Source organism: Chiroxiphia lanceolata, chromosome 2 (genome assembly GCF_009829145.1).
Source record: "Chiroxiphia lanceolata isolate bChiLan1 chromosome 2, bChiLan1.pri, whole genome shotgun sequence".
NCBI lineage: Eukaryota > Metazoa > Chordata > Aves > Passeriformes > Pipridae > Chiroxiphia > Chiroxiphia lanceolata.
In genome coordinates this window covers 35,318,014-35,375,178 of record NC_045638.1, presented here as the reverse complement: position 1 = coordinate 35,375,178, position 57,165 = coordinate 35,318,014, and the positions used below count along the sequence as shown (strand labels likewise).

At 40.5% G+C, this 57,165-nt stretch overlaps 3 protein-coding genes across 7 annotated transcripts; 2 read left to right on the top strand and 1 right to left on the bottom strand.

Annotated features, from left to right (window-relative positions):
* Window positions 1-1,857: 1,857 nt before the first annotated feature.
* On the top strand, window positions 1,858-25,924 carry ASMTL (acetylserotonin O-methyltransferase like). Of its 3 annotated transcripts, XM_032679478.1 has the most exons (14): window positions 1,858-2,024; window positions 3,003-3,134; window positions 4,874-4,921; window positions 5,510-5,574; window positions 7,510-7,571; window positions 9,654-9,762; window positions 12,893-13,319; window positions 15,072-15,234; window positions 16,757-16,941; window positions 18,917-19,046; window positions 20,122-20,265; window positions 20,801-20,923; window positions 22,542-22,631; window positions 25,675-25,924. In XM_032679478.1, exons 1-14 carry the CDS (start codon window positions 1,932-1,934, stop codon window positions 25,887-25,889), a joined length of 1,986 nt encoding a protein of 661 aa, XP_032535369.1. In that variant the 5' UTR covers window positions 1,858-1,931; the 3' UTR covers window positions 25,890-25,924. The 3 variants fall into 3 exon arrangements, with proteins under 3 accessions (XP_032535369.1, XP_032535370.1, XP_032535371.1); XM_032679479.1 differs by lacking the exon at window positions 22,542-22,631 and having other exon boundaries at window positions 1,864-2,024; XM_032679480.1 differs by lacking the exons at window positions 1,858-2,024; window positions 5,510-5,574 and adding an exon at window positions 2,266-2,284.
* A 4,063-nt stretch (window positions 25,925-29,987) lies between these two features.
* On the top strand, window positions 29,988-33,996 carry SLC25A6 (solute carrier family 25 member 6). The gene is made up of 4 exons (XM_032680881.1): window positions 29,988-30,183; window positions 31,145-31,631; window positions 32,364-32,504; window positions 32,946-33,996. Exons 1-4 carry the CDS (start codon window positions 30,073-30,075, stop codon window positions 33,101-33,103), a joined length of 897 nt encoding a protein of 298 aa, XP_032536772.1. The 5' UTR covers window positions 29,988-30,072; the 3' UTR covers window positions 33,104-33,996.
* An 879-nt stretch (window positions 33,997-34,875) lies between these two features.
* Window positions 34,876-54,287, bottom strand: LOC116783365 (granulocyte-macrophage colony-stimulating factor receptor subunit alpha-like). Of its 3 annotated transcripts, XM_032680880.1 has the most exons (11): window positions 48,213-48,379; window positions 47,915-48,051; window positions 46,812-46,932; window positions 45,385-45,514; window positions 45,121-45,293; window positions 43,831-43,970; window positions 41,285-41,311; window positions 40,431-40,560; window positions 39,737-39,830; window positions 38,998-39,079; window positions 34,876-36,222 (listed from the first exon to the last, which is right to left on the bottom strand). In XM_032680880.1, exons 1-11 carry the CDS (start codon window positions 48,298-48,300, stop codon window positions 36,130-36,132), a joined length of 1,215 nt encoding a protein of 404 aa, XP_032536771.1. In that variant the 5' UTR covers window positions 48,301-48,379; the 3' UTR covers window positions 34,876-36,129. The 3 variants fall into 3 exon arrangements, with proteins under 3 accessions (XP_032536771.1, XP_032536769.1, XP_032536770.1); XM_032680878.1 differs by lacking the exon at window positions 34,876-36,222 and adding an exon at window positions 54,126-54,287 and having other exon boundaries at window positions 37,322-39,830; window positions 48,213-48,330; XM_032680879.1 differs by lacking the exon at window positions 34,876-36,222 and adding an exon at window positions 54,126-54,287 and having other exon boundaries at window positions 37,322-39,830; window positions 48,213-48,310.
* Window positions 54,288-57,165: the final 2,878 nt, after the last annotated feature.

Genomic DNA, 57,165 nt, shown 5'->3' with positions numbered 1-57,165 from the left:
CAACCCATGGAATCATAGAGTGGGTAAGGTTAAGGAGGATCATCTGCTTCAACCTCCCTGCTCAAGCAGGGCCATCCTAGAGCACACTGCACAGGATTGTGTCCAGATAGTTCTTGAATATTTCCAGTGAGAGAGACTCCACAGCCTCTCTGGGCAGCCTGTTCCAGTGCAGTCACCTGCACAATAAAGTTTTTCCTTATATTCAGGTGGAAATTCCTTAGCATCAGTTTTTGCCCGTTGCCTCTTGTCCTATTTCTTGGTATCGCCAAGAGCCTGGCTCCATCAATGAGACACATGGTCCATGATACAGGTGTCATGAGATCCAATTATTCAATACAAACTTCTGTTTTAACGACTGGATATATTTTTAATGCTAGAGGACACATTTCACTTTTTTCCTAGCCAACAGAGAAAATATGCACCATCACATTATTTGCAAGTTATGGGAAACAAATCTCAGTTTTTATGTTCTTTTTCTACTACTTTTTCTACTTGCTAAAAAGGGCATAATTACTCAAAATGATATAATTAAAATTTTATAATAATATGACAGGCGATGATAATAATAGAATCATAGAATGTTAAGGGTTGGAAGAAACCTTAAAGATCATCTAGTCCCAACCCCCCCATGCCTTGGCAGGGTCACCTCCCACTACCCCACATTGTTCAAGGCCTTATTCAACCTGGCCTTGAACACTGCCAGAGTTGGGGCATCCACAACCTACCTGGGCAACTTGTTTCAGCATCTTACCACCCTCACAGTAAAAAGACTCCTTCCTAATATCTAGTCTAAATCTCCTCTCTTCCAGTTTGTACCCATTACTCCTTGTCCTATCACTACAGACCCTTGTGAAAAGTCCCTCACTGGCTTCCCTGCAGGCCCCCTTCAGATATGGAAGGCTGCTGTGAGGTCTCCACACAACCTTCCCTTCTCCAGGCTGAACAGCCCCAACTTTCTCAGCCTGTCTTTGTAGGGGAGGTGCTCCAGCCCCCTGATCAACTTCATGGCTTCCGCTGGACTTGCTCCAACAGTTCCGTGTCCTTCTTATGTTGGGGTTCTTTCTGACCTAAGAAATGCGTGATAGCACCTCTTTGCAAAATACTTCATGCCAGCATTAGTGGAGAGGAGGAGATGGTATATAAAACAGGGCTCCTGTGGTGTGCACTGTACAGGTGTGCACTGGTGACCCACACCTGTTTTCAATTCTGGGCCCCTCAATTCAGGAAGGACACTGAGGTTCTGGAGTAGGGCAATGAAGGTAGTGAAGGGTCTGGAGCACATGTGCTGTAAGGAGTGGCTGAGCGAGCTGGGGTTGTTTCCCCTGCAGAGGAGGAAGCTCAGGGGAGAGAGACCTTATTGCTCTCTACAGTACCTGAAAGGAGGTTGTAGCCAGGTGGGGGTTGGCCTCTTATCCCAGGCAACAGTAGAGAGGACAAGAGAACATAGTCTTACGCTGTGCCAGGGGAGGTTTAGGTTCAACATTGGGAAGAATTCCTTCACAGAAAGTGATTAGAAATTGGAATGGGCAGCCCAGGGAAGTGGTGGAGTCACTGTCCAGGAGGTATTTAAGGAAAGACTGGATGTGGTGCCATGGTCTAGCTGACATGGTAGTGCTCGTTCATAGGTTGGACTGGATGTCCTCTGAGGTATTTTCCAACCCAGTTGTTTCCGTGATTCTGTGGTTTAAGCCCACGCCAGCTAGTGCGCAGCTGATGACCGGCGCAGCTGCAGCCTCCCAGCCGGGAGCGACCGCCGAGGTGCTTTCCCACCGCTGGACACCCACGGCCGCCAAAGATGAGGCCCCGAGCTTTCCCTTTCCCCTTCACTCACCGGCCCGGCTCCGCCCCCCGGCCCCGCCGCCGCATAAGACCGTCGGCGGCTCCCCGCCCCTACCCGGCGCGCAGCGGGAGGCTGAGGATCCGCGGTAGCCATGGTGTTGAACCCCGTGCTGGGGAAGCTGGTCAGCAAGCGGGTGGTGCTGGCCAGCGCCTCGCCGCGCCGCCAGGAGATCCTCACCAACGTGGTGAGTGCGGCCGGGCAGCGCTCGCCTCGCCCGGGCCGCGCTGTGCGGGCAGCGGCCGCCTCCAGCCGCCGGGCCGGGCCTGCGGGGCCCGCCCGCTCCCTGCTCCATGGGATCGGTGGGAGCGGGCCGGGGGGAGCAAGGTAGCCGTGTGCTTTCCGTAAAGCACCTGTGGAACGCAAAGAAGGTTGTAGCTCGTCGTTCACCCCGTTCAGCCCCTGCCTCGCTAGGCAGGCCGCGGAAGGCTTTTGAATAGCACTTCGGTATTACCCATCCAATGTAGATTGCTTAGTGTTATTATTCTTAATAATTCAACTGAGAAATTGAACTTAAATGGAAAAAATAACTTTACAGTACGAATATTTGGAGAAATGCTGAGGTTCAGGCATGTACTCAGTTGTTAGAAACCTAAGGTGCCTGCTGGGTGTAGTAAATTCGCAAGTGTAACCTGGAAACAAAAAATTGAGGTTTTGGGGTTTTTTTTTTTGACAAAACCATACAGAAACCGGCTGGTTTTGTTTTCTCTCCATCACATGTATAAGGACATGTAAAGGCTGGTAAAGCTCCTGTAAGATTTTGCACAAGTGCTGTGGATAGATTCAATTAAAAAAAAATCCACTAGTAGAATACTTCTGTTTATGAAGCATATAAGTTTTATACTGTTAGTTCTTATAGGAAAAGGCTGATGAAATTACTAATGCAATTAGCTTCTAATAAATAAGAGTAAGATCAAATAAGCACACCGGTTTAGAAGTTCCTTCTGACTGCTTTTTTGTTTGTTTTGTTTTAGGCTGTTTGCAAATTATATGTGTGCGCTAAACACTGTGATAGAAGCACTGTGTTCTTCCCCTATGGGTTTGCCGGGGGAGGTGTGTTAAAGTGGAAAGAGCAAGAAGTCAAATTTGCCACTTGCTTGATATGCCTTGTGAGCAATATTTAATAACGAGACCAGATTGATTGCATCACTTTCCTCTGTTACAGGGCCTGCGGTTTGAGGTGGTTCCATCCTGGTTTAAAGAGACACTTGAAAAGTCATCTTTTGCAGCCCCTTTTGAGTATGCTGTGGAAACAGCAAGACAGAAAGCTCTTGAAGTAGCAAACAGAATGCATGTAGTAAGTTACTAGCTATTTTGGCAATGAGTTTTTTGTCTTTAGGTGGTGCGTGTTCCTGTGACTCGTTTTGCATGCACTGCTTAAGTGACCTCTGAGTCCTTTTTCTCCACTGAAGGTGAATAGCTATTTTTCTGTCATTTGTGAAAGACAGCTTTCTGAAATTAATGCGCCTAATCAAAATTCTCATGCCTGCAGTTCAGGCTTTCCACAAACTGCAGTAGCCCGCATCTTTTGTTAGCAGCAAACCTGCTCTTGTTTGGGAGATAGTTCCTTTGAAAAGTCAGGTGTGTGGCTGACCTAATTCCAGGTGTTTGTTGATTGTGAAGACAGACTATGGAAAAACCCTGATATGAATCCAATGCTTTGCTGTAGCTTTCACTGAACAGTAGTGACAACAATAGCTCAGAATTTGTGAGTGTAGAAATACCAGAAGACAGCAGAAAAAAAGACAAATTCTATTCTGGACAAAGAAACACTTAGTTTCATTTCAAGAAGGGAGAAGTTGATGTGCCTTCAGGTTCTGTAGACAAGAACCTAGTTTTGTATCCTAAATTTTATCAACCAGTGATGCAGCTTAAACTGTCAATGATGTATTTGACTTATGACCTTGACTGTTATCACTGTGTTTGAGCCATAAGGCTGTTGTCTACCAGGACCTATTTTGAAGTCTAGCTGATTAAATCCCATAAAATGCACCATAATAATTTCTTAATAATAAAGCTTTGAAAGAGAGAGGTATGTTTGTTGATGCTATACTGGTGGCAGGAAAGGAATATTGAACACTTTAAACTAACTGTGTTGCCAGAGGTCACCATTCTTCAGAGCAAATATTGCATGATCTCTAAAGTAAATTGTTACCCAGTTTTCTGTCAACTACTTTTTCAGACAATGATACAACATTAGGAGAGTGGATTTTAAACCCAGCCTCACTAAATGACTTACTTTGGACTTTCATTGCAAAACAGTGTACTGGGGATAATGCTCATTCAGTGGATTTCAAAATACTTCTTCATACAGGAATTAGTACCACTAATTTTAGACATCATTTAGCAATTAAAAGCATATCAACAGCATTTCTATAGAAGAATTGCCTCCCTACAAATGTTTTAATGTAATGGTCACAGTTACAGATAGGTTTCCTGTCATGACGTGTTAAATAATAACTATGTACCTGATAACATGCAAATAAATCAAAACTCAGCTGTTAAGGACAGATGCAGTTTAAAGTCAAGAAAAAGCTACAAGGAATTTTTATATAATGCTACCTCTCATTACCAGAAAATGGACTGTATATGTTCCCTTTTCAAAGAGATAAGTCAGGTGTAGCTGGAGAAAATGGTTTTTATTTTTCAATAAAACTTGACTTGGAAATGTGATCCCAGAGGGCTGTATTCTCTGGCTTCCATACTCTTCCATACACTGGCTTCCATAAAGGCACTTCCTTTAAAGGAATTGTCTGCCACCTCAAGGATCAGGTTGACCTTTGTTATTTCCTGGATGCAGTTGTTTATTAGCAATGTGTTTGAGCAAATTTGTGATGAGAGAATAGGCTGCTCAAGCTTCACTTTTATGGCCATATGAGTGATTGCTATTTTCCACACAGTCGAAATGAAGAAATTGTCTTGTTTTCAGATCAGTGTAGAACCCTCCCTGTAAACCAGTAAACTGATGTTTTCTCACTGTAAATTTTAAAAGATTTCTACCTATTCTGACGAATTATTATTATCTTCTTTATGCAGAGGCATATGAGAACACCTGATGTTGTCATAGGAGCAGACACTATTGTGGTAAGAAGTCTTCTGTGGTTTAGCATTATTTTATGACAAATGTAGGAAATACTTGTATCTTTAAAGTTTGAAAACTGCCTTCACTGTGAAGTTTGTGTTTCTGGATGAGTCTTTTTTCCCAACGAGGTAATTTTTGAAATCTTGAGAGCCAAAGGCCTTGCTGCTGGTTTTGCAAACACTAGTACTGCATAAGTATTGCCTTGAATCCTCTAATATATAGTGGAAATCCTGTTCTCAGGCAACTGTTGGCTGTCGAAGTCCAGATCATGTAAACTGTTCAGTGTTGTGCCTTGTAGAAGGCATCATTTTATACCTGTCATCTCCATAGAGATGGTGCATGGTTAAGGACAGAAAAAGTTGGATTGCCCTTTTGTTTGAGAGCTGCCACCACTGGAGGGGGTAGAGTGTGATGCTCATTATGTGCTTGATGCTAAATTACCTGTTCTACCAAAATATCTGTGCTTCTTGCTCTACTCAGTAGACTCATGTTTGAAGCCCTGACTGAAACCACGGTTTAAACACAATTTCTGACCTCAGTTTCTGAAAAGTAATAAAAAGCAGCGTATTCACTCTGTCTTTCTGTTTTAGTCTGTGGATGAGCAGATCTTGGAGAAACCAGTTGATAAGCAAGATGCCTATAGGATGCTGTCAAGGTCTGTAGTTTTAAGTAAGATTCCAAATATGTATATTAAACTGTTTTCAAAGGAGCTGTACAGATTCCTTGATGTATATGAGAATCTCCATGGACACAAATTTTTCAGTGATTTTTAAGTAGAGTAAACCAGTTCTTCCACTGAAAAAGTTAGACCTGCTTTTATGTTACCTACAGCTGCTTGCTCTTGCCCCTCCACTGTAGGAAGCTGATCAGAGACATAATGAACTGTTTTGTTTTCATTTGGATTGATTTTCAGAATCACTTATCACAAGACTCTGTATGCTTCAGCTGGTACAGGATGGGGAGATAGGGAGAGAAATCATGGTGGGAAGGAGGACGGAACCATCATAGCAGTGGTTTGAGGCTTGAGATTTAATGGAATAATGATAGCATATCTTGGGTTGGAAGGGACCTTAAAGATCATCTAGTCCCATGGGCAGGGACACCTTTCTCCAGACCAGGTTGCTCAGAGTTCCATCCAGCCATTTTTTTCATTGTTGAATGTTTGATCCTTTGTGGCATGTTCAAATTTAAAAGTAGTTTTTTAAAACAAAGAAAGGCTAGCAACCTGTGTCATTAGTAGGAGATTCACAAAGGAGTCTTGTCTGGCAAGAGATTTTTCACAACTGTTTTTGCTTGAAATTATGCCATGTCCAGCTAATTAAATTTTTTTTTTTCTCCCAGAGCCTAATCTACTTCTAACATATGGAAATATTTGGGGTTTTGTTTTGTTTGTTGTAAGTTTAGGTCAATTGATATAAAATGCATGTAATGTTTAGCTTTTTAGAACTCCAGGAAAAAATGCAGACGATGATACATCTTTGCATATATCCAAGGTGTCAGATGAAAATTTGCACACACTGTTTCATCTTACAAATCAGTGTGGAATCTTTGGGGGACGCAAAGAGTGGGAGATGCTTCTGATCACATCCAAAAATATTCTGGCTAATCATTGAGGCTATTCCTTAAATAGTCTCTTCAATTCACGTTCGCTTGCTATTTATTATACTTCTATTGCTGACACAGTAGATTAATGAAGTCCTCAAAACTAATCAGCCACAGCGTGGCACTCCAGAGCCACTACGAGAGGGAGTGAGGGGAAATGGAATTTGGATTCTCTGCTCTCTGGCTTGCTGTGGGATTTCTGAGGGCCAGTCTGGATGAAATGAGAACATATGCTCTAGTTCCCTATCACTTGCTTAGTCTAAGTTGCATCATCTAGCTGTGTACTGCCAGCTTTCAGTGAAGATGGCTGTAAAAGCAGTATTTGTGCCGACTGGTCTTTTCTAATGCATTTGAAATAGTCACTTTCCTGATGCACAGTGAATAAACTGATAGCATGGACTACTTTTCCAGTACAGTACAAGTGATATTTTGGAGACTTGAAATAACTGAAGCTTTTGATAGTGGTTTTTGTTGGATTTTTTTTTTTTTTTTGGTTGGTTGGTTTTGTTTTGTCCATGCCTTTTCACCTATATTGAAATGACTAAAATAAAATATATGTGTTCAGGGTGCGTGTCAGACCCATTATGATAGAATCATAGAATCAGCTGGGTTGGAAGGGACCTCTGAGATCATCAAGTCCAACCCTTGATCCACTATCGCTGTGGTTACTAGACCATGGCACTAAGTGCCACATCCAGTCTCATCTTAAAAACCTCCAGGGATGGAGAATCCACCACTTCCCTGGGAAGCCCATTCCAATGTCTGATTACCCACTCTGTAAAGAAATTGTTCCTAATATCTAACCTAAACCTCCCCTGGCAGAGCTTAAGACCATGCCCTCTTGTCTGACTGATAGCTGCCTGGGAGAAGAGACCAACCCCACCTGAGTGGTAGATTAATATAAAGGTCTGTTTCTCAGGCTGTAGCAATGTAATCACATAGAACATTTCATAAGACTGTTGCTTAATGCACTTCTTTTCCCTGACAGGTTGAATGGGAAAGAGCACAGCGTCTTCACAGGAGTGGCTATTATACACTGCCACAGTAAAGGTATGTGTATCATTTTATTAAAACTCGGTATTTGCATTAGAAGTTATTCTCATAATGACTCGTACAAGTGAAAAAAAGGGATGAAAATGTTTCATTTACAGTCTGAATTGGTTTTCTACTCAAGAATTACCTTATCAAAATATACATAAAACCTCCTGACAAAAGCCAGTCTTCTTGCTGTATTGAGTTTTCACACAGGAAGGAGGATTACAAAATATATAGACTTTAGAAATACTGTCTCTAAAAGCTGTGAGACTAATTGAAAGACCAGTGTAAATTGTGGGAATATTCTAAATGAAATTCAAGTAAGGCACTACCAAGTGTGAGACTGAGCAGAAACTGATCCATATTAACTTGATTCCTGTGTTCTGTTTACATTGGCTGATAAATACAAGTGGTTGCTGTTATCTGTAGTTACTTCAGTTTTCAGTAAATAAGGGCAACTTCAGAGCCAGTTTTAGGGCATGACTAGAGTAATGGCTTAATGGCTCAGATGGTTAAGGAACTTTAGAGAGCAATACATCAGTGTTCTTTATCAGATAATTTATAGAGTAAGCAAGTGATTTTTATGTGAACTGTACCATTAATATAATTTGAGGAGTGGTTGGGGAGCACTGTGTAATAATTATGTCAATATTCCTTTTGTTGAGCTTTTGCAGGGATCATTTTTCTGACATTTCACTAAACACAGTCTTTCTGTAGATAAAGTATTTACAGGTTTTAGTATTTTCTGGAGTCATTGCTTTTAACTCTTGTAAAATAGAAATAAAATCAGTAACCCAGTACCCGTACTAATATGCTAGTACAGTAGAAAGAGAGCTTCTGCAAAAGAAATAAAATACATTATCAAAGGGTTCCTGGGAGCAATCCAGCAACAATAATATTACCTTTACGTGTTTACTGTAGGAAGAAAGTTAAAGTGCACACAACTGTAGTACTGATGCTATAACAGCACATCTCATTTAAAATTTGCAAATTTAAGCCTCATCATATTCAGATGAATAAAAATACTGTAAATCTGCATATTTCCCAAGTGATGCCATCAGCGGAAGGATTTTTTAGAATACATTTTTAGTTTTAGTTTATAATTAAAATGTTTTTGTTAAGTACCACATATATATTACAGATGAAATTTTTATCTTAAGCTGATTGAGGTTTTTTATCAATACTGAAAGATGTAGTAATCTGTCTTCACATGCAACAATTTTCTTATTTTATCTGGTTTATTAAATGGGGTTTTTTTCCACACTAACACCATTAGAAGTTGGTTGGTATTCTCCCCTTGTTCTGTACTGTAGATCTTTCATACTCTTCCTGAAGAATTTCCACTCCTATCAAGACAGTGGTAACAGGAGATGCTGACTTTGGTGTTTGTAGAAAAGAGCAGAGAGAACTAATAACCTGTAATGTGCACACTCATTTGTGCAAAGTTGTTTCCTTTTGAACATGCTTTGGAAAAGCCTTCACCTGGAACGATACCAGATTCAGTGTACCAGGTGCAGCAGGGTCCCTACCCACGTGTTCAGTACTTTATTGCACCTTCCCTCAACCACTTCTAGATAGAGAGGTCTGAAATAATCTTGTCATTTCCTGAGAGATGATAGGAAAATGTCAGTGGTGGTTATTGATGGGATTGCTGGATGCCTCAGTCTGTGGTGCAGGTGCAGCTGCACATTCCCACTCTTATGACAGCTACATATTGAACTATGATGTGTTGTTAAGAGTTCTTTGACAACAGTCATAAAGTTGGAAGGCTGGTTGTAGCCTTCTTTGTATCTAGTGCCAGATGTGTGTGCCAGTGGTCCATAAGTAGCTCTGTATAAGCATTATTAAAGAACACATTCCACACAGGGAGAGCAATCTGTTAGCCCCAAGACAGGACTGCAGAACTTGAAAATGCAAGCTTTTACTGTTTTGGGGAAGTTATGAGTCCACTGTCCCTCAAGAATGTTATTAGTCATGTCATACATCTGTGTAGTATCTTTAAGTTTTTCCCCAAGCAAAATTGTCAAAAGATTACCAAATAAAACTTAGATGTTATGCTCTCTAAATTACAATTCCTGTTTCTTTTCTTTTCTGTAGACAGTAAGCTAGAGATGGAAATTACTGATTTCTATGAAGAGACTAAAGTAAAATTTTCTGATCTGTCTGAAGAGCTCCTATGGGAGTACATTCATAGTGGGGAGCCAATGTAAGTAAGACTCTGATGCTATCGCATGACATTTGAGAATAGGTCTTAGGGTATGTTATTAAGCCTCCAGCAGAAAGTGTTTGGTCCTGTGAAAAATTGCTTTATATGTACGATAAATTATAGCATGGGTGATGCAAGGTGAGTATGTTCTTCTTGTTCTTCTCTAGAGCTGTCACTTGTCCAGGGAAAATGAGATACCTTCTTAGAGCCTTAATGCATTTGAAAGTGAAGACTGGAAATACTCTGGATTAGAGCAAGCACTCATGCAATATACAATTAATTCTCTGTTAGCAGAGGCATTCAGGATCTTCAGTACCTGAGACAATACAACTTATGTATGTTCCTAAGCCATAATTATCTTTTAGCTTGTGTTGCTGCTACCCTTGTAATGTACTAGTTACTTATATATGTAGACAACATATACAAATATACTAGACAACAGTGATTCCACAGAAGAAGCAGGATGAGAACAGAATGCCTAACTACTACTCCGAAGATGAAGTTGACTAGATTGTAAAAAAAAAAAAAAAAAAAAAGACAAGTACTTTTTTGGAGACAACAAGGGAATGTTTGTGACTTTAAGGAATTTGCCTTTTCTTTGTCTGAGCTGAAGCCTAGTGAAGGCGTAGTTAGCATTATGGACTGCATATCAGGTGATCTGAGATGACCTTTAGTCTCTGTAATTTGAATTCTGACCGTGGAAGGATTTAAACTGTAATGGTTTTTAAATTCATTTGTGCTATAAAGCAATACAGTCATGTTTTAGTGGGGAAAGAGAAACCAGTGTAGACCGTGGATTTATTTCAGTGCTTATTTGTAAATGAGGCATACTTTCTGAGCATGCAAGGGTCTCAGATTATTAAATAGACTGATGCTAAACTGGATTATGCAGAGAAGAATGTTTTGGCAAGACTACAGCTTGTAACAGAAATTTCTGGGGTTTTTGAAAGGAGATCTTTAGTGTGCAGCACATCATAAAGTAGTAGTTTGAAACAGAAATGACCATGGATTTTTAGGACGATTGTCAGTTTGAAAATTATTTTGGAATATTCTGACTATTTCTTCTGGAAGAAAATGTACTTCAGCAGTGCTTTGCTGCAACAAAATGGCTCATGGGCAGCACTGGGTCATTCTGTTAATTCTGCTGAACAGGATGTGTGACAGCAAGGGTTTCTGAAGGACCAAAGGTTCAGAGAACATATTTCATTACTCTCTGAGGCAGAAGACAATTGATCTTAGTTTATAAAATCAAGAAGATAGGAAGCATTTGTTCTGACTCTTTGAAGGAACTGCTAAATTTAGTGTCCTCTTGGGTCTGTTTCTTCTTTTCTGGCTCACTGTAGAAAGAAGGCTGGACCATAGTAATCCTAACTGTTTTAGGCTTGTGTAATGAGTAGGCTTAGTTTCTACCAGCCTCTTTGACCCAGCTTTTTATTTTGTGATCTTTCCCTTGTGAACAACTTTCTCCCCTCACAACTTGCAGTGTGAGGATCCGGTGTGTTTTTTGGTAGCTCTTCTATTTATGGCAGTGAAACCAAAGGACTGCACTCTTGGAAAGAGGTGATTACAGAGGGTGGAACTCTACAGTTTCAGGCTTAACTGTGAAGTAATAAAATGTAGAATGTAAATGTCCTACTCGGGATCCAATGCCAGAATATAAAGTTCTGTAGAAAAATAAATAATATGTGGCCAGTTGTGTTAATGGTCTTGGTGGGATATGATACTACTGCTTTTGATGGTCACAATGTTTTTTGCCTCCCTGTGAGCATATACAAAAATGACTTCACCCTACTGGTCTGTGACTTCATTTAAAAATGAAAAGACATTTTAGTCATTATAATATTCCTAATTTAGTTGGTGTAAGTCTTAAGAATATTATAAAAGAATAATTTAAACAATGACAAAGCTATACAGTGGTGCTTAAAATGCTAGATAAAAGGAAAATCCCTGTTCCCCAACTTATAGCAATTCAAAAATTGCATTTGCTGGCATACTGATTCTTCTGTTTCTTTTAGGAGACTATTACAAAGGGAATCTGGAAATAAGTTCGAAAAATGTAAAGAGCTGTTTCTGATCAAATCTAAGATGAAAAATTTGCAATTATTCTTTGTGTAGTAACTTCCTTTCACAAGCAGTTTATGTAATTCCATGCTACCTTAAGTTAATAGATCCAAGAGTGACTGACCTTTGGTTTCAAAGCTTGCTGATGTAGGCTTTCAGATTGTGTTGTTATGTAGGAAACATACTTTTAACTGCCTTCTTCCTTCTATGCAAATAGTAAAATTGTTGGGTCTATTGCAGCTTATCTGCCTGTATGTATTTCCAATCCACACTGTGGAATTTGCATAATTACACCTAAAGACAAATTAGATTTCCAAGGTTACTTTCTGTGCACCTATGTTCCTGTGCCAAATTACCAGCATTACCATGGACATCTAAGAGCACAGTGTTGTGAACCACAATTCTACTCGTATCTTGGATGGTTGTGCAGGAGTTGGATAGGGCTGAATGGAATGCAGTGGAATTTTTTTGAATAGGTTGCTCCTTCACAACAGAGTCCTGTCTTCCCGATCCTCATTTTAGGTATTGCTGTGATTTGAGAACTGCAAGATGCATTCTACGGTCATTTTAGTTCTAGGATGCCGTCTTCATTGTGAGCTACTTCGGGACCTGACATATTCCTAAAGGCTTTTCAGCCTTGTGGAATAGGGTGAGGGTCATCTGAGTGACCCAGTGGCAGTGTTGGTCTCAGTGACTCTTGCTGTTACCTTTTTAGTAGCCAGGTCTTGGGGAATGCTGGGTAACCTATGGCAATACAATCAGCTGGTGTTACCTCCTGATTAGGTGACTGTGGCATTTGGGCTGTCTGAAGCATGAAGACCTTTGGCTACTCACCCTTAACAGAAATACTGATCTTTATATTTATCTCGTGGTGTATAAATTGAAGTGTTGAGCCTAGCTAGTAGATTTAATCTGCCTCTAACATGAGTACACTATTATATATAATATCATTATATATTATAGAATCTTTATTCCAGCTTCTGCAGTACTGGTGGATTTTTTGTGTTCTGTGTTACCTTTGCTCTTAACCCTAATTAGATATATGTTGGTTTTCCTTTCTCTTCCCCAGGGACAAGGCGGGTGGATACGGTATCCAGGCCCTTGGTGGAATGTTGGTTGAGTATGTCCATGGAGACTTCTTGAATGTGATGGGATTTCCTCTGAATCACTTCTGCAAAAAGCTAGCAGAATTGTACTATCCACCCTCTAAGCATAATGTACAACATAAAAAGTATGACTCTATCCCTTCTGTGGACACTTTTGAGAACCTAAGTGATGGAGAAAGTGAATCTTCAAATTTCACAGAGCACAAAGGTGCCAGTAAGTTGGACAGCAGTGGGAAGCATTCCTCAGGAGGTGTTTACACTTCTGAAAACAGTTCTGGTGTCAGAACTGGTTTTACAGTACCTTTGGAAAATCAGAATGGAGTGTCACAAAGAGCACCAGAAGTTCCATCTAAAATTCTAGAGCTGATGGATGGTTTTAGGGCTTCAAAGGTAAGGAAAAAATAAGACTACTCATTACATTGCTTTCTGATATGATTGTTTCATTGGGCTTCAGTATGTACCAGGTAATATGAAATACTTGAGCTGGGGTATGAATGTTAATAATAAAAAAAAAAGGACCACTGAAGTTCTAGAGAGTCTAAGATAGCTGAAACATTGTTGGGTGGGTGTTTTGTATTTGCTTTTATCTGTTCTGTCTGTTCTATGAAATTTCAGTTACCCATTTGATAATTTTCTCTCTTGAGCTGAGAGGGAAAAGAGGTTTTGTGAGGTGATTTTTTTTTTTTTTTTTGACTGATCAGAAGAGCACAACCAAGCTGAAATTTATATACTCTGCAAAGAAAGCATTTAATATGGCTAACTTACCTGACTTAAAACTGTGACAAGAACTGTATATGTATTTCCTTTCTGACTTTTAATGCTTAGCATTAGAATTCTGTGGAAGATCTTAATTTTTTTATTGCCTCTTAAGGATATTGTTTTTTAACAACCTATTTTGTATTCCAGATGTGTTTAACTGATAATATCCATACTGTATGTGGTGGTTGCATACTCATAAGAGCTCATGAACAAAGTCACATGCTCTATGTAGGAGCCAAGCATGATGAGAACTGTATAGCTGGACATTTTAAGTACCCCAAGTTTTCTACTCACAGTTTCAGTGTAGTGAAGACAATAGTGAAGAAGGGGAAGAAGAAATGAACAATGATCATTCTAATAGATTACTGTTCTCCATGAAGTCACTTGTGCTTTTGGAAAAGCAAGTGCTAAAAAAAAGTGCTAAAGTGGCAATGAAATGCAAACTTGGAACTAAAGATATAACAAGTTTGAGGGGTAAGAGGAGAGTTAATTCTTTTCCTCTATTTAATTTTTATTAAGCAGAAGGTCAATCCATTTCCTTGATTACCATTAATTTTTAAGTACATTATAGTCACTTGCAGTTGCAAAGAAATGTATTCTACGGTTGCCTGTGTGCCTTCACCCTTGAGCACTACATAAATTTCTTGGTTTTAGGTGTTTTAACTACTTTAGAATCCTGAAACTGCAAAATCACAAATTTCAAACAAAGAGGTATATATTATTACATCTCATTAACTTTTCTCTCTGGTTTAGTATATCTTTACAAGTTCAGCTAAGGTTTTCAGCTTAGACCACTATTGCCCATGGGCTTTTCTTCACCATGAGGCACTATCTGTTCTCTCGTCCCCATTCCATATGTATGTATCCTATTAAGTTGTGATGTAGTCCAGCTGTGTGGTGAAGTTGTTTGGGTTTTTTTCCCCTTAATTTTAATAAAACAAGGACCCATATTATAGCAACTGAATCTGTTACACTGTTTTTGTGCAGAGTTTCAGTTCTGTATGTTTTGGGTAAATCAAATTTAATTTGATCTTTTGGTACTGATTCATATGCTTAAGAATGTTTGACCTTGTGGAACAGTCTTATGGATGAGGGTATGCTACATATCTGAATAAAGAAGTGATCTTCGTGCAAAATCTTTAGGTTGCATCCCAGAATATTTTGAGTTCCCTTCTGTCCTAAATGATTTTGCTAAAAAATCTGTTATCAGCTAAGATACCGAAACCCTCTGAGAGGGAAAGAAGCAATTTTTAGGAGTTTGTTAAGCTGTGTTGCACTTTAAGAACAGTAGTTGTGTAGAATAATTGTAGGCAGATTGTTTTGTTTCTTGGTTGCAGTCTTTTAAACTCCACACACTATAGCAATCTTTTTACCTACATGTAGGCTCTGCTTGTAGCCTCTAAGCTGAAGATATTTGATCACCTGAAACATAAAGGTCCAGCGAAAGCTGTGGATATTGCAAATGACATTGGAACCTCTGTATGTGGAACAGAAAGACTCCTTGATGCATGTGCTGCTCTTGGATTACTGGAGAAGACACCACAAGGTGACTAATTTATCCTCCCTGCAACTCCATATAACTGAAAGACTATAGGACCAGAAGAGATGCTTTGAAGGTTACAAGTCTAACTTGATATTGTGGGTAACTTGGAAGGGGGAACAGATGTTGCTCCTTTGCTTTCATTATCAGTAGCTGGAATTGGTCCGTGTTGGGGCAAGCTTTATGCAACAAACACATTCAGGTGTCCTTTGTGGAAACCTTAGATTGTGTTTGCTCTCTGGACATGGTACTGAGCAAGTATCTAAGAAAAGGTTATATAGACAGTCCCAGGGAGCAGTGTAATAGCTCAGATGTGTCATCTGCACTTGGGTCACAACAACCCCCTGCGCACTACAGGCTGGGGGAAGAGTGGCTTTAAAGCTGCCCAGTGGAAAAGGACCTGGGGGTGCTGGTCAACAGCAGATAGATATGAGCCAGCGGTGTGCCCAGGTGGCCAAGAAGGCCAATGGTGTCCTGGATTGTATCAGAAATAGTGTGGCCAGCAGGACCAGGGCAGGGATCCTCCCCTTGAATCAGCACTGGTGAGGCCGCACTGCAAATCTTGTGTTCACTTTTGAGCCCGTCATGACAAGAAGGACACTGAGGTGCTGGAGTGTGTTTACAGAAAGGTAACAGAGGTGGTGAAGGGTCTGGGGTACAGGTCTTATAAGAAGGGAGCTGGGATTGTTCAGCCTGGAGAAAAGGAGGCTTAGAGGAGGCCCTATCACTCTCTACAACCACCTGAAAGAAGACTGTAGCAAGGTCAGAGTTGGTCTTTTCTCAAAAGTAACAAGCAACAATGTAAGAGGAAATGGCCTTGAATTGTGCTGGAGGAGATTTAGATTTAATACTAGGAAAAATTTATTCTCTGAAAGAGTTGTCAAGCATTGGAACAGGCTGCCCAGGAAAGTGGTTGAGTCACCACGCCTGGAGGTATTTAAAAGGCATGTAGATGTGGCACTTGGGGACATAGTTTAGTGGTGAATTTGACAGTGCTAGGTTAAAGGTTGGACTTGATAATCTTAGAAGCACTTTGGTGGAAAAGACTTTTATGTTTCTATCTAAAGTAATGGTCAAATTCCATTCTCTGCCGCAGCAGTGCAGTCAGCGCTGCTTCAGCAGAGAATCGGGATTTTAATGAGAGCTCTGGAATGTGTCCTTTCATGAACAACAATCTAAATTTTAGTTCCCCTAACTGTAACAGTCCTTGAAAGTCTATGTAGGTGAGAGAGTCAGTATTAGGAATAACTTCTTCAGTCCACACTATGTATTTCTAAGTTTCCATTTAAAATAAAAATAATAAGTTAGTGCGTATCTATATTTTTCAGCATCTAAATTCTTTTTAGGAACTAAGTACTTGCTCCTTTCAGAGTGACAAGAGTTTGAGAATTCTTTACTTTTTATGCAAAATTTCTATTAATAGATCATAAGATCAGGATTTGCTAGCAGGAAAACATGCTTTCAGATTTTAAGTGACAGTTGTAAAGTACCAAAACAAAGCTGGTTACAATTGTTTTCTTCCCATAAGGTTACAGTAATACAGACTCAGCAAATACCTTCCTGACCTCAGATGGTGAATACTCACTTCATGGCTACATTATTCACTCTAATGATCACCTTTGGCCTCTCTTTACAAACTTGGAGTCTGCTGTCAAAGAAGGCAGCAGGCAGAACCATCGAGCCTTTGGAAAGAAAGCAGAGGATTTATTTAAGGTAATAAAAACTCTCATTAGTATCAAAGCCAGCTGTGAGGAGCCCAGAACTGATCTAGGGGCAAATGGAGACTGTGCTGTCTCAGGAAGTTTGTCAGTCTCAGAAATGGTAGAAACACAGAGAAACTCATGAGTCCCAGGCTTCTGTTCTCTTCAACTTTAGGCTATGAAGTGGTAGAGCAGTTACAGAACATATTGGGAAATTCAAGCACTGACAAAAATTCTGTCTGAAGTGTTGCCCATCCCACAGACACACTCACAGAACAACCTCTAAGCCTGTTTAATTTACATTTGTGTTCTTTTTATAAAACCAATTAGTACCTTATCACACATGCACTCCTTTCATACTGGGTGCCAGTCACTTGATACTGATGTGCATCCCATTTGGGCTGTTCTGACTGTGTAGTCAAAGCTGTGTTCTGTCGATGCAGTGGAGAAGGGATCTAATCTCCTTTATGATGGTTTGTAGTTTTGTATGTGCTTCAAGCTGCTGTATGTTGCTGATAAAATTGTAATCGTTTCCACCAACTGTTTTCATCTCTCTGGCATTCCTTTTCCAATACTAGCCCAGGTGCATGTGTTCAGACTGGAGAATCACTTAGGGTTATAATTAGCCTAACTTGTCAGTTACCCATCTGGTGAAGCAGGTGGAGAGGCATAAATATTTGTGCCTGTTTAAGGAGGGAGCTGTTAGCTGAGCAGGAGAATGTCAGGAGTTCATATCTGACAGCAGCGCTGGCTTAAATTGTGTACTTCAGACTACATCCTGAGGTTCTTAATTTGTATTTAACTTCTAGATGGTGATGAAACCAGCCTCCTAAAGGAGATGTCTACATCCCTCATGTACAGTTGATGGAAGGAAATAAGAGTTTTTGGAGACTTAGGAAGGTCTTGTTAACCTAATGTTAGTATTTAGATCAGTGGTGAACAGAAACTCCTTTAGGAATCATTCAAAGGGTCCTTCAAAGGGAATTAATATACTTTGCGCTGCTGCAGTAGATGCCTAAATTTATATACTAATTCAGTGATTTTATGAATGTGAACTGGATCTCATCCTTTGTTACACACCTGGATTACCAACTTGCCTTCACTTGAGTGATGCCTGTGACCAGTCTGGACCTGGGCTCTCTATATGTACAGGATAGTATGTCTGAGCAGAAATACATGAGCTGCCTATGGCACTGTGCACACCACAGCCTAGAGGTTCTTCTGTTCTACTGTAGCCACAAAACCAGCCATAACTGGTGAAATCTGTATGAAAGTGAGACATAAAGGGATTCATGCATATGTATCATGTAATGAGATTTTGATACTGAATGCTTGCTTCTTCCCTAATTAAAAAAAAAAAACAAAAACAAACCAAAAGCCAACAAAAAATTGTATGAGCTTTAATGTTTCAGATTTACATTATAGTCCAATTATCTGGTTATTTTCCCATCATGGGAGAACAAATGTCAGAATTAAATGAAAGCAATTTGTGAGTATGTCAAGAAGAAGGAATACCTGAGGTTGTCTTTCAGTCTCCTAAATCTGCCCTTTCAAACAGTTTAAAGTCTGGAGACATCTTACTGTGGAACAAATGTGTTAGTAAATATATGTGAAAGACACACTACTTCTTCAAAAGGCACTTTTCAGATTACCTCTTTTTCCTGCTATGATGCCCCTGCTCCCATGGGTATAAGTGTTGAATTTAACAGCCTTTGGGAGTTCACCAAGACCCGGTTCAAACCAGACAAGTTTGTTTTGTGAGACACACTGCAAAAGATGTCTGTGATCAGAATTCTTGAGGGGATGCAAAAGTGTGCTTTTCACTACAGTAAAACAACAAAGGACTTTCATTAGCAATTATTCAGTGGCACTTTTAACTGATCTTTTATTTTTAGAATTCTAATGCTCACAGTGTGCACCTACTGTCTTGGTTGTACATAGTTTTAGATAAATAATGAAAATGAGTTTCAGGTTTTCTTCCTTTTTAGGACTATTATCACAGCCAGGAGGGAAAGCAACGTTTTATGGCTGCCATGCACAGCATTGCTCGCCTGACAGCAAGAGACGTGGCTACAGCATTTGATCTTTCACGGTTTAAGTCTGCTTGTGATTTAGGAGGTATTTCTTGTAATTGTATTTGTATACAAATTAAAAGGAAAAGCTTGATTTCAGTTCCACAATTTATTACTTGAAACATGTATCATTTTTTTACTAGAACTGTAGTAATATTAACTACTGTTATTTTCCTGGTATTGTAATGTCAGAATGAAGGAACCAAGTGCAGCTAATTGAAAGCAGAGTTACCTAAATGGTATTTGAGCAGTTTGAAATAAGTGAATGCTTGTCTCAATCAGTTACATACTGACACAGCTCAACACAGAAAATAAGATAGTTTGTGGCTCAAGTGATAGAGCATTGGGCTGGGAGTGCCATTTTAAGATGTGTTGTTGCTCTCTTTTGACATGTCCAAGATCTTCAAAAGTAATGAAAGTAGTGAACCACTCTTATTGGGGTGTCAAACTTGAAATACATCACTGCTGGAACAAAAGGTTTTGATTCTTTTTGGTTTCTTTTGTTGATTATTTTAATAATATCTAAGATGTCCACCAAAATGTTGAAGACCAATGGTACACCTGAAGAAGGTCTTCTTGTTAGCAGCCTTTTTTGCCCTGTGCTTGGAGCTGCACAGAGGGAGTGTTATTATATATAGGGAAAGATCCACTGAAGGAAGAACACTTTATTTAGTGCCTGGGGAGGTGGACAGCATGTCAGAAGAATTAAAACAATACTGGTGCAACCTTTGCCACTTTTGCAGATACTCTAACACTTTGTGATCTTTATCCTTTGCTACACTGGAGAGTGTTTGTCAAACTTCATATACTGGTGTTTTTTAAATTCTAAACAGTTCTAGTGCTCTTCGTCAACAAATTAGAAGCCCTTGCCATTTCTGAGGTACTGGTATCAAAGGTCATATTAGGAATTCTGTATCAGTAAGGAGTCATGCCTGCATTCCCCAAGCTTTAAAACATTGTTCTAACCACCAGGAAGTCTATTGCCCATGTTTAATTGTGGAGCTGACTGTCTACCTCTAGTTCTGATTTGATGTCTCTATTTTATATACAGCCTTGTCCTTAAAAATGCCTGAAAATGCTGGGAGAAAATACTTGATTTGACTTTTTTAAACTTTTAACAGGTTGCACTGGAGCTCTGGCTCATGAATTAGTACAAATATACCCAAATCTCAAGGTCACAGTATTTGACCTTCCAGAAGTCATTGCAAACATCTCTTACTTTCAGCCTTCAGGACAACACACAGCTTCAGTGACATTTGTATCAGGTAAATGTAGTGCATGATCTTTTAAATGATTTCTGTTAATCCTGAAGCACAGAACAGGCTCTTTTGCTGCTGCTCCAAAAATGTATCTTAGTACAAGGCACTGCAGACTGACCCACCCTAAAAGGGGACATTGTATTTTTCAAGTCTGTGAGGATAAAAACAAACCTGCTGTGATTGGAGAATGTGGATAAGTATGAATGAGTCATTTTTTGATTAGCTCTGGGAGCAGAGGTTGCATGTCCTCAGGCATTTCATTTCTGGCAAGATCAACATGGTGGCTGCGAAGAACTTTGTCTCCTTCCTTGCTTTAGGCTTGCTCTCCATTCTTATGTTACAGAATTCTTACCTGTGATCTGATCTTCTCTTTAACGAGGCTTTCCTTATCTGCATATCAGAACATACCTGTACCTGTTCGTTCTTGTTACTTTCTTTACCTCTGCTGAAGCTCCTGGTTCCTCTGCAATATTTTAATTTCATTTTGTAGGAATATATTCTGTGGTTTCTGTAGGAATGTACTAACTTTGCTTTCCAACAGGTGACTTCTTTAAGGATAATCTTCCAGAAGCAGATCTTTACATCCTTTCACGTATTCTTCATGACTGGCCTGATGAAAAGATACATGTGCTGTTAAGCAAGATATCAGCTCTTTGCAGACCAGGTAAGTTTTGGGGGTTTTTTTCATCTTGTGGAATTAAAGGTGAATGTTAATGTACCGTTAATGAGTAATAATAAGTTCATATTAAAAAACCATATTTCTCTGTTCAGTCATAGTAGCCTTTGCTTGAATGTCTAGGCTTGCATTATGGTAATACGTACTAAGAAGGAAACAAAACTGCAAGTAAAATTATATATAAATAAGCTTCACATACAACTGTATCATCTCCCCAATCTCTGACAGGCCCAGTCTTTCTTACTAAGCCCTGTATCACCAAATAACTAAGCATGTGCTTATTTCTAGACACAAAAATAGTCTAACTATAAAGTTCCTTTAGGTTAATCAAGAAGCAGTGGTTTTGCTGTCATTTTGCTGTCTCAGTAGTGCCCAAAATATGGTCAGCTGGCTGGAGTTCAGTACTACTTTATGCACACATACCATGAGAAGTATGTAGCCTCTTTGACTTTCTCCTGCATTTGAATCATAGAATCATAGAATAGTTCAATTCAGTAGTTCCAGTTAAAGTTGGAAGGGACCCATAAGGATCATCCAGTCTAATTCCCTGCTTCTTGCAGGACTAACTAAAACTAGGTCATATGACTAAGAGCATCGTCCAAACCTTCCTTGAACTCTGTCAGGTTTGGTGTCATGACCAGTTCCTGGGGAGCCTGTTCCAGTGCCCAGACATGTTCTGGGTGAAGAACCTCTTCCTAATGTCCAAACTGAACTTACCCTGATGCAGCTTTATTCCATTTCCTCCTGTCCTGTCAATGGTCACCAGAGAGAGGAGATTGGCACCTCCCCCTCCACTGCTGACGTTGAGGAAGTTTTAGATAGTGATGAGGTCACCCTTCAGCCATTCCTTCTCCAGGCTGAACCAGCTGCACTCATAAACTTTGCCCTTGAGGCCTTTCACCGTCTTGGTCACTTTCCTGTGGATACCCTCAAATAGTTTGTCCTTCCTACATTGAGGCGGCCAAAACTGCACACAGTATTTGAGGTGAGGCTGCACCAGCGCAGAGTAGACTGAGGCAATCACCTGTGTAGTGATTGGCAGTACTGTGCTTGATGCATCCCAGGACACAGTTGGCCCTTTGGACTGCCAGAGCGCATTGCTGACTCATATTCAGGCAGTATTAAAGATCAAAGGAGAAGACAGAAAGCAGAAAAGCATGACTGCGAAGATCATCTGATTCCTTAATCCAACTGTAGCCCCGAAGTTCGTTTCAGAGGAGAACATTCAAAATAAGATCTAGGCCATAAAGTATAATCCTGATTATAAATTAAAGAAAATTGGGGGTAACTGTATTAATCTTTTTATGCAAAGATTTGTGTATGACAGATACTTACGGGAGTTGTTTGGTTCAAATGAAAGCAACGCTGAGTTCGAGTCAGGCAGTGACATGAACTTTACTGAAGTGGAGACAGTGCTCTAAACTCTCCCTTTTTAACAATAACACGGTTGCCTTCAGGAAGAGATTACTGAAAGTAAAGTTCTTTCACTGATTTCCATTAAAAGATTAGCCTGAGGGACCTCTAGAACTGTCTCTGAACAAAACACTAAAAATTTGAAGCTAAAAATACTTACACTGAACCACTTTTGGTTGTTTTGGAATTGCAGGAAGTGCCTTGCTAGTGGCAGAAACTGTGCTTGATGAACAGAAGACACACCCTTCTAGAGCTGTGCTACAGTCCCTCAGTATTACTGAAGGCAAGCAGAGAAGTGGCTCAGAATATAAACAGCTACTGGAGAAGTACAGGTTCACAGATGTACAAATTAAGATCACAGGAAACTTATTAGATGCTGTTCTATGCTTCAAAAAGAGTCTGTCAGTGTAGTATGCCCAGAAGCAAACTGGGATTTTCATACACTTGTGCAATATATGCATCATCAACCAACACCTGTTACTAGTTTAGGATTATTTTGACCCTTTATCTGAAGCAGAGTTATTACAAAAAGTTGGACTGCAGCTCCTGCAGGAGTGAGTTCTGTGCATTTTAAAAGGTATTTGGGGCAGGCCAAAACTCCTGTGTATGAAATACCTTAATGTCCAGTTCTCTTGGCAAGTTTTCAGACTGTATTAAGCTTAGACTTGACATATCTGTATAGCACGTCAAGTTAAAACTTCAAGCTTGTATTGAGCCACATTAATACCTTAGTTTTTTTGGACCTTAAAATAGAATTCTCCTTCTGCAGCGTATTCAGTGGTTACTGCTCATTTTTATCAGAAATGAAAAAAATTAATATTGTGCTATCTGTCTGAAATTGGGGATATTAATCCCCTTTTTATCACTGTTCTGTGGGACTTTACTTAAAAACATCTTTAGGACACCCTTTTAAGCATTCTTTCTGCAAGCAAAAGTGAAACAGGACAAAACTCAAATGTGTTCCTACAGCAGCTATAACATCACAAAGGAGCTTCAGTGGCCTCTGACCTCCAGCCACAGTCTTTACGCATACAAGTTGCAGTTCAATGCTGTTCCTATTGCTTACTATCACTTTTGGGGTTTTCTGAATATGGTTGAATGGCTGTATATGTTTTCTATCTCATTACTTGAGATGAGTTTTAGGATTTATGTATAAAACTTCTTATGAAAATTAAAAATAAGTTTATTCATGCTTCAGTCATTAATTGGAGAAGTATGTGCTGTATCTTATCTCTTCAAGTAATTTGTCACTATTGTCATCTCTCCTAATGTTTATTTTTTTCCTGATACTTCATTGATATTTATGTTTTCTGTTTAACATATACTTTGTAGTGGAAGCCTCTCTGGAAATTAAAGCTGTACTTTCAAACTAGCTTTCTTCTTTATCAGTTGTGAGTTTCTTGCCTGTCACACTTGTACAGCAATAATCCCAATAAACCAGTTTGAAAGAGGCTGTGCCAATACTGACCCACCAACCTCAGCAAAAGAGAGCAAGCTGATGAGCAAGGTCAAGAGTTGCATCTGCCTGGATGTTACTAAATCAAGAGTTACTTTGCTCTTTGAGCACTGAGGAAAGGAAATGTACTACAGTGATTCAAATCATCAGAAGAAACATGCCTACTACTTAGCATTTCAGCTGTCCAAAATCAGGGAAATGTCAGACTTCTACCACACTGAGGTTTTTAATTCTTAGCAGAAGGCTTTTTTTAAATGGAAATTTGACTGATCTCATCTGTACAGACATTTAAAGATAAGGCCAAATGTTCAAGAACTGAATAAATTTAAAGTGTTTCTTTTTCATGTTGACATGAAGCTTGCCAGTAGCTTAACAGGGTTGTATACTGAGGCTCATTCCAGCAGTCAGATGTTTCTCATCTCATACTTAGTCATAATGCTGTTCTTTAAGCTGCTATAAGCTGTTTGAGTCAGAAAGTTTCAATCCTAAAGTTAGCCTGCCTATAACTCTCACAGGCTTTAAAACTGTGCCCCTAAGTACTATGTATCTGACTGTAAAATTTGAATAGAATGTTCTTGGTTACCAGACAACCTCAGTGTACTTTATGATTAAAGCACAACACTCCATACACATTAAGCATTAGTCCCTTGGGCATGGTGTCTGTGGTAATGCACCACAGCTTTGCACTCAGGATAATTAAGCATTGGAGCAGGTGGCCCTGAGAGGCTGTGGAATTTCTGTCCTTGGAGGCTTCAGGATGTGAGAACAAAGCCCTGAACAAGCTGAGCTGACTGTAGAGCTGCTCTGCTTGGAGTGGAAGATTGGACTGGAGGTCTCCTGTGGTCTGTTTCAGTCTCAGATGTTCTATAATCATTTGGTGTAACCCAGTCACCTGAGAAACTATAAGCTCATCTTCTCTCATTAATATTCAAAATGAGTTTTTCAGTTGCTGTGGAGAAAGCTGATATCTTTTGCTGACTGGTAGAAGGGGTGGTTTTAGTGGTCTGACACTGAAAATATTTCCTAAGCAATACACATAACTGAGAAAGATTTTCAAGACATGAAGAATGAGGGGGTTAGGTTTTAAACTTTCTACTCAATTGTTAAATATCTGAGGTGTATGAGTAGGAATGGCTCTGAGGAGATTGTCTTAAAGGGCAGAAAGATATGAATGTTATGCATCACTTAGTAATAAAATTACTGTAAACTGCTGCTATTTTGATCTTAGTTGGTGGCCTCCTACCCCCACTGTGCCAAAAGAAACCACCACATAAGATGCAAGACAAATAAGTAAAGCAATGCTTGTTTTGTCAGTAGCCCTCTCTTGGCTTCCCTTTCCCCTCACAGGTCTGAAAATGGAAGAAAAGACTCTGTAAACAGGAGCATTTAAGTTCTGTTCTCATCCTTAGGTCAGTGCCACCACAAAGAACTCAGTTTCTACAGAAATAATATACACAATATATTGTACAGAAACATTGACTTCTCTGTTTCTACAATGTTCGCCATCCACTGCTTTGTCTGCTTGGCACCATTTCAATATGAATGTGAAGCAGCAGTATATCCCAAAGAGAAGCAACTTGATTACTGTCTCAGTTTTCCATAACCCTCATGCCCAATCTACAGAAGTCATCCCCTTTTCCTCTGAAAATGGACTCACAACTTTGACTTGTGTGTGATCACTCCATACTGTGAGAGGGAATTTCCTGGGTTTTGTGAGAGGAGTGGATAATTCATTTAATAGTAGAGCAAATCCATAAATTATAAAGGAAGTCACCTGTGTCTTGCAGTTTGCATCCCTACATATGGTAGCAGAAATTCTCCTGCCTGATAATAGATTAGAACTGTTCTATGTGGTTTTTTTTTAAATTAGGCTGTGCAATTTTGCTGGCTGAAATGGTGTTGGATGATGAGAAGAAGAACAGGAGCACAGCTCTGCTGCAGTCTTTGAACATGCTTGTGCAGACAGAGGGAAAGGAGAGAAGTGGCTCTGAATATCAAGCCTTGCTGGAACAACATGGATTCACAAATGTCAAAATCAGAATTACAGGAAATTTGTTAGATGTCATTCTCTGTGTTAAGACCTAGAAAAAATGGATTTAGTAAAATCTGGATGTCTTCTACTCATGTTTGATGTTTTGTAATTATGCAAGTACCTTCAACCCCTATCAATGTCATAAACAAGAAATGTTATGTCAGCTTTCTGATGTTACTTTTAAAAAGGGGGAGAGATTGATTTAATTTATTTTTTACTTCAGTAAAATGATGCCAGAAGATTCTGGTAGTGATACTGTTGCTGCACAACAGCTGTAGCACACAAATGCTGGCACCAGCTTCTTGAGAGAGTCAAGACAATCACACAGAATCACAGAATATGCTGAGTTGGAAGGGACCCACAAGGATCATCGAGTCCAAACCCTTGCACAGGACCATCCTGAAGAGTCACCATGTGCCCGAGAGTATCGTCCAGACACCTCTTGAACTCTGTCAGGCTTGGTGCTGTGACTGCTTCCCTGGGGAGCCTGTTCCAGTGCCCAAACACCCTCTGGGTAAAGAACCATTTTCTAATATCCAACCTAAAACTCCCCTGACACAACTTCAGGCCATTCCCTTGGGTTCTGTCACTGGTCACTCCAGAGAAGAGATCAGTGCCTGCCCCTCCTCTTCCTCTCACAAGGAAGTTGTAACTGCAATGAGATCTCCCCTGAGTCTTCTCTTCTTCAGGCTGAACAGACCAAGTGGCCACAGCCACTCCTCATACAGCTTCCCCTCAAGGCCCTTCACCATTTCCATTGCCCTCCTTTGGACACTCTCTAATAGCCTAATGTCTTTTTTATATTGTGGCACCCAGAACTACATACAATATTCAAGGTGAGGCCACATCAGTGCAGAGCAGAGTGGGACAGCCCCCTCTCTCGACCAGCTGGTGATGTTTTTCCTGATGCCCCCCAGGACACAGTTGGCCCTCCTGGCTGCCAGGGCACTGCTGACTCATTCAACTTGCCACTGACCAGGACCCCCAGGTCCCTTTCCATGGCACTGCTTTCCAGTATGTCTTTCCCCAGTCCGTACGTACATTCAGGGTCACCCCCTCCCAGGTGCAGAATCCAGCACTTCCCCTTGTTGAACTTCACATGGTTGGTGATTGCCCAGTCCTCTGATTTGTTGAGGTCTCTCTGCAGGGCCTCCCTGCCTTAGAGGGAGTCAGCAGCTCTTCCCAGTTTTGTGTTATCTGCAAACTTTCATAGTATCCCTTCCAGTCCTGCACCCCAGTCATTTATGAAGATGTTGAAGAGCACAGGGCCTAAGATGGAGCCCTGTGGAACCCCACCAGTGACAGATTGCCAGCCTGATGTTACCCCATTCATTATTACCCTCTGTGCTTGACCCGTGAGCCTCTGCTTTGTGTGAGGTTTCTGGAAAAAGGCAGTTGTATAAAAGCACAAGTTTCATCTGTGATTGTAATGAGATTATATGTGGGGACACAACATTTGATTCAAGAATATCATCGTGCTCCTTTTCAGCCCTACTTGATTTGTGAGCTCTTATAAAAGTGGATAGCAGAATACAAGATTAGATAAAGAAAAGAGAAAAAAAAGGTGCAGAAATGAAAAGTCATAGCGATGGAGAGAAAAGGATTTCCCCCAGTGAGATGCAGATGTGCTCCAAAGGTGAGCAGGACAGGGGAGCTATTGAACAGTTTCCTAACACAAGGTACATGCATTTTAATTTTGTTTTTCACAAAAGTTGAAGAATTGACAATACTCAAGAGTTTCAGAGTATGAAGTTCTCTTTTAATCAATAGAAAATTTTGTGGAGAAAAAAATCCTAGCCTTGCAGACATTGTGTTATGCTAAAAAGAGTACTAACATTCAGTTATAAGCTTTTTTAAAAGGAAAAATACCACACTAAGCTGTGGGTGCCTCTCTGAATATATTCACCACAGCCTTTCATAAATTACGTCCAGAATATGGTCCTGTAAATCTGTATGTGCCTAACCCTGTGTGAGCACAGGAGTCACTTCACTCTATCTGTATTATGATGTAGAATATAGAACAGCACACAATTTAATTTGGATCTTTTGTTGTGCAAAAAAAAAAAAAGTATAGTGACATACACAGCATACTGCAGTAGGCTATGCCTGGCACATCCTGTTCTCACAACATGTCCTCTGAGAGATATGCTCTCATTTTGAAATCCTGCAAAGTACATACATGTGTAAGCAGTGGTTTCTGGCACCTCAGCTACTGCAGCTTTTTGGTTCACCAGTCATCTGTTTAAAAAAAAGGTTTGGCTTTATTTACTTTGGTAGGAAACAGCCATTAAAAGTAAAAGCAGTAACAAAAGGTATGTGTGAACTAATGCCCTCCAGCTAGAACAATTTCAATACTTTTAGAAAGAATGGGTATTATTTCAGACATGTTTGACCATTAGGTACAAAATATCACTTTCAGCATACAATAAAATTAGCAAAGTTACTGATGAAACTACTGTCTTGGTAGGGGCTGGGGCCCTGCCATGAGTGCTTACACTGGCAGCCTGCAGAGGAGGTTTTCACAGCATCTAGATTTGAGCACCAACACAAGAAGCTGGAACCACGCTTTCTCCTTGTCCCTCTAGGAAACTGTGGTTAAGTTCTTTGGCATTTCATTGTCTTGGATCAGTTCTGTGAAGAACAGAAAAGCCCCATGGTGTGACATTTGGCACTGCAGTGGTAAGGAGGAGGTGGGAATAGAACTTGGAAGCAAGGATATGCCATTGATCAGCATTACCCAGAGGGTGGTGAGCATGAAGTGAAACCCCAGTGGTGCCCTGACAGTGCCCCAAATCTGCTCCCCTCCACCTGACAGCTACTGCTGTCCTCTGTGACCCCATGCAGAAAGCTGTGCCTCCATCCTACACTGGCTTCCAGCAGTCACCACTGAAGAAGCCTCCTGGTTCACTTTGTTCTCTCGCTCATTGACTACTGTCTGGGCTCACAGAGTCACGCCCCAAATCCAGTGCTTTACTGCCTCACACTCAGCTTCACTGACTCTCAGAATCAGTTATGTTAGAAAAGACCTCTGAGATCATCAAGTCCAACCTATGACCAAATACCACCATGTTAACTAGACCCAGGCACTAAGTGCCACATCCAGTCAAACACCTCCAGGCATGGTGACTCCACTACCTCCTTGGGCAGTCCATTCAAATGTCTAATCACGCTTTCTGTGAAGAAATTCTTCCTAATGTTCTATCTAAAGCTCCCCTGGCAAGCTTAAGACGGTGTCGTCCTATCTACTGTTCCCTGGGAGAAGAGGCTGACTCCCACCTGGTTACAACCTCATTTCAGGTAGTAGAGAGCAACTAGGTCACCCCTGAGCCTCCCTTTCTTCAGGCTAAACAACCTCAGCTCCCTCAGCCCTCCTCATAAGACTTGTGCTCCAGACCTTTCACCAGTCTTGTTGCCCTTCTCTGAACACGCTCCTGCACCTCAATGTCTTTTCTTGTAGTGAGGGGCCCAGAACTGAACACAGGATTTGAGATGTGGCCTCACCAGGACTGAGTACAGGGGGACAATCACTTCCCTGGTCCTGCCGGCCACACTATTTCTGACACAAGCCAGGATGCTACTGGCCTTCTTGTCCACCTGGGCACACTGCTGGCTCATGTTCAGCAGCTGTCGACCACCAGCCCCAGGTCCTTCTACACTAGGCTGCTTTCCAGCGATTTTTCTCCAAATCCGTAGCAATGCATGAGGTGGTTGTGACCTAAGTGCAGGACCCGGCACTTAGTCTTGTTGAACCTCAGACTGTTGGTCTCGGCTCATCGATCCTGCCTGTCCAGATCTCTCTGCAGGGCCTTCGTGCTGGGCGGTGCGGGGCAACACACCAGATGGGGCAACGCAGAGCCGCTGGGCTCTGCAGGCTGGTGCGGGCGCTACCGACGGAGGCACCAAACGAACGTGGAGAGCGCTTGGGAAACTATGGGTAAAAGTGTGAGCAGTGAGGTGACCGCCGCGCTGCCCCGCGGGGGCCGGGCCGGGGCAGAGGCGGCACTTCCCGGGCGGTGGCGAGGCAGGCCCGCCGTGTGTGACGCGGCGCTGCGACACTGGCGCGGCAGGGCCGGGGGGCGCGGGGCGGGCCCCCGTAGGCCCCGCCCCCGGACCGGGCTAGCCAATGGGACGGGGCGGGGCGTGGCCGGCGGGCCCGGCATTAAGGCCACGCGCGCGGCACTCCCGCCCTTTCGGCTTGAGGGACAGCGGCACTGACTCCCGGCTGCGCGCGCGAACATGGCGGACCAGGCCATCTCCTTCCTCAAGGACTTCTTGGCGGGCGGCGTCGCCGCCGCCATCAGCAAGACCGCGGTGGCGCCCATCGAGCGGGTCAAGCTCTTGCTCCAGGTCAGCGGCGCGGGCGAGAGCGGCGAGCGCGGGCAGAGCCCATCACCGTCCCCCTCAGGCGCCGGGCCCGGCGAGGGCACAGGTTCGGGCGGAGGGTGGGTGGGGGCCGCGGCCACCGCGGGACAAAGGGCCCGGGAGAGGCGGTGGCGGCTGGCGGGAAGGTCACGTGGACGGTGGCGGGGAAGTCAAAGCCGGTTCCGCCGTGCGGGGCTCGGCGCGGCGGGCGGGCCCGGCCTAGGGGGGCGGCCGCCGCTGGTGTCACTTCCTGCCGCCCTCGCTGCCGGCGCCGAGGGCACGGCGGGGAGGGGAGGGCGGCCGCTCCCGCCGCCATCTTGGCGACCCTCACGTGACGCGCGCCCGCGCAGCGCATTGGCCCGCGGGCGGGGCGCGGCCGGCGCGCGGGGCCCGGCGTGACCCGGCGGCGCCCAAGGTGATTGGGGTGACCTTCGCGGTGCCGCTGGCCGAACGCGGGCTCCTTCCTGCCTGCCCGCCCGCGCCCCCCTGCCTGCCCGCCCGCGCCCCCCCGCCCCTCTGTCAGTAAGGGCTCTCGCCTCTAGGCAGGCCTGTTCTGAGTGTCGCGTCCAGTCTGTCCTTAAACACGTCCGTGGACGGTGAGTCCACCACTTCCCTGGGCAGCCCATTCCAATGTCTAGTCACCCTTTCTGTGAAGAAATTATTCCTAATGTCCAACCTAAATCTCCCCTGGTGCAGCTGGAGGCTATATCCTGTTGTCCTGTTGTTAGTTGCTGGGATAAGAGGCCAACCCCCACCTGTCCCTATTTTGGCAAGTCCTGAGGTCTGAGGCAGTTAGGAAGCAATTCTAAGCCTTTTTCTTAACAATAACACAACCCTAAGCCATTCAGAATTAACAACTTCTTTTGTATAATAGAAGCAAACTTAAGCCCAGCTATGGCATAGGCCAGTCAAGGCATGTAGTCAATATACACACTTTTATTTGCAGGTGCAACATGCAAGCAAACAGATTGCTGCTGATAAGCAGTACAAGGGTATCATCGATTGTGTAGTACGTATTCCAAAGGAACAAGGAATGCTGTCTTTCTGGCGAGGAAACTTGGCTAATGTCATCAGATACTTCCCAACTCAAGCTCTCAACTTTGCCTTCAAGGATAAGTATAAGCAGGTTTTCTTGGGAGGTGTAGACAAGCACACTCAGTTCTGGAGATATTTTGCTGGTAACCTGGCATCTGGTGGTGCAGCTGGAGCCACTTCCCTCTGCTTTGTCTACCCCTTGGATTTTGCAAGAACCCGTTTGGCTGCTGATGTTGGAAAAGCTGGTGCAGACAGAGAATTCTCTGGTCTCGGGGACTGTCTAGTCAAAATTACCAAGTCTGATGGTGTGCGAGGCTTGTACCAAGGGTTCAATGTCTCTGTCCAAGGCATCATCATCTATAGAGCTGCCTACTTCGGGATCTATGATACAGCAAAAGGTAATACTTCAGAGGGGATCCAGTAAACCTGTTTTCACAATTGTATTGCCTGTTCTGGGATGTTACACACTGTAATAACTGCATTAAGGTAGAAGGGGATATCGGTGCCAGCATCAGTGACACTGCAGTGTTGAAGGCAAAACTTGTGGTTGCTGCCATGTGTTGATGGCAGCAACCTACTTTCAAGTATTGGTTTTGTAAGGAGTTGCTCCTGATGCCAGCAAAGTATGTTGATAATGATACATAGAAAAAGTTCTTTTTTGTTCAATGCATTCCTGTAGTTACATTGGACCAGTTCAAGAGTGTTTAGCAGAATGGGATTGAGCAATGCTTTTGTAAAGCTGGACATTTGGGCATGTAGGCCATTGATGCTAGTTTGTGGTAACGTAATCCACAGGGACAGTGACTTAATTTAGTGACGTTTCTTTTTAAAAAGAGTAATGAATAGTTGAGACTTTCTCATGCCAGTCTGAAACGAATCCTTGTTCTTAAATGTTAAGCTGTTTTGATAACTGAAGAAAATCCTGAATTTCTTTAGATGTTTTTTATGTTGCTTCAGTGTGTTTAAATTTTATGAAGTTGCAATTTTCAAGTATGGCTCTACAATGTTTTGTAACTAGGGCATCTAGTTTCCTACAAGTTTATCTAGTAAAGTAGCTGTCATGTCATGCAGTGAGTAAACTGGAGGAGGACGTGCAAGATAAAAAGGTAATTACTTCTTTTTTATTGCAGGCATGCTCCCAGATCCCAGAAATACTCACATTGTTATCAGTTGGATGATTGCCCAGACGGTGACTGCTGTGGCTGGTGTGGTGTCCTATCCTTTTGATACAGTGCGGCGTAGAATGATGATGCAGTCAGGACGCAAAGGAGGTAGGCTGTAAATCTGTGTAGCTGTTCAAGCAGTGTTAACAGGATGGAGTTCTTTTTTACTAATAGCCTTGACACTTACATGAAATGAGGAAGTGCAGTAAGGTTCAACTTGTGTTTGTCCTGAATTATGCTGAGGACTTCTCTTTATTGAAAATTAAATAGGCAAATGGACTGCCTGTTTGTGTTGACAAATTAAATTACGGTAATTAGGGGTTGGAATAGTTGCCAAAATGAAAGCTTAACATTTTTACTTTGCAACAGCTTTTATTAACTAGGCAAGCAGATAGGAAGCTTTGCTGTTGGCTGTGCTAAGAATCATATTACAGTCTTAAAGTGCGGTTTGGGACATCACAAAGTAGTTAAGTGAAACAGGACGGTTGTTAAAAACATCTGAGATAAAATTATAGGAGTTAAGAATCACTCTTTGCTCTTTTCCTGCAGCTGATATCATGTACTCTGGAACGATTGACTGCTGGCGGAAGATTGCAAGGGATGAGGGAGGAAAGGCGTTCTTCAAGGGTGCATGGTCCAATGTTCTCAGAGGCATGGGGGGTGCTTTTGTGCTTGTGCTGTACGATGAATTCAAGAAAGTCATTTAAACAACCTAACTAGAATTGGAAATCAAATTGAGCAGATCATGTAGAATAACTACCATTATGGACCATTGACCTTCAAGAAATTCCTGTGAGTCTTATTTATCGGAGCCAGATGATACATGTAGATGGGGCTAGAAACTGACATAGAGGACTGATCCATTTCTCTGTAACATGCATGAAGACACTGAATCTGGCAGTTCAGTGTGCTGATTTTTCTTTTCAGCAATGAAAAATGAGTGGTGTTGGTTCTGGGTCCAAAGTGGCTAGGTCCAGTTTAGGCAGAGAAAAATTGTTTGCCTGCGGATCAGTCCCCAGTTTCAAGTCCTATCTTCTAGGACCATAAAATTGTATTTGAAAGCATTTGCTAACAAATCATGTTCTTTTCCACTTGTACTGAAGCACTATGTACCATTTTGCACAGCTGAACATCTAGCAGTTTTGTTCTTAAATTGGGGCATTTTGCTGTAAAACAATAAACATACTTACTCTGTCTGTGTTGAAATTATTACATAAAACCTTTGGGAAAGCCTCTTTTGTTTGAAAACTTGTTTCAGATAATGGTTCCTCTGATACATTTACACTACACTCTGTAATAGAATTAAGCTTTTAAAAAAAAAAACCTGAATGTGAGAATTTTATGGGGAAGGATGGGGAAGCATGGGTTGTATTGATAGAGACCAGTCCCATTCTTTGTACCTAATGGTCTACAATGGGCTACTGCAAGTGGCTTTTTGCATGATTCTTAGAAATTGATTTGCAACTTCTCATATGATTTAAAATGGGGGAGCAGGTTCAGTTGTGCTAGCAAAACCCAAAGACCCAAGAACTGTCAAAAAGTAATGCTCCAGCCCTTGGTAAAAGAGCTTAAAGTAATTTTTTGTTGTTAAATCAATATTGCAAAGCAACATGGCATTCATGCAAAAATCCAGGAACCCAGTAAATGCCTTCAGCTTCTGAGCGACCTATGTATTGTATTGCTGCTGTTTGGAAATGCTGATTGTGCCATTCAAGATACTGTTTGGCCTCATCTGTAGCAGTGGTCAATCAGTACCTCTGTGGAAGGTTGAATTTAATCTGAAATGAGGCTCATTCTAGGAGATGACATTGATGGGGTGTGTGGGAGGGAATGTGTATGTTTCTGTATTGCTGTAAAATAGTAGATCAAGGTAGGTCAGCCTTCAGTATTAACTGATTGGTGTCTTGGGATGGCCAGAAGAACAAAACCAAACTGGGTAATTTCTCATACTGCTCTTCGAGGTAGCGTAATACCTATGTGCCGTTCTCCATATGTATATAATCTTTTATACTTTGTAATCTGCAAAAACACAATAGGAGGACTAGTAAAGGAAAACAAGGTGTTAATCTTTGTGTTTTAAGAACTCTCCCTATATCTGGAAAAAGCGTGTCATTGTATGAATCACTGAAGGCTGACTGAGCTGTCTTGAGTTCTTTCTGTGCCTTCTGAGGTTGGTATTCAAGATGAATTATTTAAATTAACTACTTGGCTTTGGCTGGTTATTACCTTCCTCTCAAAAGGACTTAACCTTTTTCCTTTCACTGTTGCACAAGTGCTGCTCTCAACGTGTATGAATGTAAGGACATTACACAGTTCCTCTGTACACAGGCCAGTGCCAAAATTTGTGTACCTATTTCATCCCTGTTTGGTAATCGCAGCTCCCTGTGGTGCAGGCAGGTCATTTGATGTTGACCTTGCCAATCAACTTGCTGTTTCACTTGTAATTATATTGATGGGGGGCAGAAGGGAGGACATTTTGTCTATATAAACACATTGCTTAGGTTTATTTTCTGTATCAGTGGCTTGAAATGGTAGAGATAATGGTGGGATACCTCACTGTGAGTGTATGCTGGCCCAAACTTTGTGAGAGGAACCAAACATGGCAGTTACTTGAGCAGCCCCTGAAAGGAATAGGATTTTCACCCCTTCTCTTCTCCAGAACTAGGTTTTAACCGCAAGAAATAGAAAAAAATGTGCAAGTGTAGGTGGTTTTAATGTGAACTACAATTTCCCTATGCTGTGCATTCAGCATGTACTAATTTGTGCTGGTTTGGTTTTTTTAATATATGGCTTCTCTCAGTCATGCAGCAGTAATTTCCAATGTGCCATGAAGTTTAGGAACATAAGAGGCAAACAATAAATGAGACTTTTAAAAAAAGCATTTGTTTTCTGCCTTATTGAGACACCGTGCAATGCATTCATTTTGAAAAATATTAACAGGAAAACAGCCAGAATTTGTAAAAGTTCTGGCATTTAAAAGCTATATTATTTTTAAAAGGTGTTGGAAACTGAATTTGCACCCTCTGAAGGATTCTAAAATGCAGCTATTGAACCTTTATTACAGATTTTATTTCAGTCCTCACAACTGTTAAGACTAGATGTTTTTGAAGGCTTTAAATGCTGTCTGTGATTTAAGTACATGCTAATCCTGCAGAAGATTGGAGTGTTGCAGAGGTCTGTATTTGCAGTGGCAGTACTGAGCTCATGAAATGGCTGACTGACAGACCAGTATTAATAGTTACATTTGACAGGTGTAATTTCCCATTTTTGTCTTTGGTATTGCTGGTTGGAAGATTAAAGGGCAATTTTAAAGACATTTTGAATAGTTTCTGCTAAAAAAGCCCCATGGCATATAAAAACTCTACGATCATAAAATTACTGTGGCATTCTTAAGCAGGCCTTTATAGTCAGAGGAAAGAAGCTTCATAGCAATGAAGACAGGAAATGAGTTTCTTCTGGATAAGAGGCCTTGGCTCATATTGTGAAGAACATCCTAGCAAAGTTTAAGCATGTCTTCAAAGTAGACACGTGCAGAAAAGTGTGGCTGCTGGCCATTTTGGTTTCAAACAAAGGGTGAAGAATAAATTTCACAGATTTTTCTCCCCTTGTTTCGCCTGCTCCATTTAAGTGGATTTTTATGGCACAAACAGTGTTATAGGCAATTATATTCTTTTATAGGCTGGTTTGAAATATGTGTCGGCCGGATCCGTGCTTTTATTTTGTATTGGGGGAATCAGTGTATTTTCTTCTTGGAAAGTTGGGTCATCTCTTCAACTGTAGTTACTTCCTCGGTATGACTTTTTGATGGTAGATTTACATATTCTGTCTAAAGAGAAAGAAAAGTCTGTAACATGCAGTAAGCTAGAGAGTCACTCTGTCGATAATCAGATAACACTATAGATACACCAGTACCAAAGGTACCTCTTCTTGCTCTTTCATTACTTAGAGATGCTTACAAAGCGTGAGAAAGTGGTTTTAAGGACAGTTAGGGATTGTTTTAATATATACAATCAGTACTAGCTGTTTGTCAGCAGAAGGACAAAGAATAGAATTTTATCTAAATGCTGGACAACCTTAACTGAGACAGTAGAAGGAATTTATTCAGTGGGTATTGCCCGAATTTTTGATATGTAAGCATTAGCTAGACTTCTAGAGAAAATACTTTGGTTGCTATTACACATTTTAACATCGGTAACCTGGAGAGTGGATGTTGCTAGGAGAGTGGATGTTCTAGGAGAGTGGGTGTTGCTAGGTAAGATCATAGTACTGATACAGCACTCAGAGCTGAAAGTACTGAAGAGAGATAAGTATGATTTAAAAAAAAAAAAAAAAAAAAGGAGGGATAGTACTGGGGGGAAAAGTTAAAAAAAGGAAAGACAAGCTGCTGGTATGTGACAACATCAAACCAGAAAGTCTTGGTGGGAAATTTTTTTCTAGGAAATCTGAGGGATTGGTTAAGCACTGCAGGGCTTCATGATCATGGTGTTCTGTGCTACTTGGCTGCTCTGAGGAAAATGCACAGAGTGTCTTTCAAATCCTTGCAATGAATTTGATCTGGGAAAAGAGGAAAACTTAAGTGTTAGACTTCTGAGTGAGGGTGAAAAAAGTATCTGGGGAGAGTGATTGAAATGTCATCAGGTTTTGGTAGTAAGATGAGTAAAATAAAATGGATTAGACGAATGCAAGATGTCTGATGCACTGAATGATTTGGTTGGTAGGATCTTACAATAAATAAGAAAATTGGTAGGTTTTTAACATGAGCATTTTAAGAATACAAATGCAAACTCAGTGCAGAACAGTTAGGATTTTGTAAATAGAGATGTTTCAGTGATCTAGGGAAAAGTATAGTGAAACATAAGAAAAAAAGAAAATGTGAAAGGTCATGGAGTAAGTCGGGGCAAAACAAAGAAATGCAGGCTTTAAAGGGGTGTTTCAAAATAACTCATAAATCCATTAGCACTAAATATCAGGGCGAGAGTGTTCTGGTGTTCAGTAGAGGAGAGATCTTGAAAATACTGGTTTTGTACTTTATTTTCTGCTTTAAAGAATTGCAGCATTCAATCAGTGTTAAAAAGATACCTGAGTTTGGAGGGAAGAAGTATAATAATAAAATTAGACTTTAAGACTAGATCAAAATGGGCAAAGAAGAGTCTAGAAGCTGTTTAAACATGTCATAATCGTATGAATTACCTTCACAGTGCCTGTTGACAGGTATAAGGCAACCTGAGGGCTTCACTTGAACTCTGGCAACTGCTGCTGTTAAATTGTTGCCTGCATGGAAGAACCCGTGCCAGCATTTAGAAACCACATTGACAAAGGCCTTTGGGCTGTAATGGAGTGATTTGATTTAAGTCTGGTGGTATATGCACAGAAATTTGGAAGCCCCTCAAGTTTAGGAAAAGCAAGCAGTCTGGAGAGTCTGCAATTTTTGAAAGACTGCTTGCTACTGTACTAACTCTTATTATTTAATATGATGGACTGTGGATGGCTTATGCTCTAGAAGCCTGGTATGAAGTGAGACACCAGGTATTTATGACTTAAGGTGTATGAGGAAACCTATCCATGTCACATTCCTACCTGCTTTCTGTGAAAGTCAAAGGTGGTAGCACCAAAAGATAAATTAAATAGGACAATGTGCTGGTATATAGTTGCAAAACTAGAGAGTTTTAGTAGTCAGAGCTTTGAGGATTCTTTGTAAACAGTTCAAGGAAAATTTCTGTGCCACTTTTGAAAGCCTCATTGAAAAGCATTGTGTTGCCACTGAATTGTAGGCAGTAAATGACTAGCCTGATTTATTGACTTTGCTTTAGCCAGCTGAGACAAAGCATTCCCTCACAATGCAATCACCATACAACCACTGCCCAAATGCACAATTTGAGAAGCATCGATGGTTTGAAGCCTGGTTGTCATGACGTGTAGAAAGACAGGAAGAGTTACTTGCTGTTAACAGTGTGTAAGATACTGTAAACAGGAAAGGAATAAGGATAAAACGTAATGGATTTTAAGTGCAGTAAAACAGGCTATTAAAAAGCTTTTTAAAAGTGAGGATAGTTAAAAATATAGAATAGGGTACATAGGGATGCTACAGTATATTGGTCAAATACAGTTTGCACAAAGCACTGAAATCACTAATCCTGTGCTGGTGCGAGAGGAAGACTAGTTAAGCTGTTGAGCCTTCCCAGCCCTGTTGATTTTCATTATTCAGTGTGACAGGATTTTTACGTGGGGTTGATCAGGGTTATAAAATACATATTCACATTGTATTATGTATTGTGTGATTGATGTTTGAAAATGCTAATGGAAAATGTTTTCTTGGGTTATTTTCAAAGTATGAATAGCAGCCTTGTAGAGCTTGTATGCACAGAAATTACCGTTCTCCGTAAAAGTGAAAACTCTGGTCTTAAAATATGGCTGCAAATACCAACAGGATAATCATTTGTCTCAGCACTGGCATTTCAGGTTTCAAAGCAGCGTACCTTGCATGACAGGCAGTGGTCTTCATTGGACCAAATGTAACACTTATCTTTATATGTCAGTTCTAGTCTTTGGCCTATTGTGGTTTAGAGTTAACAAATTTGACTGAATTAAAAAGAAACCATACCTGGATATCTTCATCGGTTAATGCATTAAATTTGTCTCTCGGTTGTGGTATAGGAGGAAGTATGTTCTTGAAACTGCAATACCTTTGGATAGAAAATGGCATTGTGGAGAAATTTAAAATACTGGTAATATAACTTACACAAACATTGTGTGTTGTAATTTAAGGACATTCTTTCATTTTAAGATTGAATAGCTATTGCTCTACAAATTAAGTGAAAATAAAAATATTTTGAGTGGGTTAACTGGTGGGTAACTATTAGTATACTTATCACTTGGGTAACTAAAATTTATTTTGTGATGAGAGTCAAAATAAATACTTTATTAATCAATGACTTTGAATAAATCACATGACATAACTGTCTTTAACCACTGAGTGAGAAGTTTTATCAAAATAACAATACGTTAATTTGTCCGGATTCCCTCTTGTCTGGTACTGTATGCAGCCAGTGGCTTCAAAGCAACCTGGATGTTAAATGCTTAAAAGTAAGAACACAATAGCTTTTGTAGGATCTGGTGGAATCCAGGATCCACTTAGTAACTTCAATATCCTTTCCCCATTTTTCACTTGTAGTGATTTTGTGTGCCAAAGGACCATCCACAACAATACTGGCGGTAATACATTTTGACACTGATAATCAGATTATTTAAATTTGCAGGTAGGAAAGTAGGAGATTGAAGGAATATGTTTCGTAGAGATAATAGTCTATCAATAGTATCTACAGAAAAAAAGGTTGATTTACCTTTTGAAAAGACAATACAGGAGCACTGTCACTGATATTGTTCCAAGTGCTATTAGAAATAAAATCACAAAAATAAAGTAATCTTTCCCTTGACCTGAAACATCCAAGAGAGAGAAATATCTCAGCATACCAAAAATCTCCCTAGGAGACTGTCAGTAATGAATGCAAGTTTCACAATTTATTCTTAATTATTCAAAGGACTTCAATTTGATTTTCTTACAGAACTTTGGCAAAAATTCAGGTTGACTTGATGCATTTTAAACCATTTCAAATATTTAAAATTTAGAGAAATTAAAAAATAATCCAGAAAAGAAGAAAAATAAACAGAGTTACAGAACAAATAACTGAGCAAAATTAGTGGAAGGGGTAAAAAGAGAGAAGCAGAAGGAAGGGGATGATATTCATGGTAAAAACTTAAAAGAACTCGGAGGCATCCTCATCACTTCAGGCCAAAAGGCAAGAGTGGGTCTATTTTCATCTGTTCCTGTAGCCCTGGCATCTGAGTAACTGCTGCCTTCACAGTCCCAGCTAACCAAAGGTTCTGCTGCCAGAGTACTCTTCCTCATTAATAATTTCCACCCAGTTCCTTCCATGTAAGGGTAAGAATTAAGATTTTATTCATTCCTTTGACTGTGAGGGAGAAAGGGAAGCAAACACGGTAATACTGAAAAAAAATAGTATTTCATAATCTTACCAAACTCAATGGGTTCACTCCATTCCCCCCACTTTGAGCTTACGAGACATTTTGTTCCACGTGCTCTGATTTTCAGAATGTATCGTTTTTTCTCATTGTAATTTTGGAATTCATATCTATAATTCCTTACCTAGAAGCAAAGTAATCAGATTAACAAAAATTAAAATTAATTTTAAAAAATTAATTTTAATATGATTAAAAATCATATTAACAAAATATTAACAAAATTTGGGGTTTGATTTCATTATACAGTTTCTAGAAAAAAAATAATTTGTATGATTTTTTAGGTTTGTACTAGTTAAATGTTTATCCTGCCATCAAAACTTTCTCTTTTTTGAAGGTTAAAACTAGATTTTTGAAGTTTATTGGGTCTTTAATTTATTTTATTATGCTTTAAGGACACTTTTTTTTCCTGTTCTTGTTTATGGATCCTAAAAAAATCAGAAAGACACAAAGCAGAAACTGCAGAAGTACCCTGTAAAATCCCCTTGCAGCCTTCATGGGGATAAAACATGTAAATGTTCCCTGCATGGTGTCTGTTTTTGCTAAAGAGACCTAATGTTTTTAAGACAGTACAACAACAGATATGTATTATCTGGCCTCATGATACTTTATACAAAGTCTAGAATCTCTCAAGCCTTTCCAAGGGTCAGAGGACCACTCATTTGTCAGGGAAAGACTGACAGTATGTATTAACTTCCACAGGTTTTGAAGATTGTTGTACTCCCTTTGTCTAGCTGTCCTTAGATACAGATGCAAACCCTATAGTTCTAGAAGTAAGTATATTTTCTGTAATAGTATTTATATGCTTAAGTGAGCAAACCCACAAATTTGTATATGGCAAGAATACTTACAACCATTTTCTCTTCTTTGGGTTCATCCTGCAAAACAAAGACGAATCTTCATTTTTATTATTTTCTTATCAAATAATAAAACATTTCTTTCTGGTTCTCTTTTTCTTGCCTTTAAAGAACATAAGTAATTTTAAACTGAAAAACTGGATAGTCTTCTCCAGTAATGTCCCAGAATAACAGCATTTTATTCAGAATGTTGTCTTCCTACATTTCCTTTTAGAAAAGGAAGGAAACATGAATTAGTAATCATTAGATGTGCCACTAAAGGCATATTTAGACTGTACATTCTCATCCAGCAGAAGTAAATCCAAGTTATGGAAACAATCACACCATCCTACACACACAGCAGGTCTGGAAGCTGTGATTTCACAGGAGGTTTATAACATGGGGCAGAAAAATGATGTGAATAGCAAATTTACCCTCCTTCCAGTCAATGTTATCCATGCTCAAGGGCTTTCCCCCAACTACTGTGAAGAGGTACTTACACATCCTATACAATCAAAATTCGATTAACTAGAATCAAACTTTTACCTGCATCAAAGAACCTGAAAATTTGGGGAAAAAAAAGATAAGTTCAAAAATGAGCAAACAGTTTCAACAGCAGTGATTTTTAGCAATGATCTCAGAAAACATTGAAAGGCTGAGGTCCTGGAAACAACTGGCACATGATATATCAGGAGGATAGCTAACACTATGGAAAAGTCAGAAAGGTGTAACTGGAAGGAATGTCTCATTACAGAATACACACCCACTGCGTGTCTTGAATTATAATGCAGACTAGTATTTCCCCATCATTCATTGTCAGCTGAGCTCTTTCAGCTTAGGACATGATGGAAGTCAATCAGCCTGTGCTGTGAGTGGGCAGTGTAAATGAGTTACTTAAGCTTTAATTTAGTGCCATTTACCTCTATCAGCCCCTCCTGAAAGGTGTGAGTTTTATCTGCCATTTCCATGTAGACACCTCTGATACCTTCAGTAACTCTAGCACCTCAAGGGGAATGAGCCCTTCCACAGCACGGAGCCCTAGAAGTGCATTGTCTCTCAGGGGATGTTTGTGCTCCTTTGCAGACACCTACGTTAAGGTGTCTCAATCTGCAAGATGAATTTCACACCCAAATGTAGAAATCTACACTGAACCTCATCCTTTCTGACTGTGGCACAGGAAAGAAGAGGTAACGTATTTCTTTCAAATAATTTTTTTGATAATATTGCTTTAATCATATGTTGTGGCCTATATCTTTATGTAAAAAATTCTACGTATTTCACACAAGATCTTCCTGTCAAATTATACCTACCAAGCTGGAAAGCTATGTGTACTGCAATTGCTCCTTGAAATAGCTACAGCCTGCAAGCTGTAGGCCTTGTTTTGAATCAACGAATAAGATTTAATGGTGTATTGCTTTTTCAGTTGTATATTTATGTATTTTATTTCAGTTGTATATTTATGTTTAACTCTTAGCTGATCTTTTCTGCAATGGTCTTGTTCCTGAGAATTGCCACCGCTGTAAGCTTATGAGCTGCAGCTGGGAAGTGGGATAGGTGGGAGCACTAATTTCCCCCAACACAGCTGTCATCCACGTGTGGAAATCACATACTGGTGAAACAGGTATCCCAGCGATGAGGAGGAAGAGTGCTATTTCTTGCCTCCTTGTCAAACTCCTGGACTCAAAAAAACTTCCTGGCCTTTGTCCTTAGAGATGTTAAAATCAGGTCCTTTAGACACTGAGATTCGTGAAGAAGGATTTGACACCTCAGCCTCTCTGCTCTGTCATATGTGGTGGAAACCAGACATACCCTAGCCTGGAGAAAAGCAGACTCAGGGGAGACCTTCTCTCTCTCTACAACTACTTGTGGCAGAGTGCGGGATAGGTCTCTTATCCCTGGTAACAAACATTAGGAGGAGAAGAAACGGCCTCAAATTGCACCAGGGGAGGTTTAGTTTGGATATGAGGAAATAATTCTTCACTGAAAGGGTGGTCAGGCATTGGAGCAGGCTGCCCAGGGAAGCAGATGAGTCACCATCCCTGGAAGTGTTCAAAAGGCGTATGGATATGGCACTTAGTGATATAGTGTAGTGGTGATTATGGTGGTGCTATGTTAGCAACTGATGATCTTGAAGGTCTTTTCCAACCTTAATAATTATTCTATGAACCAGGGTGAGCATGAGGAGCTCAGAACCTGGGCACAGGATGGAGGCTGCCACCAAGCCAGTACCCTTGTTGCAGGTCACACAGTCGTTCCTCCTGTGACATGTGCTTATGCAGGACAGCATCACAGGTATTCTCAAGTCTTTCTCAAGCATTCTCAAGACAGAGATCCCTCATAACATTTATAACATTTCCCTGCTCTCCTCTGCTTTTCTACTTCACATCTCTGAGAAGTCTGAAAAAAGATCATGAGAGATGGGATGTGAGACTAGCAGAGCTGGAGCAGGAGGACACCACAGGTCATGAGAGAGAAGTTAATTAATAAAAGAATCAAAAGTTTGCATATTATAGCTACGTGTGTGTACGTACAGTGGCACAGACAAACAAAGAAATTTTTACCTTATTTTGTATGTTAATTTCATACTGAAAACACTTTACTTTTTTCACGTGACTTGTAAGGGGTGGATGCCATGTAATTATGCAACCCGCTGGATCTCCAGTACAATGGGCAGTGACATTTAATGGAGCAGCGAGTATTTCTGGGGGGAAAAAAAAGGAATAACTAGTGTAGGCATGGTCAGTAATCCGCTACAACTCATGCCTTCATAGCAAAATACATGTCAAGGTGAGGCAACCGATGTACAGCTGTGTGCCACTGATTCTAACAAAAGTTATTTGATAAACAGCAGCAAAATACCATACCAAAACTTGGGAATATATCACTGCAGATACTGGACATCAGAAGTAACTGAAGTTCATGTGAAAAATAATATGAAGGATTTTGTGTAATTCAGTAGTCCAATAACAGTGTCACTTGTCTTCTACGTCTGTTTTCCGATTTCATATTGACAGTGCAAGTCTCCATAGAAAGAAGGATGGAAGTTTTTGTACCTGTAGTATTTTTCATGTAGAAGAGCAAGGCATTGGAATTTGAGTGCCTATAGATTGAGTGTGACCTAAGTGTCTAACCACTACAGTCAGTGGAGACCTCTCTAGTAGTGCCTTGATGGCTGCAAAGCTCTTTGGCACACCATGGAGCAGATGTACTTCTCTAGATAGCTCTGAGCTTCACAGCCCCATCAGCTACAGTCAGGAGTCACTTGTGTTGCGTTTCAGACCACACAGGACTCTCAGAAGGACCCTGGTATCTCATGGGTCCCGGGCCACATCTGCAAACCTCGTGGATGCCTCAAGTATCTGAGTGTGTCTCAAATGGCACTAGAGGCGTGTTTTTAGGCAACTAAATCCCACCCTAGATCTTTATTGGAGCTTAAACACCTAGTTTGCACATATTGATCTAACACAGCCTTAATTTGCAAGTTGAACCCTCACTATGGTTTTGGGACATGTAGCTCTTGTGGGTCTCAGGGAGGTGTGGGATTAAGGGATGGCAAAATAAACCCGTCAGAAAGGTAGCCTTGAAAGTCTAACCATTGTGTTTCATTATTTGGAATCCATGGATATGTTCACACCACTTCTCTGAGCAGTTGTTTCAGGCTGCCTCTACCTTTGCTTGTTTTAGTTAATTTTTGGAACTATATTCTGTCAGCTGTAGGGAGCAAAGTCTGTCCTGCAGTGCAGGATCCTGCAATGGCCTACAGACTTTGTTTTAATCTTATTTCCAGAGAAAAATTCACCACTTTCTTACTTTATAAAACAGTAATAAAATAAAAATGTTCAATTACTTACCAATTTTATACAGTTCAATGTACTCATCATAGAACTGGATCAGGGAGTCTTTGCTAGATCCATTCACCATGAAGTAAGCTTTTCCAATTATCTTCACATTTTGGAATCTACATCCCATGTTTCTGCCATTTTCGTCTTTAATGTAAAGCTCACATTCCATCTCCCCATCATCTCTGTATAAAGCAAGGTATTTTCATTAAACATGGGTAGTGTGATGTGTTGAATGAGAATTCAGACTTCCCTGACTCAAGCAGACCTACTTACCTTGAGTTCTGCCAGTAGAGAAAATACTGTGTATCTGCTGGAGCACCCCTTCCTGCCTGCCAAGTGCAGTTCATGAGGCAAATGTTATAAATCACACAGGAGAAATTTTCAATGGCTGACCCATTCATGCCTGCAAACAGAGGAATATCTGTGATGAGGAAAAAATCCTATGACTCCTCCAATCAGGAGGATCATGGCACATGCTTAGGTGTGTTAGATGCCTGCAAGTCCAACTAGTTATTACTTGGGTCAGGAGTGAAAACTAAGAGAATTATCACTCCATTTTAACTGCCTCTTAACTGTGAAACTTGTCAATAAGCAAAGCATTCACACACAGAAAGGAAGGCACATTGCCTTTTACCATCGTGTTGCTACAGAGAGAAGTATTTCTGCTTTTGCAATTAATGCTCAGGAATCTGCTCCCGAAAGTCTTTACAGAGAGGACTAAAAACGCTGAGACTTTTAAAAGCAAATTTGCACTTCTTCCTGCTCTCCAATCAAGCAACTTCCTTGTTTCCACCCTCACATGTGTGACAATGACTTGTTCTGTTCCTTTTCTGGAGTACATTGAAGTGGGAATGTTTCTTTGGAAGTTCGCCTGTGGCCAAGCTGTGTGAGCATGCTCAGCCTCCTTCTCTCTTCTCCTTCAACCAGTTTTCTGCTTCTTTCTGTGGTATGCCCCAAATTCAGTGAAGGGTGGAGGCTTCCTCTGCTACTGACTCCAACCTCCTCCAGTGCCCATTGTCTAGGGCACCCTTGTGGAAGCACAGGGGAATCCTCTGAGGAGCCTGAACGCTTTGGAAGGTAGGGCCAGCGGGGGAGGAACACCAAAATCAACAAATTTTGTGTGTCCTGCCTTGCATTTTGAGGGTCGCCATTGGTGTTTCCTGTGCCAAGTCTACAGGAAGAGATGAGCAGGGAGTGTTTTCTCGGTTTAGACATGAGCAAGCTGCTAATCTCATCACCTCTGTCATGTCTGAGATACCCCAGGTACACACAGCTTCAGGAACGCTGTTGACAAGGGAATTTTGGTGGAGAACTTTGAGCTGAGGAGGAGGGGCAAAATGGATTACAACAAATTTAACAACAGCCCAGCAAGAAAGCGTTTAATAAACAAATAAGCACTAATATCTTAATTTGTAACAGCCAGAACAGTTATTTGAATCTACCCTTAAACCCCTGTAAGTTATTGGCCTTTTGGAGCCCTAGTATAAAAGAGAATAACGCAATTATGGATACACTTATGGTAATGCATCTCTTGAGAAATGGTTGAGACATTCATTACAGAGCAAATAATTTTAACAGATCTGCAAAAAAAAAAAATTAATAGAAAATATAGCAGTTACCTACTGTGTAAGGAACTGTTTTCTAAGACAATTAAAAGATTTAAAAGATTGCAAATGGAGAAAACCTTAACCAGACATTACCTCCAGGGAGAAAGGTGCATTTTTTTGAGATGTTTGTGTTTGGCACTTCAATGATAAAGAATACCCCTTTGTGCAGAGGCATGTACAGTTCCGCTGGAAACCTGTATAGTGGACTATTCACCTGAAAAAGAACATGTTGATGTTTTATTTCTCTGCTTTTCCTCTTTTGGTGTTAGATGATGCTGGCTGTGGAAGTGCAACTCAGGAACTCAACTCCATGTATATGATATATGTTTTAGGCTCAAGAGCTAACTCCCTCCTTTAGCACTCCAGGGTGATGTAGAAAGGAACTGAGGGATTGATAACAACACAAAAAGCTTTGCAGCTCAGGAGTTGGATACTACAGTAGTGTGCGACTATTATAGAAGGCTAATAATGCTCCAGTGGTATAACAGAAGATGATTAATGAATAAGGAAGCCAGAAAGGAATTTAATCATAGGATTAAGCAAAATAGAAATCCTCATCTGACCTGCCCAGCAGTCAAAAAGGTGTCTATGGCATTATACTTATAATCTTCAATGAAGATGTGATGGACTTCATAATATGCATTTCTAGTTAACACGTCTGCTTTGCTGGGCTAAATAAGCCACCTCTCTCTTTTTCTGTCAAGCTTCCTATTTTTCTCCTTGGATAATATGGGTTTATAACATAACCTGTGCTACAAGCATGATCCAGTTCACTGGGAAACAAGTGAAGAACTTGAGATAATGAAAAGCCATGGCAGTGTTTGCAGAATTAATTTTTTATCTGAAGGATCTCTCGCTCTGTCTCTCTAAATTTGCTAGAAGTCTCACTTAGTCTTAGAGCCCCTTTTTTCAGCAGCTAGATCCCCACTCATGGTTCAGTGTAGGCACAGTCCAGGCTATCACTTCCTTTCCACTTTGATGCCAGAACTTCAGCTCTGTCGTATGCGTGGGATGCTCCTCTTGCAGTAAATGCATCCTGGCATTGCTGATGGCTTTCCACAGCCCCTGACATATCAAGCTGTGGACTGTAAAAAACCACACCTCAGATGTTATCTGCAACTGTTTCACAGTAAGTGAAATTGATAAGAGGTAAAGAAAAAGGTGCAATTATTTATCCCAATGAATAGCAAGTTTACCTCTTTCTCTATGCTTTCCATGTCCCAGTTCATGATGGTACATTTATACATAGAAAAATTCTTGCTGCTCTCCCAGGACAGTTCCATTTTTCTCCAGTCCACATTCACATTTGTAATAGGTGATTTCTGTGCTTCTGCTGAAAGTGATACAGCATAAGTTCTGTAAGGATATGTTATTCCTTTTTGAATGCAAAGGATAGTATCTGTCAGGCTCAAGATGATAATTGCCAGTTTAATTGCAAATATCTCTGATAAATAAACCTTATTTCTTGGGTTATATTTGCAAAAACATACTTACACTCCATACACTGGATGTCAGCATGCAAAGGATGAAAGAGCATCACACACCACCAAATCATGCAAATGAGTCCAAAACTATCAAACATATTTTCTTCTCTGGAAAGAAATAATGAAACCTTTAGAAAAAAAAAAAAAAGAAAAGAGAAGAAAAGGAAAAGAGAAGAAAAGAGAAGAAAAGAAAATAGAAGAAAAGAAAAGAAAAGAAAAGAAAAGAAAAGAAAAGAAAAGAAAAGAAAAGAAAAGAAAAGAAAAGAAAAGAAAAGAAAAGAAAAGAAAAGAAAAGAAAAGAAAAGAAAAGAAAAGAAAAGAAAAGAAAAGAGAAAAAAAAAAAGAAAAGAAAGAAAAGAAAATAGAAAATTATGATAAAGAGCACTTTGGTTTCTATAAAATATCCTGAATAGCAACGTTTGTCATAAACTTGATGATGCTTCTATCAGTTCCTGATAAATCTAAATTAATTTTTCATTTTTATATGTGGTCTCTCACTTTTCACCTCTTTTCATGGAAAACTGAATATAGTAAAGAGTACAATTTTTTTAGGTGTAGTTTACTATATCCCATTATTAAATAAGATACCTTTTTTCCTACACTTTCTTTGTTACTAGTTTTTTTGTGTTCAGAAATTGTTGAATCTTACTGTGGACATTATTAAACTTTGAGAATGTCTGCTTTGTAATCAAAAAATTATGTTAGCTCATAGAACTATGCCCACAATAATTTTATTCTAATATAACTATAGTGGTATACAGTTGAACTTGGGCTTTAAAATCTGCTTGAGAGGCTAAGAAAAAATGTTGAACCTGCTTAGAGCTATTTTAGAGAATGTGACTCTCAAGTCTTCATGTACAGTTCATTTGAACAAAGATTTACATAATTGCAAACTGGATACACTTTCATTCTTGGTATTTCTGCTCCTCTGGACCTACAACTTTCTTTCTGGAAGTTATCTGCATTTTCTGGAGCCTACTTCTGTCTTGTATGTTTTTCAGTCCAATTTCCTGAAAAGAGATAGTGTATGTCAATGACCCTTTTCAATAAGGAATACTGCAAAAGACAACATATTTTTCAGTGTTTCTTTTCCATCTTGACTTACCTCCTTTATGTCTTGAAAATGAAACAGACCTTAAGACATGTAAAAGTATCTACAAGTAAATATTTACAAAAGCATAACTTGTTTAAGTTCTAATTGTAGTCAATGGACATATGGTTGAATTCCATTCCCTGTTTCTTGAACACATCAATAATTTTCCATTGCTTTTTTTAAAACCTTTGACTATTGCTATATAGAAGTGTTTTTAACCTTTTTAGTATCTTCCTATTTTTTTATGCATTTCATTTTCTGTTTCCCTCTGATGAGTTTCTTTGATGTGGGAGTATTTTTCCAAAAGGCATTTTTTTAAGCAGCAACCAAATCTTAAATCTGGTCACTTTTCTTTTGCCTACTTTTTTTATTTTCTTGTCTCACAGTGTGTGATTATTGTCTCTGGCGATGCAGAGTATAGGCTATGTGAAGGAAGTTACACCTCCCTCTCCAGGCTGTGTGAGCATAGGAGAGGGTTGGCACTGCTGCCTGATTCAACAAGGTAGTTCATGGCTGTGCTGCCATGTGTCGTGATTTGTAGCTTAAGAAACACTTGGTTCTGGCTAGGCTGGAGTTAACTTTCCCCAGAGCAGCCCATACAGTGCTGTGCTTTGTATAAGTAGCTAGAATGGTCTTGATAACACACCAGTATTTTGGCTGTTGCTGAGCAGTGCTGGCACAGCATCAGAGTTGTCTCTCCAACCCCATCCTACTCACTCTGCAAAGGCCAGTAGAATAGGGGTGGGCAAGAGGCTGGGAGGGAACATGGCCAGGATAGATGATCCCAACTGACCAAAGGGATATTCCATATCATATGGCATCATGCTCAGCAATAAAACCTGGGAGAAAGAAGGATTGGAGTGGGAGGAGGCATTCGTTATTCGTGCATTTGTCTTCCAAAACAACTGCTTTGTGTACTGAGGCCCTTTGTCCCAGGGAGTAGCTGAATATTTTCTGCTGATGGGAAGTAGAGAATAAATAAGAGGAGGAGTGAGAGAGAAGTTTGGTGGGCAGCTGGTGGGCAGCCTAGGTCAAAGCATCACCGTATTTTTCCCTGCTTGATATCACAAATGTTTCTCCACTTTTCAAACTACATAACTTCCACTGTTCTTAGAAGTTTACATCTATCCAGAACAACTACTTCAAATTTTTGTGTCAGAAACTGAGGAGTCAGATGTTACAGATCACTGTAGGTAATTTAAATTACTAAGGAAGTGTGAATATCTACAAAAGGTGATTCCACATTCGTTCATATGGAGGCCTGAGCAAAGCTAGTCAAACACTGTCATCAGTTCTTGTCAAACATTTCTCATCTTATGTACCATTTTCTTTTCTCAGAGGAGGTTAAAACTTTGGAGAAGGTTTCTCCATTGACAGCATTTGTTTTTCTGTTGGGGTTTTTTACATGCAGAAGAAACACTGGTTAATCTTTTGTTTGTTTTAGCATTGCCTAGTAGTGAAACTTCCTAATAGCAATTTTCTTGATTACAGGTATTACTAAGGATAATTCTAAGACTGTAAGGTAAAGTCTTACAAATTAAGGAAAAAGAGAAACATAGTAATATTTCATTACTTGTCCACTCTTCTCTATTAATTTTTATCGTAATTTCAGAGTGCTGATTTCAGACTGACTCCACTTGTGGTGAAAGCAAAAACCTATCCAGACGTTCCAAGGAAGTTGTCTTGGCTTCTTGAATATTTCCAGGAGGCACGTCACATTTCCTGGAAATTGGCTTGATAGTACATGTCCGTCGTGGTTTCCAGGATTCAAGCCAGGTCAGAACGTCATGTTGGGGTTGCAACAGAGATAGGCTCTTCACTGTAACCTGGTTCTTCTCTGTTTATCTTTTGCAACATCAGTATTTGTGAATCATCATACTACAACAAGGATGTGGCCATGGCTGCTGAGAACTGATACTGAAGAATCTTAAGTACAAATGGTATGGAGGACTGGCTGTGAAATGCTGTGTGAGATATTGGTCTCAATAGTTATTTCCACTTTCCCATGTTCTCAGGGACCTCCACACTAATGCCCATGGGAAACTCAAGACCTGTTGTCCTTCTAGTCTGCCCCTTAAGCATATTTTTCTCCACTTTGGCACATCCGTTCAGTCACTCAACCTTTCCTCCTTCCTTTCCTCATCTTGCATTTTTAAGTTTTCCTGTTCTCTGTCAACTGTCTGCTCACCTTTTCTTTATTTTCTTGGCTTCATTCTTCTTGTCATCTCTCTGTTCTCATGACTCCTGTGCTTTCAGAATATCTCTCTCTCCTACACGTGACAACAGCCCCATACTGCAAGGACTCTTCATGCTTTCTCCTGGAAACCCTAATGTAGGGCACTGCCACAGGAATCATCTGCAGCCCTGTCTGCTCAGAGGAGTGTTTGCTGACACCATTGTCTCCACACTCTGGACTTTTCATTGGACTTGCAGTGGGAATGGCAGGGCCTGTAAGCATTCTCTTTCCTCATAAGAAATGATAATTTCCATTGATCACAGCACTAAAGGAGTTTGCTTCCCAAAGGATTTGTGTTTCACATTTGATCTACTTTTAAAACAAATCACTCAGGATAGGATTAGTTTGTTTAGTTGGTTTGTGCCTATGTTCTCTCTATCACTCTACCTGAATGCACCAACACATAGCCAGGTCCTCTGGCTTTTCTCTGCCTGCAGGCAGGATAAGAGATACAGGAGTTGTGGTGAGCCCTAAGCCATTTACATGACCAGTCCATACCTTGTGCACAACAACCAAGCAAGTGGCTCCAGCACCATATCTGTAGGAACTTTCTGCTTCCAGAACCTCCACCCCCTCTCAGACTGGTCTTCTGCAGACAGGTGTGGTAAAATTCTCTCTGCTCTGAATAGACCTCAGTATTGAAGGTGCTGGAAGGAACACATACTTATTTCAGACTGATTACGTGAAGGATCAGACTAGAAGAAACATATATATTCTTGTGTAAGCAGAATTTCCTCATATTTCATTAAAATAGGACATAAAATAGAATCTGTTAGGATGAAACCCCACAAACTGTATGCTTTTTTCTGCTTTGCTTCTTTCTTTTTTCCCCCCTGGCCAGCCTCACGAGCATGTGTCTACCCTTCTACATAGTGAAGGGCCCCAGAGGAGACTCAAACACCTGATTTCTATACTAAACTCTTAGCTCACTGTCTAGCTCTCTCCCAGAGAGAGGTTTGCTATAAACCTAATTCATCCACCTAATCAATGTGTCAGATGGAAAATACAGTCACATAGTCTATAGCACAGAAAGCATCCACTAAATACTGACTTAGCATTATCAGTTCTAACTCTCTTAGTCTGCACAGTTTATTGTCTTTGCTCTTAGGCCGTTAGTGCAGAATGCTACTAGAAAATGGTACCTGAGACAGTGACTAATTTGCTTGAGTGGCTCTGGGAGAATTACTATTGCCCATAACACACTTTCAGAAAAAAAACTTTGGATTTTACTCATTGGGTGATGTGATGATAAACTGATACTTACACATTGCAGACATATGGAGAGTACCATACGCTCGCTAAGCCTACCAAAATGCATGGAACCAGGATAAAAACCTTACAATGCATGCCAAGCCATGAAATATTGCTATCAAATTGCTGCTTAAATATGACTAGTTCAGTTTCTAGATTGTACAAAACTGGAAGAAGTGGGTAATATACCACTATTTTGCTTCTGAGGGACCTGGACAAGCTGGAGAAATGGGATGACAAGAATATAATAACATTCAGCACAGGAAAGTGCTGAGTCCTGCACTTAGGGAGGAACAACCTCTGGCACCAGGAGAGCCTGAGGATAACCTACCAGAAAGCAGCTTTTGTAGAAACAGCACAAGCTGACCATGAGCCAACACTGTGCTGTTGCAGAAGTGAAGACCAAAGGCACCCTGAGCTGCATGAGACAGAGTGTTACCAGCAGGTCAAGGGAGATGTTCCTGGAGTGCCTGGTCTTGATCTGGGATCCCCAGTAGAAGAAAGATACAGAGCTACTGGAGAGAGTCCAGCAAAGAACCTCAAAGATGATTAAGGGCTCTGACATATGGAAAGAGGCTAAGAAATCTGAGACTGTTCAGCCTGTAGAGATGAAGGCTCTACAGGGATTTGTTATCCATGTATTCAAATACCCAACTGTGGGGAATGAGGAAGATGGAGCCAGACTCTGCTCAGTCATGCCAAGTGACTGGACAAGAGGCAATGGGCAAAAACTTAAATAATAGTAATTTGATTTAAACAGAAGAAAGCACTTTTTACTGTGAGGGTAGTCAAGCACTTGAACAGGCTTTTCAGGGAAGTTATGGAGTCTCCAGCATTGGAGATATTGACTGAACAAAGCCCTGAGCAACGTGCTGTAGCTGACCCTTCTCTGAGCAAGGGTTGGGACAATCTCCAGAAGTGCCTTCCAGCCTCAACCATCCCAAGGTTCTGTGATTTATTTTTTTCCCCAGGAAATATAAATCCACATATTTCTAGTTAGATTAATTTATAGAAGGGGTACAGAAAATAGCATTTCTTTCAGTTATTGAAAAATAGATGTGAGATAAAAAAGTCAAATAATGCAACAGACATGATAAACATTTCATAGTCTTCCTTGAATCTTGAAGAAATCTTTAGAAATTTTTTATATACACATTTATATTTTTAATCAAATAGGCTAAAGCATCCCCAAAATTTTCCTTAGACTTTCTTAAGCAGAAAGGAAGCTAATCCATATTTTTTACTTGGGATAATATGATTGTACCTGACTTAGCCCTCGGCAAACATCTGCACAAAATCTTCTGTGGCACAAGAAAATCAATAGACAAAAAAGAGAGACATACCTCCTTTTGAAAAAACTCTCCTCATTTATCTTGTTTGATTTTGGTTCACAGCAACAAGGACGCTTAAACCTGTAGTTGTAGTCACATGCAGGAATCAGTAAGTGTTTTGCTCTGCCAATTATTTTTTTTTTACTGCATGGCAGTATTTGTTAACAAATGCTGCAAGTTAGAAAGTGACACAGTTTGTCATTTCCCTTACCGCTTTTGAGCTTCCTTAAATTTCCTGATTTGCAGATGTTAACAATTTCACATATACTGATCATGCAACAAACTTCCTTCCTGTTATGTCAGATGTACTAAGCATTAATAGTCACAATATGTAAACTCATTTATACAGAAATACATAAATGCTCAATGGAATCATAGTATATGAATATGCTCATAGAAATACCACTTCTACAAATAAACGTATTTTCGTAAGTAATATCTTCTGGAAACAACAGCAGTGTTGTGTGACTAGTCTGTGTTTAAAGTGTTTGTAACATGGTCACTTATTTCTGTCAGGACCTTACTGCCTGTATATGTTGATTCTGGCCCCTGCACCAGCCCGGGTTCTCCTTTGAGGAAGATCAATCCTAAGCATGTATATACAAATAGCAAAGAAAGTTCTGTCTTGCTTATTTGTAGGCAAAGAAATGGTAAGGAAAATGCCAGATCCAAATTGCTGAACTTTCTCTGAACTGCTGAACTGCTTGATTATGGGTTATTTTTATTTGGTTCATCCTAGGCTACAATATCATGAGTTAGGTCCAAAAGAGTCTGACTACAGAAATTAAAAGAAAATATCCAAAGCATTTACTGAATAATGTGATGTCAAGTTTGCCAAAGACTTTACAGTCATATAAATATGAGAGTCTAGGCCACATTGTTTTGCTTTAACTTCCAGCAACTTTAGATGTGGCTCTGGGTCATGCTGAGAGTTAGCCACTTCCCTATTTGTTTTACATGAGATTTGATATCAGTTATGCAATCTTCATGCAATAGATTCTTTTTACTTCTTGCTGTTCTCAGATACTCTCAGATGCAAGAGTGATTTGAGTTAACCCTTCTACTCCCAACACAGGCACAATAACAGGAAGGTGAAGAATTCCCTAGGCTTTTTAGGAGTGAGGCAAGGTCCTTAGTAGTTAGTCTGTTACAGAAAGAACTGTTCTTAACCCTGCTATCCTTGAACCAAAACTGTAGGGGGTGTTTGTTTTTTTTTGCTAGAGTGTGTGCTCAGATCCACCAAAAGCAAACTACTTCACAGACTTTTCAAATTTTAAATGTCTTTGCTTTTCAGTCCACACTGCTCAGTCTTGCTCATGTTTACCCAGTGATTCCCATCCGAAGGGCATGTTAATATTATTTCTATTTTCTATTTTTCTATTTAAGGTTATGGATGAAAAAAACTAGGTAAGTGAAATGAGTAGCACTTTAGGCAGACCACACGTGAGGCAGAGCTGAGCTGCAAAATTTTGTCTCTAAAATCACATTGACTCAGTTCTTGCCACCTATTCAGTACCTTAGGAACAGGACAGGCGTGTTTCAAATCTTCTACTCATTAAAGGATTTAATTTACTTATTTTGTGTAGCCTAAAAAGAACACAGTACATGTGTAGTCACACTTCAGTGTGGTCTGAAATGACCTCTTCATCAATGCTCTACTTGGGTACCACCTCAGTGACTGCCACCACCTTCAGTAATTTTCTGAAGTACCATCCTTCTGTTACACATATATTTGTGATGTAAATGTGTCTGTATGACTGAAAGGATTTGCATGCTGTTGTGGTGGCATGTTTGGTGAAGTTCTAGGTAACATGAGGGTAATATTACAGTATCATCTGACTAGTACCTTCAGGCTGCCCAAACAGTGGCTGAGTTAGTATTAACTGATCCATTTCTAAGCCATATGAGGAGCAGCTGAGGGAGCCAAAGTTGTTTAACCTGGAGTAGAGGAAGCTTAGAGATCTTATTGCTCTCTACAACTACTTGAAAGGAAGTTATAGCAAGGTGGGGGTCAGCCTCTTCTCCTAGGCAACTACAGGACAGAGGACATAGCCTCAAGCTGCACCAGGGAAGGTTCAGGTTGGACAAGAGGAAGAATTTCTTCAACTGCAAGGGTTGTCAAGTATTGGAATGGGCTACCCAGGGAAGTGGTGAAATCACTATCCCTGAAAATGTTCAAGAAATGACTGGATGTAGCACTTAGTGCCATGGTTTACTTGACAAGGTGGTGTTTGGCCAAGGGTTGGACTATGTGATCTTGGAGGTCTTCTTCAATCTTAATCATTCTGTGATTCTCTGATTTTGAACTCTAGCCTGGATTAATTCGTCAGGGTTCTGTGTGCACTGATACCCACTCTTTCCTTCTCAGCATTTGGCTACCTGTTCTCTCCCTTATGGGGTGGTGTGAATGGGCCCTGGTCAGGGAGGGCACAGCCCTGCTGGGCTCATGGCTGCCCTCAGGTCCTGGCTCTGACCCTCCTGGGTACCAGCTTCCTTTGGGACATATGAAGTCTTTTGTTTTCTCCTTTAATAGGTCTCACCTTCTTCTGGGAAGAGTCATTTCAGGAGGATGTGAACTGCCACAGTCTACGGCCTGGTGCTTATGATGAACCAGAAATTATTTGGGTTTTGTTTAATATGCTGTTCTGTGTTTTATTCTAGTTCAGTATTGTCAATATGAGTGGTTGAAACTCACACTAGAATAGTTTTTTGGGGACAGACACCTCTCCAGTTCTCCAACACAGCCCCTTTGAACACCAGAGGTCTTGGTCCACCAGCATAGAGTGGTCTGCTGGGATCTCTTGCAGGTGGCGCTCCATGCTACTGATGTAGATGTTGCTACCCAATTCATGAATAGCTTGTCATGAGTGAAAGACACAACTTTTCCTCTACATGGTCTGAAAAATCTGTTAATAATAATGTCTCAGTTTAGCATTAGCATTTGCAACCTTCAGAGAAGTCTGAGAAAAACACCAGGGTAACAAAATCTTCAGAAATGTTACCAACCTTTCATAAGAAAGCAGTAGATGGAAGAATTGTGTGCACATCCTTC

Coding starts and splice junctions, on each gene's coding strand:
- SLC25A6 (XM_032680881.1), top strand. CDS start 30,073: ATGGCGGACCAGGCCATCTCCTTCCTCAAGGACTTCTTGGCGGGCGGC. Junction 31,632..32,363: donor GATCTATGATACAGCAAAAG/GTAATACTTCAG, acceptor TTTTTATTGCAG/GCATGCTCCCAGATCCCAGA. Junction 32,505..32,945: donor GCAGTCAGGACGCAAAGGAG/GTAGGCTGTAAA, acceptor CTTTTCCTGCAG/CTGATATCATGTACTCTGGA.
- LOC116783365 (XM_032680880.1), bottom strand. CDS start 48,300: ATGTTTGATAGTTTTGGACTCATTTGCATGATTTGGTGGTGTGTGATG. Junction 45,515..46,811: donor ATGCACCTTTCTCCCTGGAG/GTAATGTCTGGT, acceptor CTCTGTTTGCAG/GCATGAATGGGTCAGCCATT. Junction 39,080..39,736: donor CTGTATTGTCTTTTCAAAAG/GTAAATCAACCT, acceptor TTCTATCCAAAG/GTATTGCAGTTTCAAGAACA.
- ASMTL (XM_032679478.1), top strand. CDS start 1,932: ATGGTGTTGAACCCCGTGCTGGGGAAGCTGGTCAGCAAGCGGGTGGTG. Junction 7,572..9,653: donor TATACACTGCCACAGTAAAG/GTATGTGTATCA, acceptor TCTTTTCTGTAG/ACAGTAAGCTAGAGATGGAA. Junction 16,942..18,916: donor AAGCAGAGGATTTATTTAAG/GTAATAAAAACT, acceptor CTTCCTTTTTAG/GACTATTATCACAGCCAGGA.